The sequence below is a fragment of the Palaemon carinicauda genome, chromosome 18 (genome assembly GCF_036898095.1).
Source record: "Palaemon carinicauda isolate YSFRI2023 chromosome 18, ASM3689809v2, whole genome shotgun sequence".
Lineage (NCBI taxonomy): Eukaryota > Metazoa > Arthropoda > Malacostraca > Decapoda > Palaemonidae > Palaemon > Palaemon carinicauda.
Window position 1 is genome coordinate 74,947,361 of NC_090742.1, and position 72,089 is coordinate 75,019,449.

The window sequence follows — 72,089 nt, forward strand, 5'->3', positions numbered from 1 at the left end:
TGGCCTAAAGGATTGTGTCTTTTTTTGCCTCCTCGTTCGGTTGAAGATTATTCTTCAAGTGCGGCGATAAAAACACCGTCATGTTTTCCTTTTAATTGTTTTATGTTTTAAGCATTGTATTGTAGGCCAATATGACATTACAGCTTCTGCATCTATATGTTTTAAGCGTTGCACCGTAGGGCTATCTTGCATTACAGATTCTGCATCTATATGTTTTAAGCGTTGCACTGTAGGCCTATCTTGCATTATAGCTTCTGCATCTATATGTTTTAAGCGTTGCACCGTAGGGCTATCTTGCATTACAGATTCTGCATCTATATGTTTTAAGCATTGCACCGTAGGGCTATCTTGCATTACAGATTCTGCATCTATATGTTTTAAGCATTGCACCGTAGGCCTATCTTGCATTATAGCTTCTGCATCTATATGTTTTAAGCGTTGCACCGTAGGGCTATCTTGCATTACAGATTCTGCATCTATATGTTTTAAGCGTTGCACTGTAGGCCTATACATATGCAGATAATACTACTCTCTCTGCATCACTTCCATCTCCTGAATGTAGATCTATCATTGCTGAATCCCTTAATAGAGAGCTAGCTAAAATTATTGGATGGTGCAAATTATAGGCCATGAAGTTGAACCGAACAAAACCCATCATTGATAATGTTTCTCTTGCCCCTTATGACTGAAAATTTTAGGCGTGATTCTTGATTGCAAATATACTTTTTAGAAGCACAAACTGTCTGTTTCTTCTTCGATTGCTAAAAAATTAGGCTTATTGGGCTTTAAACCATATGCAGATGATACTCAGTTCTACCTTTCAATTTCAACAACCCAAGATACAAAGACGAAAATTGATGAGATAATGACTGAAATAAAAACATGGATGCAGAGGAAAAAGCTTAAATTAAATGATGATAAAACAGAATGTAGGTTTTTTGGCACAAAGGTGGCTTTGAAGAATTACCAGTTATTTTAAAGTATAAAAATTGGTGAAGCTGATGTTAGGATTGTGCCTGTTGTGAAAAATTTGGGTGTACTGATAGATTGTAATTTGTCAATGTGGGATCAAATAGTGAACACAGTGAAAGTGTGTAACTATCACCTGAGAAACATAGCATTTATTAGAAAATATTTAACAGAGGGCAGTACAAAAATTTTAGTGATGAGTCACGTAATATCAAGGCTTGATTATTGCAATTCTCTGTACTATAAATTGCCCAATACACTACTAAGAAAGCTTCAAAATGTGCAAAATCGGGCGGCTAGACTGATAAAAGACATTAAACTTCGGGAGAGAATAACTCCTGCATTGATCGATCTATATTGGTTACCGGTTAAGGCTAGAATTGAATTTAAGATTTGCTTGTTGACTCACATAGCACTTACAAGTAGTAAGCCTAAATATCTTCGTGATTGCTTGGTCCCCTACCCTCAAGCTACTAGCGCTGCTGTAAAAGTTAGACATGCTGATGACCCATATAGACTATTCGAAATTAGTGTGAATCATGCAATAGGAGGAAGAACGTTCAGTTATGCTGCACCAAGACTCCACAACGACCTTCCACTTGGTGTCAATAATAGCAAAAATGTGGCAGCTTGCAAGAAAAACCTGAAGACTTATCTTTTTAGAAAGTGTTATAATTGTGATCTGAAAACTACTAAGCCTGAATACAAATGCTAGTGAATAACTGAAAAGATACAGAGCAAAATATTAACTGGAAAGAAATTATTTTCACACACCAAGCCCCGCCTGAACAGACTTTTAGTGTCTGATGGAGGGCGAGAAATAAACCCCTAAAAGTAAAAGTAAGTACCAAGAGGAAAGTAACTACTGAACCATTACATTGTAGTAGTTAACCCTTGAGCAAAGAAAAAATGTTTGGTAATCTCAGTGTTTTTAGGTGTATGAGGACAGAGGGGAATGTGGGAAGCATAGGCCAGACTTTTCGGTATATGTGTAGGTAAAGGAAAAATGGGCCGTAACTAGAGAAAAGGATCCAATGTAGTACTGTCTGGCCAGTCAAAGGACCCAATAACTCTCTATCAGTAGTATCTCAACGAGTGGCTGGTGCCCAGATCAACCTACTGGCTACTACCTCCTGAAGTTTTGACAGAATCAGAATCTTCCTAAAAGTCTATAAATGTCATGCTCAGTGGTTTGTCATACTCAGTCAATTTTTTCCATTGGCTGGTTAATTACATGGGCATGGTCAGTTGTTGAATATCCGTTTCTAAAACCAGCTTGTTGTTTTAGTTGATTAAAATCTAGCTGTCTGTCTATTTGGCTTTATATGATATTTGTAAATACTTTATAAATCACTGAGATTAAGCTTATAGGACACGATTTTTCAAGTGTTTTTGGGAATTAATATAATGATAAATTCCTTACAAGCTATAGGTATACAGAATTCTTATAAACATTTTATGTAAAGTTCAGCCAGTTATTATTATAATATTTCCTCCATCTATAATTAAATAAATTGTCAGGCTATCTTCTGTTGCTTTGACTTTTCATGCCTTTTTGGAAGAGTGTGTGAGAGAAGGAAGTTGAGAGTTAATGTGGGTAAGAGTAAGGTTATGAGATGTACAAGAAGGGAAGGTGGTGCAAGGTTGAATGTCATGTTAAATGGAGTTACTTGAGGAAGTGGATCAGTTTAAGTACTTGGGGTCTGTTGTTGCAGCAAATGGTGGAGTGGAAGCAGATGTAAGTCAGAGAGTCAATGAAGGTTGCAAAGTGTTGGGGGCAGTTAAGGGAGTAGTAAAAAATAGAGGGTTGGGCATGAATGTAAAGAGAGTTCTATATGAGAAAGTGATTGTACCAACTGTGATGTATGGATCGGAGTTGTGGAGAATGAAAGTGACGGAGAGACAGAAATTGAATGTGTTTGAGATGAAGTGTCTAAGGAGTATGGCTGGTGTATCTCGAGTAGATAGGGTTAGGAACGAAGTGGTGAGAGTGAGAACGGGTGTAAGAAATGAGTTAGCAGCTAGAGTGGATATGAATGTGTTGAGGTGGTTTGGCCATGTTGAGAGAATGGAAAATGGCTGTCTTCTAAAGAAGGTGATGAATGCAAGAGTTGATTGGAGAAGTACTAGAGGAAGGCCAAGGTTTGGGTGGATGGATGGAGTGAAGGAAGCTCTGGGTGATAGGAGGATAGATGTGAGAGAGGCAAGAGAGCGTGCTAGAAATAGGAATGAATGGCGAGCGATTGTGACGCAGTTCCGGTAGGCCCTGCTGCTGCCTCCGATGCCTTAGATGACCGCGGAGGTAGCAGCAGTAGGGGATTCAGCAATATGAAGCTTCATCTGTGGTGGATAATGTGGGAGGGTGGGCTGTGGCACCCTAGCAGTACCAGCTGAACTCGGTTGAGTCCCTTGTTAGGCTGGAGGAACGTAGAGAGTAGAGGTCCCCTTTTTTTGTTTTGTTTCATTTGTTGATGTCGGCTACCCCCCAAAATTGGGGGAAGTGCCTTGGTATATGTATGTATGTATGTATATCTCCTACTGTTACTTTTGATGCCGGCTCAGGTGTTTCATTATTCATATTTTCAAAGTTATTTCAAAATCACTACTGCATAGCATTGTATAGAAATCCTCTGCAATTTTTACCACCCCATCTCTTTTGTTGATAGTGTTAATCCATTTTCATCCTTTAAAGCAAATACTTATTGGCGCCAAGCCTTCTTTTCAATTACTTGATGCTTCTTCCCTTCTTTAGTCTCTCTCTCTCTCTCTCTCTCTCTCTCTCTCTCTCTCTCTCTCTCACACACACACACACACACACATACACACACACACACACACACACACACACACACACATATATATATATATATATATATATATATATATATATATATATATATATATATATATATATATATGCACACACACACACACACACATATATATATATATATATATATATATATATATATATATATATATATATATATGCACACACACACACACACACACATATATATATATATATATATATATATATATATATATATATATATATATATATATATATATATATATATATATATATATATATATATTCAGAGAGAGAGAGAGAGAGAGAGAGAGAGAGAGAGAGAGAGAGAGAGAGAGATACTTTCATCTATACCGTTCACATTATCATATCATATAGTAAAAGATATGGCAAGGTGAATGAGGTCCTTATCGAGAAAAAAAAAAGACTGCTATTGATTATTAGTGTGAGCGTTCAATAGTATTATGTTATACTGTATTTTTTTTTATTTTTTTCGAAATTGTTTATGTGGCCTCCATCACAATTTCCATGATGGTCACAGGCCTTAGCATATGTCAACCTTAGTAAAAGCAAATAATTCCATTCCAAAGAAACTCTGACGTGAAATGGATTAAAACTTATGGACATAGCTGTTGAGTCATTTTCTTATTCACACGTGGCTCTAAATTTAGCTGAAATGTTAAAGATTTTTCACAAGTTTAATCTGTTGCAAATCTTGATAATAATCGGTATGCATTGCAGGAGATAATGTAGAAATTCATCATAAGTCAATTAGAAATTACAAATAGCTTGACCAATTCATGGGGATGTTATAGTATTTAAAATTTTTACTGATTGAGTATGTCGTGTATTACGTAATGACCAATGACCTTGCCGGCTGTGTACCGGCGTTTTTGTAATCAACCGATCAGTTTTTAGTACGATGACGTAATCATTGTCGGGTAAACTGCCCACAAGTTAGTCTACTTCAATATTTTTTAATTTATTTATTTTCACTCATTCTCGTAAAATGAATAACCATTTTTTTCTTCTAAGATCTCACGCAGAAACAAATAATTAGGCAACAGAAATAATAAACCAACTTTCAAACAATTTAGTTCTATATTGTTAAAATCGGTTTCGATTTTTTTTTTCTGCCGCATTACATTCCGATTTTGCTAAATCTATGATGCAATCCCTACGACCTATTGCTTTGGCTGCTAAATAACTACCAGTTCAACGAATTCGTCGGAATTTTTGTCCATTATGATTTTTGTTTAAATTGATTTTTTTTTGTCACACATCAATACATTTGAAACTAATATTACCATTTTTGTAGAAGAATCAGCTGATTACAAAGTATTGTTCGAATGCGCTCAGCCTTGACCTCGTCAACTCGTAGTTCGAAATGTATAGGAAAAGGAATTATTGCTGAAGGTTATCTTTTTGCATAATGAATGATTTAATTGAGATATATTAATACAAATTAAACCACCGAAATCATTAGTGTTTATTATAAGATGAAATACGCTAGAACTGTTTGTTAGTGTGTGCCGAATCCAGATGTATCACATTGAGATGAAGGCTCTGTGGTCGGCCAATATCAAGGTGGAAAGTGAAACTGAAAAGTATTACTTAATAGTTGTATTTTGTGGTCTGTACTACTTAGGTTGTAAAGTGTAATGTACTGTTTGCCAACCTTGATTACATATGATGAAGTAGGACATGTTTATGTAATGTAAATGCTTTGACATAAGGTTATGGTGCCCTTGGAATACCCCTAGAGGAATGTGAGGTTGCATTAGGCTTTTGGAGAAACGTCCAAAGGTCATACTTCCTAGGTACGGTAAGGCATCAAATAACCCTAAATGTGAGTGCGATTATCCACATATACCATAGACGTTATTACAGTAGTTTTCTAAGTGATTGATTGTGCTTATCCAGTATCTCACTGGTGGCATGTGTAGCTTTGCAGAGCCTGGCCTACTGCATTTGAGAACATGCCTGGTATGTACTGACTAGAGCAACGGAAGGCTGTCCTAGTAGATTGTAGAAAAATCCAAAAATTGCAATTTTTGCTGGATATAGGATCATTGGAGCCTTTGTATAATGGACTGAACCCCCCGCGTGCATAGAACAACACCTAAAACTTCCCCACCTAACCCAACCTACAAACTTAGTCCTTACCTACCGGCGTGGTGGCTGATGGCTAACACCCCAATTAGGACTGCCGTATTATTAGCGATAGGTTTGAAAATAAGCGGGACATGGAGCATGGTTGTGATCACACACCCCTGATACTAATTTCAGGCCTTTTCGGTTTGACGGCCACAAAAATTGTGAAACCGAAATACACTTTTCTATTGCAGTTTTTATGCTTTTAACGAAATGTAACTATTTTTTTCGAGAAATGAAAAATAACATAGTTATGGCTATTTAAAGGTGTTTATTTCCTATGTATTTGTTAAGAACACAAAATCTTTAAGAAGCACAATGTTTTTTTAAAATGTTAGCTTAGGTTAGACGTTAAGCAAGGTTAGGTTAGGTCTGGTCAAGTCTCAATGTTAACTTATCTTTCTTAGATACTGGTTGTAGTCCACAACCGCGTCATGGCTAATACCCAGTTCGTCACTGAAAATTAAGTTTCTTAACAAGTGCATGGGAAATAGCCATCTTTAACTGGTCATAACTTTTTTATTTTTCATTTCTCGAAAAAAAAGAATAGAAAAGTGTATTTTGGATTCTTAGTTTTTGCAGCAGTGAAACCGAAAAGATCCCTAATTTCTAGCCAAATCATCATCATCATCTCCTATGCCTATTTACGCGAAGGGCCTCTGTTAGATTTTGCAAGATGTTCCTATCTTGAGCTTTTAATTCAGTATTTCTCCATCCATCATCTACTTCACGCTTCATAGTCCTCAGCCATGTAAGCTTGGCTCTTCCAACTATTCTAGTGCCTTGTGGAACCCAGCTGAACTATGTGCAAGTCCTACCCCTCACCATGATCTTATCTACATAAAGAATAATCTCTCTTATAGTTTCATTTCTAGTCATGTCCATCCATTTAACTCTCGATATTCTTCTGAGGGCTTTGTTCACAAATCTACAAAATCTGTGGGAGATTGTTTCATTGTCATACCATGACTCTTGTTCATACAGTAATACAGATCTCAGTAAACTGATATACTGTATAGCCTGATTTTTATATGTAATTTCAGACGATCTGATTTCCATATTTTACTCAACCTGGCCATTGTCTGATTTGCTTTTTTTTTTTATCTTTCGTTAAAATCCAATTCTAAAGACCCTGTATTAGAGATCATAGTTCCCAATTATTTAAATGATTGTACTCATTAATCCTAGTCAAATACTCGAATCATATATTTTTGTATTCGCTGTTTTTACCAATTTATGACCATGGATAAAGGGGGGTAAACCACCCATTCATTATTTTACCCAACCCACCCTATAAAAACAATTATGGTGCATCTCTGCGGGAAAATGTGGCTTTTGGTGGGGGAACACCTAATAAAGTGATTTGCAGAAATAGTAACAATCAGAAAAGCATTATAAACTCAAGATAATAATTTGTAAGAAACATATGGTTCATGTAAGTGGCTAGAAATTGAAGTTGCATAATTACCCAGAATTCATAGCCTGTCTCTCAGGTAGTATTTGCTTTTCCTGCTTCTCTGGTCTGTCAAGAATTACATGAAAATGCTGTGCACCACATCTGCACGAGTTGCTATAAAAAGTATCGTAATTAGTGACAATTTATATCTCACATTTTCAAATTATTTTTGCTCCGCCATGGCTTGTTTCACTCGCAAATAAACATATCACTGTTTCTTTGTTATGGCAAACCGTACATAGATGTGCAGTGTATGCCATCACCGGGGTCACTATTTTAGGGATGTTTTTTTATTTTCAGATGAGCAACATCAGCCATATAATGAACAGAGAGTGTTTTCAACATAATCAATTACCTAAATATTTTAAATTAAAACATTTTGAAATAGATTGTACTTCCTTTTTGCTATTACAGTACATTATGGCAGAATCAGGCTGGCACTCATTGTAAATGGGAATTTTATTCCATTTTCTGTGGAGTCCCTCCTAGTTGTGTCTTTAAGCACATAATCATTTATTGGCGTTAATATTATTCAGTACTTTAATTTCATGTAGGTTATTATTTTGGGGATATTTCTAACTTTCACATTAGCAATAATAGCTATACAGTATACTGAATGGAGAGTATTTTTAACATAATCAATTACCAAATTTGGTGAATTTAGACTAAAATTTTGAAAGGTTGAGCTTCTCTCTGGAAAATGTCTTCTTCTGCCTATAGTCATGCTGGAACTGAAGCTGAGGTGTAAAAAAATGGCTCGCCAAACTACATTTGTGAAAGCTTGGGCTTAAATATTTGGAAGCTCTTAATTGGTTGAAAAAAAGTTCACAAAAGCGAATGCCAAAATCAAATGCTTAGTAACCCACCATCAGTCTCCAAAAAGTAATCAGTAGACCGAGACAATGAAATGCTGATCACATTTTAGTCAATCAATAGGCGAACTATTATGCTCCAACCCCTATTAATCATACAGAGAAGAATGCCAGACTTACCATCACTCGTCCATTTCTTATGGCGAATTCCAATTTTGTGATGGGTACTATTTGCATTATTATCATTAATTAGTTTAGAGAGACTTCTTCATCACAATTCTTTTTAATATACTGTACTGTAAAGCTATGCAAGATGATGTCGAAGGGAATGGGTGAAAAGCAAGTTCGAAAGATATGTAGGAGTAAAGGGATGCTGCAAAAAACCTTTCAAACCATTATAGAGTGCCGAGCATGACACATTATAATTGGTACTCTATATTTAGAGGACTAGTACTGTACAGTATATGGTTTTATTTAAATGTAGCTTGTGGTACCTATTTTTTAAATATATGTATAAATCATGTTTGAATATTTTGAAGGTACAGTGCAGAATTATACAGTATTGTTAAAACCTAGCAGTAAAGCTGCTTAATAGTATAGTATAATTTCCTGTATAAGAAATAGATTGGGAGTTTGAGGCTAATCCCAAAAAATCCTCAAATTATTTATTATTATTATTATTACTAGCCAAGGTACAACCCTAGTTGGAAAAGCAAGATGCTATAAGCCCAAGGGCTCCAATAGGGAAAAATAGCCCAGTGAGGAAAGGAAATAAGGAAATAAATAAATGATGAGAATAAAATAAACAATAAATCATTCTAAAAACAGTAACAACGTTAAAACAGATATGTCCTATATAAACTATTAACGTCAAAAACAGATATGTCATATATAAACTATAAAAAGACTCATGTCAGCCTGGTCAACATAAAAACATTTGCTCCAACTTTGAACTTTTGAAGAGTACGGGGCTGTACTGTTTTTTTGCACTTTCATTTACCCCATATGTCATTTTATCTTAGCTAGATTATCACTACAGCCTTGGTGTGTATGTATATATTTAGATAGACTGATATGTATTTACCTGGTGATGTAAATGTCTCATTCCCTGCTTTGTATCTTTTCAGAAAGGTCATTACTGTAGTTATATTGAAGATTATGATAAACTGCTACTCGGTTCTGTGTCACTTCTCTGGTGACAAAAGAAGTTCCTCCAATTGTCAGTTCTTCAGTGAAATCTATATTAAATGAAGTCCAAAATTACATTTGATATTAGATCAAGTTGTGGAAAATGGGAGAAAAAGTCCTGACTGTTATTAAATACAGCTAGTAATTGCATAATACGGCCCTCAGCATAATTCTATAGTACTACGGAAATGGAATCAATAAACATGCCAACCATGAACAATGGCAGATATGCCGGTATTCAGACAATCGAGTGGGACATGATGAACAAGTACAAGTTTTATCCACTTTCTATGTTGAGTTCTTTTAGTGTAAGATGCTTTTTATATCCTTTTACTGTGATCAAGACAAGGATTCAGATTCAGAGGCACTCAGAAGTCTATAAGGGCACATTTGATGCATTCCAAAAAATATCCAAATATGAAGGTAAGCTGTATTTGTTTTGTAATTATTTTATTTGTATAATGATCATTACTGGCTGGTTTTTAGGCCTATCCACATACATACTATATCAATAAAACTTTGTAGAACTTTAATGGCTAATAGTACAGCTTTTTATATTTTTGCCGCAAATTTAGTACACACTTTTATTTGATAGATCTTTTGTTTTGTAAATCACTGTTGGATTATTTTTATTCACACATGCTGTAAGTAGAGAATATTAACAATAATGTATAGTAACCTAAATTTTAAAATATACTATAATGTAATGTTCACATTGCAGATGTGTTTATAATTTTTGTATTAAGATTTTCATTCATGACAAATATTTCATATGCTGTACGAACCGGTAGCACACAGTACAGTACTGTATGCATTTTGGCTTTATCTTTTCATGCCAATTAGAGCTTGAGTTTTCATAACATTTCATGTAAAAGTGTGTGCGAATAATGAACCCAGTTATTGTATCTTTAAATATTTTATTGATGTGAAAATTTTTTTAATTTCTTACTGTATTTCGTCAGGCGTTGGTGGTCTGTACAAAGGCTTTTGGATTAGTGCTTTCCAAATTGTCTCGGGCATTTTCTACATTACTACCTATGAAAGTGTGCGACACATCCTGCAACAGAGAGGTGTGCAAGACAATAGGATCAAAGCCATGATTGGTGGAGGATGTGCTTCTTTAGTTGGACAGACTATCATTGTTCCCTTTGACATCATATCGCAACATATGATGGTCTTAGGACAGTTGGAACGCCGTGGAAAAACCAAGGTTGTGGTTAATCCCTTAAACATAAGTTTCCACAAGAAACCTAAGATACAGGTATGCTACCTATGATTAACAAATGTACAGTTTGAAATTAAAAGAATACTGTATTTCATTTAAAATGAGTAGAAATATAATATGCATTGTAGTTTTTAATATTCTAAATGTCATGTGTTTGTGATTTTTAAGTTTGACTGTGTCATTGTAACATTGAGAAACTTAAACAGCAGTTGACAAGAATAGAGAAAATGAAGGTCATGGTGCACCATGGTGTATAGATTTGTAAAACTAGTTCTGCTGCTTCTTAATTTTGAAAGCATATGCATCCAGTAGTAACACTTTATTTTCTGGTTTGACTATGAAACATGGTACTGTACAGTACAGTACTTTATTGTTCAGTATTTGACTATGAAACATGGTACTGTACAGTACAGTACTTTATTGTTCAGTATTTCTATTTTTGTACTGTGAATACAATCCATTGTCCTTTACCTAAAAGAATAGGAAACAGCAAAGTTGGAACATGGCTGTTGAAATTATAATGAGGTGTAACAACTGTTGTCCTTCCACTGGCTCACTGACAATTCACGTAGATTTCAGCTTTCAGTGAGTGATGTTCTCACTTGCTGGAGCTTTATGGTAGAATTTACTAATAATTTCTTTTCATTTTCTCTCGGTTTGCTTTGAGTATTTTATTTGTTGTTCGTGAGTGCGCCAGATGTGGATCCTTAACTGTTATGTCCTCAATGCCAAGGGCATGCCTGTACACAAGTGTCACTGTGTAATGAATGTCGGGAGTGGCTATCTTCCCAGTGGGAGAAGGTCGGCAGAAGGAGGAAGAAGAAGCTTTAGAGGGATTCATCGCCTTCGGGATCATCTTTGAAGTCGGTACTCTTCCTTCTCACTTTTCTTCTGTCTTTTCCCCCTGAGAGCAATTGAGCAAGAATGGTGGTCCTTTAACTTCTTTTCAGAGGTTTTATGCCCTTTGGTTGCTTTGACCCTCTGTAGGTATCCAAGGATCCCCGTCAGAGGCAAGACTGCAGAAGCCCTTGCTTCCAGACACCTTTCAAAGGCCATCGCCTCTTTGATGTCCAGTCTTTGCCCTGTCACTTGCATAGGATGATCCTCGACCTACCCCACTGGAGCGGCAGTCCTGTCCATACAAAGATTGGAAGTCTTCGTTGCGAGCGTATTACAGTTGCTCTTCCAGGAGTTCTCCTCCTGCTAAGCATCCTAGCTCTTTGAAGCATGTTCGCCGGGTTGCTGCACAACCTCTACCTAATCCTTCCTCTCCGGAGGAGGATCCTAGGCCTGCCCATCAGAAGTGGTCTCTCATCCTCGAAGGAAGACTCTCCACCCAGACGACCAACTCCAAGAATCCCAGTTTCCAGACCTTTGCCCTTGTGCTCTTCCAGATGACAGGCTTCTTCCACGAGCACCTTCCTGTCTTTCTCATTGTAGACCTTCTTTGCCTCCTTGTAGTTTCAGATGCACTTCTAGGCAAGCTTTGCCTTTGCACTCTCCTGTGGACCAGGCTTCTGCTTCTCGCATTTGGTACGCTCATTCCAGCACTTCTGATGCTGCTTTTTGTTGGTGCAGAACTTTCCCATTGTCAACAACTTCCAGGTGATCTTCTCTAGAGAGCTCTACCTCGCCTCATCACACGCATCGCGAGCACACGTGAGCTGGAGGTGCGTTGGGATACCTATCGTCTTGTTGGTGTTCTCATCATAGGTATTCTTCTTGATGAGCTTTTCCTGTTGGACATTCTCCTTTAAGCTCTTCTCCAGGATGTCTTTCTTCTTGTCACTCATCCTTGCATTTGCTTCATTGCAAGCATTCGTCTTTAAAGCAGTCATTTTAACCATTCCTCCTTAGAGGATAACTGTCGTTCTTGTGATCATCGTCAAACTTTTCGCAACGCCCATGTTCATGCCAGGCACAAGGATCGCGATCATCGAGCTTCAACACCATCCTCAAAGCACTCTCCACCTGATCATTGCAGGCGCTCATCACAGGCGATCCTCTCCTTAGGAGGTAAGTCAGAGCAAAAGGATTCCTTCTAACACAGCTTCTCCTGACAGGCCTTCAAGATCACGCTCTCGGCAAGTGAAGCCTTCTTCTGCAGGGCGTTCCAGACATCCTTTGGAGGATCAGTCAGGAGGGACAGATCTCCAACTCTCACGAGTCATATTTCTGGTAAGCCCTCATCCCATGAGCTATCTCATTTGGAGGAGGGATCACACCAGCTTCACTCCCAAGCAAGATTGGGAGCTTTTATTGATATTATTGTTATTACAAGCCAAGCTATAACCCTAGATAGAAAAGCAAGATGCTCTAAGTCCAGGGACTCCAAAAGGGAAAAATAGCCCAGTGAGGAAAGGAAACGAGGAAATAAATAAACTACAAGAGAAGTAATAAACAATCAAAATAAAAATATTTAAGAACAGTAACAACATTAAATTAGATCTTTCATATAAAAATTTAAAGATTTTAGATAAAAAACAAGAGGAAGATATAAGATAGAATAGTATGCCCGGGTGTACCCTCAAGCAAGAGAACTCCAATCCAAGACAGTGGAAGACCATGGTACAGAAGCTATGGCACTACCTAAGACTAGAGAACTATGGTTTGATTTTGGAATGTCCTTCTCCTAGAAGAGGTGCTTACCATAGCTAGAGAGTCTCTTTGCTCTTACTAAGAGGAAAGTAGCCACTGAACAATTACAGAGCAATAGTTAACCCCTTGAGCAAAGAAGAATTGTTTGGTAATCTCAGTGTTGTCAGGTGTATGAAACTAGAGGAGAATGTGGAAGGAATAGGCCAGACTATTCGGTGTATGTGTAGGCAAAGACAAAATGAGCTGTGACGAGAGAGAGAAATCCACTGTAGTACTGTCTAGCCAGTCAAAGGACCCAATAATTCTCTAGCGGTAGTATCTCAACAGGTGCCTGTTGCCCTGGCCAACCTACTACCCAGGAGGGAGAATCCCACTTCTCTCTCCTCTCCAAGCATAGTCCCCATCAGGAAGCATAGCAAGGACAGGGTTCCTGTCACACCTCCCAGAAGCAACACTTATCCAACCAAGAAACAAGGGCAGACTTTCGGCTGGATAACCTCCCTCCAAACAATGTCGTTTCAGAAGATCGGAAAATAACGTTGAGCCATGGCTCCTTTCTCAACTGTTGCTTACACTAAGGAGTAAGAGTTAGAAAATCTCTGCCAAGGTTTCTCAGCCTATGGATCCGAGGCTTTCCCGTTGGCTCCAGATCTTAAGGATCCCAGTACAGGATACAGCAGCTGACCCCTCCTCCTCCCATCAATCCAGGGAGGATGAACCAGATGAAGAGGACATCAGTTTGGAGTCAGAAGATTCTGGAGGAGAACTTCCACAACTAGTAGTGCCAAGACCTTCAGAAACAGAAGAAGGGAGACTGAAAGCATTCCTAAAGGTACAGTGGTGCATAAGGAAAGTTATCGGCCTTGGAGAAGCCCTGGCTTCCCCTCCGATGGGTAGGAGGTCAGCTATAGATCTTCTCTGTCGCACCCCTAACAGCACGCAACCCAGACATGACCTCCCCTGGTCATTCTTAGCCAATGAAGCCTTAGATGAAGTGGTAACAAAGACTTTTAAAGTGAGAAGATCCTCTCCTGCAGCCTTTAGGAGGCAAAGGTAGTAATATCGTACACATGAGGCTCTCCCTTCCCCCCTTCTGCATGATCCTGGGGTATCAACCTTGACACTGGGTTGCTCATCGGAATGACTTTCAGCTGTTCCAGTGTCCTTTTTAGCAGCAGAAGCATCTAGTATGGATGTCACAGCCATGGCTAACATGCAAGTACACTCATGCCTCTCTTCACGAAAGAATCTGTTTACGAAATTTTCCCGCTACGAAACGAGATGTAAATATTTTTATGACTCGCTTTGCAAAATATGTTTCACTTTAAGAAAATAGATTTGCCAGCCAGGCCGAAAATGAAATAGTCACCCATAAAAAAGTTCAAGAAAATGGGTTAACACAATAGAAAATGTAGCTGTAGTCTATAGTAGTTGTAACTGTAATAGTGCAGTACAGTGAACCCTCGTTTATCGCGGTAGATAGGTTCCAGACCCGACCGCGATAGGTGAAAATCCGCGTAGTGGTGACACCATATTTACCTATTTATTTAACATGTATATTCGGACTTTTAAAACCTTCCCTTGTACGTAGTACTGTTAACAAACTACCCTTTAATGTACAGAACACTTAATGCATGTACTACAGTACCCTAAACTAAAACAGGCACAAATATTAAAGGCGATTTTATATCATGAGTTTCCTAAACACGCCAAAAAGCATGATAAAAAATGGCAACCAATGTTTTGTTTACGTTTCTCTGATCATAATGAAGAAACAAACGCATTTAGTGTACACATCTGCATAGGTTAGTTTTTGCATCGATTATATTGATTATACAGTATGTTGATTTTGTTATTACCAATGTTTTACTTAATTTTTTCAATATTAATCTTACCCGATGATCATGTAGCTGTCAACTCTGTTGCCCGACAGAAATCTACGGTCGGGATACGCCAGCGATCGCTATACAGGTGGGGGTGTACACAACAGCGCCATCTATGAGTAGGTACTCAAGTACTTCTTGTCAACAAGAACTCAATTTTTCCTCTGTCGTTCCGCCGGCAAGACCTACTTGGATACGCTGTTGATTCTGGAGTTGTTGTTCACGATTTGGTGATGTATTCACTCTAGAGTTTAGCCTTCGCTATTCAGGAAGCTTTATCATTAGCTTAGCAAGCTTTTGGAATTAATTTGGATTAATTGTTAACGAACTTTGCTAGATTTTGGAATTCCCCCTTGACTACTTCTACAATTCAAGATGTCTGACCAGTCTCAAGTCCCTAAGTACAGGCAGTGTAGCGTTAGGGCTTGTTCTAGGCGTCTTCCGAAGGCCTCCATAGATCCCCACACCGTTTGTTCCAATTGTAGGGGTAAATCCTGTCAATTGGAAGATCGATGTGGGGAATGCGCTGGGCTTTCGGAATTCGATTTTAACGAATTCCTTAAAAATGCACATAGGTTAGAGAAGGAGAGAATCAGGAGGAGTTCTTCTCGCTCTGTGGATTTTTCCTCTCCCCATGCCCCTCAACCTTTTCCTTCCCCTGTAGTGGTGACTCCCGAACCTGCTACTAGTGCTCAGCCATCCATGGCGGATATGATGCGTGCCATTCAGGCTCTCGGTGACAGAGTGGAGTCATTGGCTAATGACCGTAATCAGCTTTTGGCAGATGTCAAAGAGCTGAAAGCGAAAAGTGCAGTGGGAAGTGTTATCAGTGCTAGTGATGTGATAAGTGTCAGTGTCAGTGTTGCGCATGAGGGTACATCTGTGCGTGCCAGTCGTCCTCCCAGTCCGGGACCTCTTGCAAGCTCCCAAGCCCAGGGGAGAAGCAATGTCGAAGGACCAAAGGGTTCGGCAGGCCTTGATCAGCGCACGGATGTATCCTCAGTGGTTGCGGACGTATCTGTCAGAGATCGTCCCATCCATAAACAGACGAATGAGCCCTTCCATTCCTCGTCTGTGGAAGAAGTTTCCAGGAGGAAACGATGGACCAAGGTTTCACGACCGCTCAAGCGTAAGGTCCCTTCCGAGCGAGTCCAACGGCCCAGGTGTAGCCACTGGGTCAGTTCGGACTCGCCGCAGTCTTCCGATGACTGCACACCTTCCAAGAGAGGTAGAGTGGTTCCACAACAGGCTACTGCTCCGTCTGTTGCTGCTCCAACCACGGTAGACCCTAAGTGGTCCATGCTGCAGACTATGCAGTCTCAGCTTGCTGCATTCATGCAGGAGTATCATGCTGAAAAGGTTGACACTGCTCCTGTTAACCTACAACCCGCCGAGGTTGTGCGCTCAGCAGATACTGCGGCTGCCTGCTCCCACACTCCACCTGTGAGAGCTCCACCACCGATGCGCAGTCCACCCTGCCAGACGCATGTTCTTGCCGCACCATCCGTTGACATGCGTGAGCTACCGCATCAGCAGTGGGAAGGTGCTGTAGAGCTGCCGGGTTCTGACACTATGCGGCATGCTCCGCTACCCATGCGGCATGCTCCGCATCCCATACAGCATGCTCCGCAACCCACCGCAACCCCTCCCACGCACCAGCACTCTGCTTTTGTTGTTGCCAGCTCGCAGACTGACCAGCAGCGGCATGATGTTGGATCCGCAGCAGCTACGCATGCACCCGTACTGCCGGATTCAGCCGTTCAGCTTTCTGCTCTGCCTTTGCCACTTCCTACTCAGCTTTCGGATGATGGAGTATCAGATGACGAAGCTGCACATTTGGATGAACCGCACTCCGACTTTGAAGGGCCCAAGTCTACGCCTCCCTCCTTAGACTTTCGTAAAGTCCTTGCCTTGTTCAGGGACTTGTATCCAGAACAGTTTGTGTCTGCAACCCCTCGCTCTCCTCCCTCCGAGTTTGCTCTGGGCATGCAGTCTGCTGCTCCTGCCTTCACCAAGCTTGTTCTCGCACGCTCATCCAAGAGAGCTTTGAGGGTTATGGGAGAGTGGTTGCAGTCCAAGAAGCAACTGGGAAAGACTGCTTTCATCTTTCCTCCTACCAAGCTTGCTTCCAAGTCGAGCGTCTGGTATGCCACGGGAGAGGAACCCGGCTTGGGAGTTCCTGCCTCTGCCCAGGGCGACTTCTCAAGTCTGGTTGACTCTCCCCGCAGGCTGGCTATGAGACGATCGAAGATCTGCTGGTCCTTTTCTGACATGGATCATCTGTTGAAGGGAGTCTTTCGTGCCTTCGAGATCTTCAACTTTCTCGATTGGTGTTTGGGAGCCTTAAGCAGAAAGACTTCCCCTTCGGATAAGGACTCTGCCATGCTGATCATGTCTAGCATGGACAAAGCCATTCGGGATGGGTCTGGTGAGCTTGCGGCTTCGTACGTGTCGGGAGTGCTTAAGAAGAGAGAACATCTTTGCTCCTCCTTATCGGCTGGTATCACTCCTTGCCAGAAGTCAGAGTTGTTGTTTGCTCCTCTCTCCAAGTGTCTGTTTCCGGAGGAGCTGATCAAGGGGATGGCTGCCTCCCTTATCCAGAAGGATACCCATGATCTTATGGCATCTTCCGCACGTAAGGCTAAAACCTTACCTTCCGTGCCTAGATCCTTCCGCCCTGCAGCAGTAGACACACCTGCTACTAGGTTCATCCCGCCCTTTCGTGGCAGAACCTCCAGCAGAGGAGGTACCCGTGCCGACAGTCACCGTGGCAAATCCAAGAAGGGTTCCAAGTCCGCAAAAGGCAAGTTCTGACTGCCTTCCTCTCCAGACAGCAGTGGGAGCCAGACTCTAGACCTTCTGGCAAGCTTGGGAGAGCAGAGGTGCAGACGCTCAGTCTGTGAAGTGGCTAAGAGAGGGATACAGAATTCCGTTCTGCCGCAGTCCCCCTCTAGCTACATCTCCCATCAACCTCTCTCCCAACTACAAGGAGAAGGACAAGAGGCTAGCGTTGCAACAAGAGGTGTCGCTCTTGCTACAAAAGGAAGCGGTGGTCATAGTCCGGGATCATCAATCCCCAGGCTTCTACAACCGTCTCTTCCTGGTAGCGAAGAAGACAGGAGGTTGGAGACCGGTGCTGGACGTCAGTGCTCTCAATGCTTTTGTCGCCAAGCAGACGTTCACGATGGAGACGACGAAGTCGGTCCTAGCAGCGGTCAGGAAGGAGGACTGGATGGTCTCGTTAGACCTGAAAGACGCGTACTTTCACGTCCCCATCCATCCAGACTCCCAACCTTTCCTAAGGTTCGTCTTTGGAAAGGTTGTGTACCAGTTCCAAGCCCTGTGCTTTGGCCTAAGCACGGCACCTCTTGTGTTTACCAGACTGATGAGGAATATTGCCAAATTCCTTCACTTGGCAGACATCAGAGCCTCCCTCTATTTGGACGACTGGCTTTTAAGAGCTCCTACAAGTCGTCGCTGTCTGGAGAATCTCAGATGGACTATGGATCTGACCAAGGAATTGGGCCTCCTGGTCAATATAGAGAAGTCCCAGCTCGTCCCATCCCAGACCATTGTCTATCTAGGTATGGAGATTCAGAGTCGAGCTTTTCGGGCTTTTCCGTCGGCCCCAAGGATCAATCAAGCCCTAGAATGCATCCAGAGCATGCTGAGAAGGAACCGATGTTCGGTCAGGCAGTGGATGAGTCTAACAGGGACACTATCATCGCTGGCCCAGTTCATCGAGTTAGGGAGACTCCACCTCCGCTCCCTTCAGTATCATCTAGCTGCTCACTGGAGAAAGGACATGACGCTAGAGGCGGTCTCAGTGCCTGTTTCCGAAGAGATGAGATCTATGCTAACGTGGTGGAAGAACAGCATTCTTCTCAAGGAAGGTCTGCCATTAGCTGTTCAGACCCCCGACCACCGTCTCTTCTCGGACGCATCGGACACGGGCTGGGGTGCGACACTGGACGGACAGGAATGCTCGGGCACGTGGAATCAGGAGCAAAGGACACTTCACATCAATTGCAAGGAGTTGTTGGCAGTTCATCTGGCCTTGATAAACTTCAAGTCCCTCCAGCTAAACAAGGTGGTGGAGGTGAACTCCGACAACACCACAGCCTTGGCTTACATCTCCAAGCAAGGAGGGACTCATTCGAGGAAGTTGTTCGAGATCGCAAGGGACCTCCTCATTTGGTCAAAAGATCGAAAGCTTTCGCTGGTAACGAGGTTCATTCAGGGCGATATGAATGTCATGGCAGATCGCCTCAGCCGGAAGGGTCAGGTCATCCCCACAGAGTGGACCCTTCACAAGAATGTTTGCAGCAGACTATGGGCCCTGTGGGGTCAGCCCACCATAGATCTATTCGCTACCTCGATGACCAAGAGGCTCCCGATGTATTGTTCTCCGATTCCAGACCCAGCAGCAGTTCACGTGGATGCCTTTCTGCTGGATTGGTCCCATCTCGACCTGTATGCGTTCCCGTTCAAGATTGTCAACAGGGTACTTCAGAAGTTCGCCTCGCACGAAGGGACACGGTTGACGTTGGTTGCTCCCCTCTGGCCCGCGAGAGAATGGTTCACCGAGGTACTGCAATGGCTAGTGGACGTTCCCAGGACTCTTCCTCTAAGAGTGGACCTTCTGCGTCAGCCTCACGTAAAGAAGGTACACCCAAACCTCCACGCTCTTCGTCTGACTGCCTTCAGACTATCGAAAGACTCTCAAGCGCTAGAGGCTTTTCGAAGGAGGCAGCCAGAGCGATTGCCAGAGCAAGGAGGACATCCACTCTCAGAGTCTATCAGTCTAAATGGGAAGTCTTCCGAAGCTGGTGCAAGGCGAATGCAGTTTCCTCAACCAGTACCACTGTAACCCAGATTGCTGACTTCCTGTTACATCTAAGGAACGTAAGATCCCTTTCAGCTCCTACGATCAAGGGTTACAGGAGTATGTTGGCAGCGGTCTTCCGCCACAGAGGCTTGGATCTTTCCACCAACAAAGATCTACAGGACCTCCTTAGGTCTTTTGAGACCTCAAAGGAACGTCGGTTGTCCACACCAGGCTGGAACCTAGACGTGGTTTTAAGGTTCCTAATGTCATCAAGATTTGAACCGCTCCAATCAGCCTCTTTTAAGGACCTCACATTAAAAACTCTTTTCCTCGTCTGCTTAGCAACAGCTAAAAGAGTCAGTGAGATCCACGCCTTCAGCAGGAACATAGGTTTTACATCTGAAACGGCTACATGTTCCTTGCAGCTCGGTTTTTTGGCTAAAAACGAGCTTCCTTCCCGTCCTTGGCCTAAGTCGTTCGAGATCCCAAGCCTGTCCAACTTGGTGGGGAACGAACTAGAGAGAGTACTTTGCCCAGTAAGAGCTCTTAAGTACTATTTAAGACGGTCAAAGCCATTACGAGGACAATCAGAAGCTTTATGGTGTTCTATCAAGAAGCCTTCTCTACCGATGTCTAAGAACGCAGTTTCTTACTACATCAGGCTTCTGATTAGAGAGGCACATTCTCATCTGAAGGAAGAAGACCTTGCTTTGCTGAAGGTAAGGACACATGAAGTTAGAGCTGTCGCTACTTCAGTGGCCTTCAAACAGAACCGTTCTCTGCAGAGTGTTATGGATGCAACCTATTGGAGAAGCAAGTCAGTGTTCGCATCATTCTATCTCAAAGATGTCCAGTCTCTTTACGAGAACTGCTACACCCTGGGACCATTCGTAGCAGCGAGTGCAGTAGTAGGTGAGGGCTCAGCCACTACATTCCCATAATCCCATAACCTTTTTAATCTTTCTCTTGAATACTTTTTATTGTTGTTTTTTGGGTTGTACGGAAGGCTAAGAAGCCTTCCGCATCCTGGTTGATTTGGCGGGTGGTCAAATTCTTTCTTGAGAAGCGCCTAGGTTAGAGGTTGTGATGAGGTCCTTTAGTATGGGTTGCAGCCCTTTATACTTCAGCACCTAGGAGTCGTTCAGCATCCTAAGAGGACCGCTAGGCTCAGTAAGGAAGACGTACTTAAAAAAGGCAGAGTAATAGTTCAAGTCGACTTCCTTACCAGGTACTTATTTATTTTATGTTTGTTATTTTGAATAACTGCTAAAATGAAATACGGGATACTTAGCTTCTTTGTTAACATGTATGCTGGTCTCCACCCACCACCCTGGGTGTGAATCAGCTACATGATCATCGGGTAAGATTAATATTGAAAAATGTTATTTTCATTAGTAAAATAAATTTTTGAATATACTTACCCGATGATCATGAATTTAAGGACCCGCCCTTCCTCCCCATAGAGAACCAGTGGACCGAGGAGAAAATTGAGTTCTTGTTGACAAGAAGTACTTGAGTACCTACTCACAGATGGCGCTGTTGTGTACACCCCCACCTGTATAGCGATCGCTGGCGTATCCCGACCGTAGATTTCTGTCGGGCAACGGAGTTGACAGCTACATGATCATCGGGTAAGTATATTCAAAAATTTATTTTACTAATGAAAATAACATTTTCTTAGGACTTCCAAATGAAATGTTTTTCTTTATGACGCCGCCTGAAACGACGGCGTCATAAAGTACACTCAGTAAACAACCACGCCCAGTAAACAAAGAAGGCATTTAACGCGCATGATGAAAGTGATAAATAATGATATTTACAGTAAAAGCTTTTAGAAAATATGTTATTACAAATATTATTTACCGTATCTATATAAAATCATACAGTACATACTGTACGTAGCAAAGCAGGAAAACCATTTATGAGAGAGAGAGAGAGAGAGAGAGAGAGAGAGAGAGAGAGAGAGAGAGAGAGAGAGAGAGAGAGAGAGAGAGATTGTTTTACGTACGTAAATGTAAATTTTAAACAAAAAAAAATATGATAGGTTACAACATGTATACTCTTCAGACTTTTAAAACCTTCTCTTTAACTTAATGCATACAGTACTAAACTAAAACAGGCACAAATATTAAAATGTTAGAATATTAAAGTAAAAAATAAAGATTGTTACTGTACTCACCACGAAAGAAGTTGAAGAAAAACTTGAATGATGATGGCGATGAATTTGCTGCACAGTAGAAATGATGATGATGAAGCTGATGATGTCTTCTACTGTGCAGCCAATGATAGTATTTTACGTCTTCAGACGGAGGTGTCTTTTCCTGGGACACCTCTTCAACTTCTTCCTGGGACACTTCTTCAATTTCTTCCGAGGGCATAGTAGCTGGAGGAACTGGCTCTTTTTTGCGAGGCTGGAAGAACATTGTGATCGGAAGTTGCTGCCGCTGCTTCTTTTTTCGCTCGAAGAGCATCCTGTAGGGAGTCATGATGTCATCGATCTTGTTGCAGAATTGCATAGAACGAACCATATCCTCGTCCCACTCTTGCGACATTTCTTTCACCTCCTTCGCAAGGTTGCAGAGCTTGGCAAGCCGTTCTAATGTTAAGCCCGTTTCTTCGACAATTTCTTGGATCTCTTCCTGTGTTTCACTGTCTTCTTCACTGGCCGATTTCGTCAGGTCTTCGAGGTCTGCGGCCGCGTAACTTCTACCGTCTTTTAACATATCGAGAAGCGTCACCTTCTCAGCAATCGTCATCATCCTTCGGTGGCGTTTAGGCTCACTACCAGCCTTAGTAGAAGCAGAACGCTTGGGAGGCATTGTACAGTAGAGTTTAACAGAAAGTTCAACTTAAAACAGTCACGCACAGCACAGATTAAAGTTCACAATAACTTAACGTCTACACAGCGATACGGCGGGAGAGAAAGTGACCGCGAATACGTAGATGCTGGAAGTTGGAGATGCGGGCAAAACACCAATCACAGGCTAGATAACAAAACTTGGGTTCTGATTCGTCATCTATCAGCGCTTGAACCAATCACAACCCGTCTTATATGCTACGTAGGTTACCAATTCAAAGTACAAGATACCCTACGTATACTGTACAGTAATAATAATAATAATAATAAATAATGATAATAATAATAATAATAATAATAATAATAATAATGATAATAATAATAATAATAACAATAATAATAACAATAATAATTTTAACAACAACAACAACAATAATAATAATAATAACAATAATAATAATAATAACAATAATAATAATACAGCTTTACGTACGCTATTTTATGCTTGTTTTGTTGTAGGATGTGTGTCTCTCTCTCTCTCTCTCTCTCTCTCTCTCTCTCTCTCTCTCTTTCGTACGCTTATTCGAGATGTGATTTTTGCAACAAAGAATATTATTGGATGCAGTACTACGTACGTATACATACAAAAGATTCATGGAAAAGAAGCACATCCATTACATTTGTAGTACAGTAGTAGCCATCAGCAGCCTTACACCATTCTAATATGGTATGACTGCATCTGATTTGCGTGTCATGTTCGATTTAATTTTACTACGTACTGTATACAGTACTGAATTATCGTATGATCACATTCTCTTTTCGTGTTTTATTTCTTTCTCTGCTGAATTATATGTCATATGTAATGCAATGAACAATCAGTAAGAGCAGATATTACTAATTACAGTATTAATGGAATTACAGGTAACGAAATATCGTATTTGGGGTCTTCAGATATCGCGGTATTTTCGAAATTTTCGGAAAATCCGCGATATGTATATATATATATGGGTTATGAAAAAACCCGCGAAGTGGTGAATCCGCGATGGTCGAACCGCGAAGTAGCGAGGGCTCACTGTACATATGGTCCTATATATTTTGTATATGTACGGTATTGTACTATATGTATTGTATTTTTTTCCATTTATTATTACATTATTTTCTAATAACTACTTAATTTAGTTTACTGAGGTGTTTTGTAGGGCTTGGAACAAATTAGGCGTTTTACATGTAAAATGTTACTCACAACACAAAAAAATCACTTTACGAAAGCCACTCCAGAACAAATTAATTTTGTGTTGTGAGGCATTACTGTACTGTAGCTTCCTGGATAGACCATTGGTCCTGGCTGTCACAAGAGGACCTAACCAACCCTAGCAAGAGACATGCCCTGAAGGATAACATTCTGACAGGAGCTAGGCATTAGAGTTTTTTATGCATTAGGTGGCTAACCTTTGGTCTAATTGCTGTGAGGCCGTGACTTTAAGGTTCCACAAGTGCACCTAGAGGCTACGGAGGAAAAATGGAACTTACAGAGGGCGGTGTCATTTCGTCGACTCCAGCCTTCAACGTCAGGACTAGAATGCAACCACTCAGTCATCACAGGCATTTCCCCCACCTTACCACCAGTGAGGAGGATGCCTGCAGGCCAACTGGAGGAGGTGGTGGTTCTTCGGAGCAGAGACATGGACGGTGGAGGTCCCTCTATCTGAATACCTCCTCCTGTTTATCAGATCTCCCCCTCCCCTGATTCCTCACCCGGGAACATCGTCATTTTATTGCCAGTGGTTGGCAAAAGATCTTGCTCTACAGGAGGAATTGCAAGACATGTTGCAGAAGGGTGCACTTTAGGAGGTCAATGACAGATCTCCAAGCTGCTTCAGTTGGCTTCTTATAAGGAAGGCATATGGAGGCTGGAGACCGGTCATCAACCTCTCAGCAACAAGTTCATTCGACAAACACCTTTCAGGATGGAAACGACAGCCACAGTCAGACAAGCAATCCGACCTCAGGACTGCAAAATTACCCTTGATTTGAAAGATGCTTACTTTCAAATCCTAATTCACCCCTCCAGGAAATACCTCCAAGTAGTGGTAGCAAGGAAAGTTCTTCAGTCCAAGGTCTTATGCTTTGTTCTGTCAACACTGCCCCAAGTCATCAAGAGGATCTTCGAACTGTATCTTTGTCGGCTCATGCCAGCAAGATTAGCCTTGTCTGCTATCTGTACGATTGGCTGATGCTAGCAGAACGGAGGACAAACTTCTCCTCCTAGACAGAGGTCTCTCATTTTGTCAGGACGGGAGGTTTGTGATAAATTTAGAGAAGTCTGTCCTGTCCCCTTCTCAAAGACTCGTCTGTCTGGGGATGAATATACTTGTAGGGATGGTACAAGGGAATGTTTTCCTGTCCCAGGAAAGACTCACGTTTGTGGAAGGTAGCTCTCCCTATCTTGCAACAATCCCTTCTAGTTTATCAGTCGCAGAAACATCTGGGACATTTAACGTAGCTAAAAAAGTTACAATGGGAACTCTAAACAACCTGGTCTCAAACACTTGAATGATCCACTCTTCCCAGTAAGGATAGGAGAGGAATTTAAGAAAGCTCTCCAATAGTGGCTGGAGGAAGCGAGCCTACTTCAAGGAGGTGAACTTTCGTTACCTCTGATGGAATTCCTCCTCTTTACGTATACATCCCATAAAGAGTGGGAGCACACCTAGGTTAACACATGGTGTCTGGTTCCTGGATGGAGCAAGATTGCTGGGAACGCATCAACATCTTAGAGTTGAGAGCAGCTACCTTAGCTCTCCAGGAATTTTGCCCTCTTTTGTCCTGACTCTTTGGTGTGGATGAGTGGCAACAACACCGTAATGTCCCACGTAAACAAACAAGGAGGTACTATGCCTCATCAGCTATGCCAACTGTTAAGATTGTAGGTCAGTGTGGCATGGCCAGGTAAAGTCTGTTGTCCTTTTCCAAGAGAATTTTAGTGGTAGCCGCGAGCAGCTGTTACTCCTACCGCTGCTCCTCTCCTTCTCCACCCCCAATAACTAACCCCAAAATAAATGAACTGCGAAAAGCGCAACGAGTCTTTCAAACACACATTGAAATGAGATAACACCAACTATCGGTAAGGACTCTTGATTGGGCAGAACTCAACGTAATTTCGCTGTCGGCCTGTTTCATCCTGGGCAAAAGGAATGTGGTAGCAGACAAATTGAACAGGAAGACTCAGATAGTAGGGTTGGAATGATCGTTACCTCATCGGATAGCGACGGAGATCCTGACTTAGTGAGGTTCTCCAATGGTGGAGAACACTTCATTATAATTTTAACCGCTGTGTTCCAGCTTCGTTGTTATCTATTCTCCTAGGTAAAGGACTCAGGTTTGTATAGTTAGGAGAAATACAAATTACTTAAAAAAAATTGTGATATTTTTGGCCTTATTTAATATTATAACCTATACTGTATAAAGGTACTATTAATGAATGTAGCAATGTATTTCAAGTATGCTGTATGCAGTATACTTTCTTACTACTCTCACTTTTTTATCAATGTTGAAAGAGTTAGACATACAAATGATATGTAATAGTATTTTTCACCTGTATTTTTTATTAAAGGTTGCCGCTGAAATTGTAAGAAAAATATACAAGACAGATGGCGTCCGTGGGTTTTATCGTGGGTATTTAGCATCAATCAGCGCTTATGTGCCTAATTCTGCATTATGGTGGTCATTTTATCACTTCTATCAGGGTAAGTATATGCTTGAGTGGTTTGGTTTGGGTAAGAATTACTTCATCTTAGTGAAGCTGTTGGTTAAGTCTGTGTCCTTGTAGCACTTTTGTTTTGAATGTTTCATGATCACTTTATGTACTATCCATGATACAGATATCATATTTGTACAGCACTAGTTTTTTTTTTTTGGTATTTAAGCATTTCAACCTTTTGATTTAGTGAAGTGTGTAAAAACAATTGGTGATGTTTTGGTAAATACTTTATAAGAAATTATAGTGCAGCTACTCGCCTAAACCAACTTGCATTGATTGATTGAATATGTTTATTGGTTATTTGTGTTGTCATGCTTCCATCTTTATGGATTATAAGTTTACCAAATCATCAGGCCTTTCAAAATTATAGAAATTTGGTATCACAGGAAATTTATAAGGATATTGAATTATTAAATCAATAATTCTGCTATTCAGCTTTCATTAAGATTTCATAGTAATTTTTATTAACACATTTTTTGTGTGTGTGTGTTTCATAGATGCAGAGTTATTACTGTTAACAAGTATGGTTTTCCTTCCAACCTTATTGGCTGGCCTGGTATTATTATGCTCCACATATTTTCCAATGCAGTGATAAACCACAGCAGGTGAGATTCAGGGTTTGCCACCCCCTACTTTTGGGAAGTCTTATTTATGATTAAAAAATTCTGTATTTCATCATATAATTTTTGTGTCATCTTACCCTTTATTTTATTAGACTATGATGAATTTGTTTCACTCTATTGCATTTCTGACTGAATTCTGCTCAGATTTAGGTCTTCATCTATACATTTTTTCCCTTATTTCTGGGCCTTTCCTAGAAGTCTGGATCCTTCTACCACCATACTTAATGCTGCTCTGACTTGACTATTCCTCATTCCTTTCCCATGACGTGTCAAACCATTTCAGTCTGTGAGATGTGGGTTTAAAGCTGCTGGGTACCACATCTTCCTGCCCCTTCCTTGTTCATAATACAATTTTCCCACTGCACTTTGATCGTAAATCTTAACATTCTGCAGTCCCACCTTTTCAAAATGTACCAATTTACCTTGTCAGTGCCCAAGTTTCACTGTATTAAATAGTACAAGCCTGGTATAACCATTATAGTTTTTGCTCTGTCTGCTACTATGTCATAAGTCTAGTTATCTCTTCCATTTCATGTATCTGATAGGGGATGTGCCATCATTGAACCTCTAGCAGTGCATTTTAGGCATTACTGCACTCTCGTTTCAGCTTTCTACTATACCTCTGTTCCTGTTTCCTTTCTTTCATCTTGCTTTCCAACCTCTTCAATTCTACTTGATATGTCAACTGCAGTCTTCCCCCAGTTACACATAGGTGGATTCAAAGAACCCAGTGCTGGGCTTTATATTCCAAATTCATAGACTTGATCCTATCTTCCATTCCATGTAGGTCGCAGTTACTTTTTAGTACTGCCTATTTAATCTTTGCTTACCAGAACAATAGGTCGCCATGGTAGCAAATATATTTCTGCTGGACTTAACCATCTGGCAAATTATGCACTTGTGAACCTCTTTTTAGTTATTTAGTAAGATTGAGAAGAAAACCAAGCATTGCTTTTCTATTATAAATAGGGCCGTAAAAATCTCTTGGTCCTAATATTTTTGAGACGTGCAGCAATGCGTAGAATATAGAAATTCATTTTGATGGCATTGTGAACTTTGGAAAAGCCTTTGATAGTGTGCACCGGCCAATTTTGTGGAGAGTCCTGCGTTATTATGGAATTCCTCTTAAATATTTGAATTTGATTTAGTCTGTTCATGAGCATAGCAAGTGCATGGTGAGGGAATATGTTGTTGCCTATGTTGTTTATCCTCCTCTTGGATTTTGTAATGTGTAGAACAGTTGGAGATGGTGGAGAAGGATTAGACTGGATTGGTAATAGGAAATTAGTAGACCTAGACTATGCTGATGATATTGTCCTTATTTGCAGAAAACTACAGGATTTGCAATGCTTGCTTACTAGAATGCATGAATTATCACATAAGGTTGGTCTCAAGATAAATAGAAAGACAGAATTGATGAGAATGGAATATGCACTGGAAGATGAAATATCATTGGAAGGAGAAAGGATTAATGAGGTAGAATCATTTAAGTATTTAGGAACTATGATCTCCAATACAGAGTCTTTAGAATTAGTTTAGTGAAAAATTGAAAAAAGGAGATCAGACAATGGCTAGGTTAAGTAAAATTTGGTAATAAAATTGCCTGAAATGATATATGAAAATCATACTATATATTACTTTAGTGATATTGGTGTTACTGTATGGACAGGGGTCATGATATGACAATGAAACAATCCCCAACAGATGTATTAGATTTGAGAACAAAGCCCACAGAAGGATATTGTGAGTTAAATGGCAGGACAGGATTAGAAATGAAATTACAAGAGAGATTAATCGAGTGTCGCACAGTATATGGATGAGATTATGGTGAGGGGTAGATGGAGATGGTTTGGGTATGCTCTTCACACTCCCCAAGAGAGATTAGTTCACCAAACAATTAATTGGGCTCCACAAAGCACTAGAAGAGTTGGGAGACCCAAGCCTACATGGCTGAGGACTATGAAGCATGGAGTAGATGATGATGAATGGAGAAGTGCTGAATTAAAAGGTCAAGATAGAGACGATTGGCGAAATCTAATCGAGGCCCTTTGCATCAATAGGCGTAGGAGGAATAGATGATACATTTTTTAATTCTGAAAATTTTCTGAGACAATATCTCTTACATTAGATGTACAGTACTGATATAAACCCTATAACTTTTTCATAGCAGCCAATTAGACTTTTTCTTTGACTTCTGTTTCTCTTGCTTCATTTCCAGTTGTATAAGCATTTATGTTTATTTCCAATCTCTCCATTATGATTCTTTATTTACAAGATACCTTCTTCAGATTCTGCTGTCAACCCTAAGTACATAAGCCTACTAGAGCTCCTAGAGGGGAGGGGCTCTCATCTGTATTCCTTCAATTACTTTGCAAACTTTAAAAGGCTCCAGTCTGATTATTGGTGCATACCCATATTTATCTTTGATTCTTTTGATACACATACCACTACTGTATCTTCACTTGAGATATGAAGTTATGTAAGAGTTACACAAGTTTTTGTGTACCCTTTGCTTACATGATGCCCATGTAAATTGTTATCTTGGTGCAATCTCCAATGCCTTCTCTAGATCCTCAAATATTTGTCATAAGCTCCTACTCTTTTTATGGTAAATTTCTTGTAATTGCTTCAGTTGGTATCTTGATCATAAAGCAAACCGAATATGATTAATTTTAAACAATTTTATCAACTTCTTGACTGTCTGCAATATTTTCACAAGATGCGCAAGCAATTTCATTCCTGTATTATTTCTACTTTTATATATATATATCTTTATGATGTTGACTACCCCCCAGAATTTGGGGAAAAGCCTTGGTAAATAGATAGAGATATCTTTATTTCACTCAGGTTTTGTTGTTCCTTTCTATTCATCAGCTTTTCATATATTCTGATAAGTTCGGGGATAAACTGTTCTTGTATTTATTAAGTTGCTTGTAATTCTGAGTGAACCTTAGGTTTTTCCGTTTTACAGATTTCCTAGGATCAATATTCTTTATGGGTCCCTCTTGTCAAGCTAGCATCCTCAAACTTGTATCTGTTTTCTTAGCTGAGAATTCAGTACGGCTTTAGTCATTCCAGTATCTTTCTTTTTAACCTTAATTTATACATTTTTGTACCATGCATACGTTTTTCTTTTCATGTTTCCCGTCATTCTTCAGTCACTTTAATAACCTGAATATTTTCTCGCTTCCTTTGGCATTTGTAGATTCTTATTCAGTTGACAACATACAAGCATGAGGAACGTGAGAATAAAAACATGTAGCACCAAAAGTAAAGACTGCTAAACGAGAGGAGAAATGATGTGACAGTCGATAAGACAATGGAAATAGACGGCCAATAGAGGGAAAAGATAGTAATCATTGCTTTCATTATTATTAATAGCTAAGCTACAACCCTAGTTGGAAAAACAAAATACTAAAAGCCCAAAAGCTCCAACTGAAAAGTTAGATAAAATAGCACTGTTAAAAAGGTTTCAGCTGAAGAGAATAGTTGGAAATCACTATAAGAGGGCAAACAAAAGAGATTGGAATACTGGACAGTAAAGCAATGAGACATTGTATATGAAAGACATCAATTTGTACAAAGGGCAATTGAGAATAAGTTTCCAAGCTTTAGCAGAAGTAGACAGGGAAGAAAATAATAATGTATATTGGTAGAAGAGGTAGGTTATTGGAAAAGAATTGAAAAGAACTGAATACATACATACATATACCAAAGGCACTTCCCCCACTTTTGGGGGGTAGCCGACATCAACAAAGAAACAAAACAAAAAGGGGACCTCTACTCTCTACGTTCCTTCAGCCTAACCAGGGACTCAACCGAGTTCAGCTGGTACTGCTAGGGTGTCAAAGCCCAACCTCCCACATTATCCACCACAGATGAAGCTTCATAATGCTGAATCCCCTACTGCTGCTACCTCCGCGGTCATCTAAGGCACCGGAGGAAGCAGCAGGGCCTACCGGAACTGCGTCACAATCGCTCGCCATTCATTCCTGTTTCTAGCACGCTCTCTTGCCTCTCTCACATCTATCCTCCTATCACCCAGAGCTTTCTTCACACCATCCATCCACCCAAACCTTGGCCTTCCTCTTGTACTTCTGCCATCAACTCTTGCATTCATCACCTTCTTTAGCAGACAACCATTTTCCATTCTCTCAACATGGCCAAACCACCTCAACACATTCATATCCACTCTAGCCGCTAACTCATTTCTTACACCCGTTCTCTCCCTCACCACTTCGTTCCTAACCCTATCTACTCGAGATACACCAGCCATACTCCTTAGACACTTCATCTCAAACACATTCAATTTCTGTTTCTCCATCACTTTCATTCCCCACAACTCCGATCCATATATCACAGTTGGTACAATCACTTTCTCATACAGAACTCTCTTTACCCTCTATTTTTTTTTTACTGCTCCCTTAACTGCCCCCAACACTTTGCATCCTTCACTCACTCTCTGACGTACATCTGTTTCCGCTCAACCATTTGCTGCAACAACAGACCCCAAGTACTTAAACTGATCCACCTCCTCAAGTAATTCTCCATTCAATATAACATATGTGTGTATATATGTATATATATATATATATATATATATATATATATATATATATATATACACACAGTATATATATATATATATATATACAGTGAGCCCTCGTTTATCGCGGTAGATAGGTTCCAGACCCGACCGCGATAGGTGAAAATCCGCGAAGTAGTGACACCATATTTACGTATTTATTTAACATGTATATTCAGACTTTTAAAACCTTCCCTTGTACGTAGTACTGTTAACAAACTACCCTTTAATGTACAGAACACTTAATGCATGTACTACAGTACCCTAAACTAAAACAGGCACAAATATTAAAGGCGATTTTATATCATGCGTTTCCTAAACACGCCAAAAAGCACGATAAAAAATGGCAGCCAATGTTTTGTTTACGTTTATCTCTGATCATAATGAAGAAACAAACGCATTTACACATCTGTGTATAGGTTAGTTTTTGCATCAATTATATTGATTATTCAGTATGTTGATTTTGTTATTACCAATGTTTTACTTAATTTTTCTTAGGACTTCCAAATGAAATGTTTTTCAGGCGGCGTCATAAAGTACGCTCCATCTTCGATCGTAATAAACAAACGAAGGCATTTAACGCGCATGATGAAAGTGATAAATAATGATATTACAGTAAAAGCTTTTAGAAAATATGTTATTACAAATATTATTTACCGTATCTATATAAAATCATACAGTACATACGTAGCAAAGCAGGAAAACAATTTACGAGAGAGAGAGAGAGAGAGAGAGAGAGAGAGAGAGAGAGAGAGAGAGAGAGAGAGAGAGAGAGAGAGAGAGAGAGAGAGAGAGAGTTGTTTTACGTACATAAATGTAAATTTTAAACAAAAAAATATGATAGGTTATAACATGTATACAGTATTCAGACTTTTAAAACCTTCCCTTTAACTTAATGCTTACTAAACTAAAACAGGCACAAATATTAAAATGTTAGAATATTAAAGTAAAACATGTATAAAAAAAATAAAGATTGTTACTGTACTCACCACGAAAGAAGTTGAAGAAAAACTTGAATAATGATGGCGATGAATTTTCTGCACAGTAGAAATGATGATGATGAAGCTGATGATGTCTTCTACTGTGCAGCCAATGATAGTATTTTACGTCTCTTCAGACGGAGGTGTCTTTTCCTGGGACACCTCTTCAACTTCTTCCTGGGACACTTCTTCAATTTCTTCCGAAGGCGTAGTAGCAGGAGGAACTGGCTCTTTTTTGCGAGGCTGGAAGAACATTGTGATCGGAAGTTGCTGCCGCTGCTTCTTTTTTCGCTCGAAGAGCATCCTGTAGGGAGTCATGATGTCATCGATCTTGTTGCAGAATTGCATAGACCGAACCATATCCTCGTCCCACTCTTGCGACATTTCTTTCACCTCCTTCACATGGTTGCAGAACTTGGCAAGCCGTTCTAATGTTAAGCCCGTTTCTTCGACATTTTCTTGGGTCTCTTCCTGCGTTTCACTGTCTTCTTCACTGGCCGATTTCGTCAGGTCTTCTAGGTCTGCGTCAGTTAGCGGCTGGGAATGGCAGTCCAACAACTCGTCGACGTCTTCAGTCGTCATGTCGCCAAACCCGTCACCTCCAATTATCGCAGCCAACTGCACAGATTTGCGTATTGCAGAGTGTTGAATCTCAGACGGTGTAAATCCCTCGTCATCGTAAACAATCTGGGGCCACACCTTCTTCCAGCTCGCATTGACAGTAGCAGGTTTCATTTCTTGCAGTGCCTTCTGGATGTTCTGCAGGCACATGGCTATTGTGTACTTCCGCCAGTACGCCTTCAAATTGAAATTTTCATCTTCATCTTCTTGGGCAGCATTCACACACGCAACGAGGTCCGCCAAGGTATTCTTCGTGTAGAGGGCCTTGAACGCCCTGATAACACCCTGGTCCATCGGTTGAATTAATGACGTGGTGCTGGGTGGCAGGAACTCAACCTGAATGCCCTCATGCGACCAGTGCGTGTCCACCAGCGTTATCCATAAGAAGAAGGATCTTAAATGGCAAGCCCTTCTCTACGAGATATTTGCTGACTTGCGGGATAAAACACTGGTGGAACCAGTTGGAGGTCAGCATCTTCGTAATCCATGCTTTTTGATTATGCATCCAGTACACGGGAAGGAGATTCTTATTTTTATTTTTCAAAGCGCGAGGATTTTTCAACTTGTAAATAAGCCCCGGCTTTAGCAAAAATCCAGCAGCATTGCCACACATCACGAGGGTAACACGATCTTTGAATGCTTTAAAGCCAGAGGCTTTGGCTTCTTCTTTGAACAGGAAAGTTCGCGACGGCATTCTCTTCCAAAACAAGCCGGTCTCATCCATATTAAACACTTATTCCGGCTTGTATCCACCTTCAGCGATAATGTTCTTGAACGTCTCGTTCGCGTAAGTTTCAGCAGCGGCAGTGTCAGCGGAAGCAGCCTCGCCATGCAGGGAAACGCTTTTCAGGCCAAAGCGTTTCTGAAACTTCGCAAACCATCCTTTGCTGGCGGAAAAACGTTGTTTCTGACGCTGGGAATCAGTGGATGTCCCTGGTTGAGGTTCATCTACATCATCATCTTCTTCAGCATGGTCGCCATCGTCGTCTTGAGGTTCCTTTGCCGCAAAATTCTCATACAAGCTCAAAGCCTTGGTTCGGATGGTATTCGTATCCAAGGCTATATTCTTCTTCCGGCAGTCGGCAATCCAGACTGCTAAAGCACCTTCCATGCGTACGATCGTTTTATTACGCGTGGTAACTACTCGCTTCGCTGATCTGCTAAAGGTGATGGTAGCCGTCTTTCTAATGTTCGCCTCGTCCTTCTTGATGTAGCGAACGGTGGATTCGTTCACTCCAAAATGGCGGGCTGCGGCCGCGTATCTTCTGCCTTCTTTTAACATATCGAGAAGCGTCACCTTCTCAGCAATCGTCATCATCTTTCGGTGGCGTTTAGACTCACTACCAGCCTTAGCAGAAGCAGAATGCTTGGGAGCCATTGTACAGTAGGGGTTAAACAGAAAGTTCAACAAAAAGTTCAACTTTAAACAGTCACGCACAGCACAGATTAAAGTTCACAATAACGTAGCAGCATCTACCCGGCGAGAGAGCGGCGAACAAAGTGGCCGCGAAAAGATGCTGGAGTTTGGAGAAGCGGTCAAAACACCAATCACTGGCTAGATTTCAAAACTTGGGTTCTGATTCGTCATCTATCAGCACTTGAACCAATCACAATCCGTCTTACATGCTACGTAGTAGTTACCAATTCAAATACAAGGTACTACGTATACAGCTTTACGTACGCTCTTTTACGCTTTTTTTGTTGTAGGATATGTACGCTTATTCGAGATGTGATATTTGCAACAAAGAATATTATTGGATGCAGTACTACGTACGTATACATACAAAAGATTCATGGAAAAAATGCACATCCATTACATTTGTAGTAGTAGCCATCAGCAGCCTTACACCATTCAAATACGGTATGACTGCATCTGATTTGCGTTTCATGTTCGATTTAATTTTACTACGTACTGTATACTGAATTATCGTATGATCACATTCTCTTTTCATGTTTTATTTCTTTCTGTACTGAATTATATGTCATATGTAATGCAATGAACCATCAGTAAGAGCAGATATTACTAATTACATTATTAATGGAATTAACGAAATACGTATTTGGGGTCTTCATATATCGCGGTATTTTCGAAATTTCCGGAAAATCCGCGATATGTGTATATACATGCGTTATGAAAAAATCCGCGAATTGGTGAATCCTCGATGGTCGAACCGCGAAGTAGCGAGGGCTCACTGTATATATATATATATATATATATATATATATATATATATATATATATATATATATATATGTATATATATATATATATATATATATATATATATATGTATGTATGTATGTATATATGTATTTATATGTATGTATATATATATATATATATATATATATATATATATATATATATATATATATAGTATATGTATGTATTATTTAATATATTATATACACATATAAGTATTAAAAACAATATTTTCCAATGAAGAATGACTTTTACATCCAAGTAAAAAGGTACAGTTGTTCAAATACTGAAAGGAAGCACTTTACCTTTTTTATCTGGTCAATATAGATTGTGTTATTTCTAGTTTTATCTTCAAAGTTTATAAAGAAAAATATTTAGTAATATCCCTTTTTCACAATTTATGAGAACTGTGATGTAACGGGTTTGTAAGATTCTGGCTTCAATATTCTTTAATTATTTTTTTCTCCCTTTTTTTTGATAGATCATCTGGTACGTATTGCTCCTGTGGGAACGTCAGCATTACTTCTTCAGTGCATAGCAGCGCCATTGGGTGGTTGTACTACTGTTTTGATAACTAACCCCCTAGATATTGTCAGAGCAAGGTTGCAGGTTAGTATACCTTTACTTGTGTAACGTCAGAATTATATAGCACAGTATAAGAAAAATTTGAATTAGATATGTATCACAGAATTAACCCTTTTACCCCCGGGGTATTTGGAAATTTTCAACCCTTAACCCCCAGGGGGTTATATTTTTCCCAGCACATTTTGCAGTATATTTTTTTAAAATTGCTCTAACAGCCTTAATTTTTGTCATAGAGAGGTCAGGTTGATCTCATTCTCTTGGAAAATGCCTGAATTTTCTCAAAAAATTATCAAAAATATGAAAAAAAAAAAAAAAAATTATAGCATTTTTTTGCAAGGACGTACCGGTACGTCCATGGGGGTAAAGGGATGGCTTTTGTGAAACATACCAGTACGTCCTTTGGGGGTAAAAGGGTCAATAAGTGAATGGTATAATATAGTAGAGCAAAATAGATTACATAGCCGAATTATCTGGACATAGGTTAGCAAACCTTGGAAAGAACAGCAGTATACTGTATACAATTTACGCTATAGTTAACAAACATCAAGAATATAGATACGAAAGAAGGGGCAAAGTACTAGACACCAATATGCCATAAAAAAATGAGGATTAGGACTTGATGCAGATTTGTTGATGAGTGAAAGCTATTTCCAAATGTCACAATATTAATATTTTAGTGAATCTTTCCCCTAAATTGATTTGCTCAATTTCTTTAAGATAACATCATGAAAGAAGTGATAAAATTAATATTTTAGCATGAAAGAATGATAGTCCCAAAGTCTCTTGAGATGTCACCAGATGGTGATACCAGCTTGGTTTATTCTGCTCAGCCAGGTAGTAACAAGAGCTGCTTCCAAACTACTGGTAGTCAATTCTTGTATGTTAGTGTCTTTTAATCCATTAAGCAACATTTACACTAATTAAGCTAGTGCTGGTCTAATACACCTTTTGAAAATACAGAAAATAGTAAAAGTAAAAGAAATTTGTCTGAAATACAGTATACTCCAAAGCAAATAAAAGGACATGGCAATGTGGATATACAGTATTACAGTACAGCCTAAGCTTAAGGAATGTAGGTAATATATGATCACTACCCAATGTTTGAAAATCATCTATTGTCTCAATGACAATTGCCCCTCTAATAGAGGCACCAATACCCCTCTTCAGCTATGCATAACATAACAACATCTTTTTCACTGGATCGTCCATTTCAGGAAAGGGTGTTCTAGTAGAAATAGATCTAGCTAAAATTAGTGGGCTTGCCTGGCCCATGGCTCAAATTCCTAACAAAACTCAAAGTATGATTGTAAGCAGGTTTAGGAGTGGCTCCTCAACCTCGAGATCTCTGCAAAGCAGGTTTAGGAGTGGCTTCTCAACCTCTAGATATCTGCATTGATAAAGTTTCTTTATCTTTATATGACCTAAAACTTTAGGTTTGTTTCTTGATTGCAAATTTACTTTACAGAAACACATTCAGCCTGTTTCTTCTTTTGGACAAAAAAAATTAGCTTATTGAGAAAGTCGTTTAAGATTTTCGGTGATCAATCTATTCTGAAGATATATTTTAATTCTTTTATTCTGTCTAGTTTTAGTAATGTTCTCCTGTGTGGTCTTCAGCTGCTGAATCTCGTCTTAATTTGTTAAACAAAAACTTGCTGTCTATTAAATTTTAAATATTAAACTTAGCCGGTGAATATATAATAGCTGACGTCTCGGACGGCTCGACAGAAAAACACAAAAACTCGCGAGCGATCGCCATGAAGGTTGCGGGTGTGCCCACCAGCGCCAACTATCGGCCAGATACCGCATATACATGTAAACAGCTCCAGTTCTTCTCTGTCGGTCTTGTCAACAAGTTGATTCCATTACTCGCTGTTGACCTGGAGTTTTTCGTCATTCTTGGTGAAGTACTTCTTTTTGGTTTTGAGCTTTCGCAGTGCAGGTGTTTTTATCTTCAATTAAAACTCTTGAACTCTTTTTTGGATAGATTTTATTGTTGATGACTTTGGATTGTTTTTGGATTTTCTTTGACTTTTCAAAATGGCTGACCCTTCTCCAATTCCTAAATTTCGTAAATGTAATGCTAGGGATTGTAACAAACGTCTTCCAAAGGCCTCTCTCGACCCACATACCGTGTGTTCTAATTGCCGTTGTAAAACCTGTCAATTAGGAGATCGGTGTGATGAGTGCGTGGTACTTTCGGAATTCGACTGGCTAGAGTTTGATAAGTATTCTCGTAAGCTAGAGAGAGATAGGGTGAGGAGAAGTTCCTCTAGATCGTTAGAATTTTCCTCCTCCCATGCCCCTGAACCTAATCCTTCCCCAGTAGTAGTTGTGCCTGAACCTTCTACTAGCACTCATGAACCATCAACGCTTGAATGGCACATTCAAGCGTTGGGCGAGAGAGTTGAATCTTTGGCTACGGACCGTAATCAACTCATGGCGGATGTAAAAGTGTTAAAGTGTCAGAGTGCCACATTAGAAAATCGTGGGGATAAAGTGATTAGTGCGCAAAGTGTTATCAGTGTTGCGACCGAGGGTTCGTCTGTTCGTGCTTGTCGTTCGCCTAGTCCGAGACCTCTTGCAAGCTCCCATGCACCAGGGAGAAGTAATGTCGTAGGACTTATGGGGACGAGAGGCTTTAACCAACGAACAGACGTTCCCTCTATGGTTTCGGGCGTGTCTCGTCAAGACCGCCCCTACCATAAGACGAGCGAGGCGGTTTTCTCCTCGTCATCCGAAGGCTTCTCGCGTAAGAAACCGTGGAGCAAGGTTTCGAGACCCTTAAAGCGGAAGTCAGTCCCTTCAGGACAGGTCCAGCGTCCTGGTTGTAGCCATTGGGACAGCTCTGACCCTGTGCAGTCATCGGAAGACTGCTCGCCGCCTAAACAGAAGCGTAACACGGGCTCCGAGAGAGTTAGTTTAGGCAATGTTTTGCAGTCACAGACGGTACCATCGTCTCGACCCGTACCCACTCCCGTTGATCCTAAATGGGTTGTCCTGCAGGATATGCAGAATACTGTAAGCTTGCCTCCCTTATGGAGGAGTATACTGCTGAGCAGGTTCACGATGATCCTCGCCGTTACGCTGATCGAGATCCTGGCCGTCAGCCGCCCAAACGAGCCTTTGCTCGTCCTGTTGACGTTGACGTTACAAAGTCACGTCAGTCACGTGACTTAGAGCCTCACTCGATGCAGTCCCGTGTTGACTTTCAGCCGCTTGTGGACGTTCAGCCGCTGCCGCATGCTCGTGTTGACGTTCAGGACGTTCACCAACCAGCTAAGTTGACTTGTTTTGACGTTGAGCGTCAAGCACCGCAGTCAAGAGTTGTTTTAACTGCTCAATCTAGGCAGTCAAGGCAGTCTCGACTTGACGTCGAGCGTCCTCCCGCTCCTGTTGTTGTTGCTAGTCAGTCCGTTAAGCAGTTACATGACGTAGCGTCCTGGACTGCTACTGATGCTCCTTTGCGTGTGGACTCTGCTTGTCAAGCATTGCCACCAAGGCAGGTCTCTCCCTTGCTTGAGACTCATCAGTTGTCGGACGAGGTTCCTTCAGATGAGGACGTTGCTGATCCTCCTCCTAATGATAATCCTTTGGACGTTTTATCTGATGTAGAAGAACCTAAGGCTGTACAACCTTCGATGGATTTTAAGAAAATCATGATGATTTTCAAGGATCTTTTCCCAGATCATTTTGTTACTGTTGCTCCTCGTTCGCCTCCGTCTGAGTTTGCGCTAGGCTTAGCTGCTACCAAGCCTGCCTTTACTAAGCTAGTGCTTTCTCGCTCTTCTAAGAGGGCTTTACGTCTTCTAGGCGACTGGTTGGTTACCAGGAGGAGTTTGGGGAAGACGGCCTTTGCCTTCCCACCTTTTAAGCTAGCTTCTAGATCGAGCGTCTGGTATGACACGGGAGAAGTTCTCGGCTTGGGAGTCCCTGCCTCTGCCCAGGGTGACTTCTCAAGCCTCGTAGACTCTCCCCGTCGCCTGGCCATGAGACGCTCGAAAATTTGTTGGTCCTCCTCGGACCTTGACCATCTCCTTAAAGGCGTATACAGGGCCTTTGAAGTTTTTAACTTTCTAGATTGGTCTCTAGGAGCATTAAGTAGGAAGATCTCGTCTGCTGACCAAGATGTATCCTTACTTATTATGTCTTGTATGGACAAAGCCATCCGCGATGGCTCCAATGAGCTCGCCTCCACCTTTACGTCGGGAGTCTTGAAGAAGAGAGAAACCCTTTGCTCTTTCCTTTCAGCAGGAGTTACTCCCTGTCAAAGATCGGAACTGCTCTTTGCTCCCTTATCGGCTGCCTTGTTTCCACAACAGCTGATTAAGGACATTGCTGCTTCGCTTGTGCAGAAGGACACACATGACCTGATGGCTTCTTCTGCTCGCAAGGGAGCTCCTTCTTCATCCTTTGTTGTGAGACCCAGAATCGAGACTCCTGCGTCTAGGTTTATCCCGCCCTTTCGTGGCAGAGCTCCCAGCAGGGGAGGCTCTCGTGCCGAGGGAAAGAGAGGTAAGAGGAGAAGAGCCAAGTCCTCCCGTGGCAGAGTCTGACTGCCCACGTCCTCAGACAGCGGTAGGGGCCAGACTGAACAACTTCTGGCAGGCCTGGGAGAAGAGGGGTGCAGACCAAGAGTCTGTTCTGTTGCTCAAGGAGGGGTACAAAATACCTTTTGTACGCAGACCTCCTCTAGTAACAGTTCCCATAGACCTCTCTCCCAGGTATCGAGAGGAGTCAAAGAGACAAGCTCTACATCACGAAGTGTCTCTGTTGCTAGAGAAGGGAGCGGTGGTGAAAGTCTCGGACCTTCAATCACCGGGGTTTTACAACCGTCTCTTCCTAGTCCCAAAGCATACAGGAGGTTGGAGGCCAGTGCTAGACGTCAGTGCGCTCAACGTTTTTGTTACGAAAACAAAATTTACGATGGAGACCACGAAGTCCGTCTTAGCAGCGGTCAGAGAGGGAGACTGGATGGTCTCTCTCGACCTGCGAGATGCGTACTTCCACATTCCTATACACCCGGATTCCCAACCGTTTCTGAGGTTTGTTTACAGGAATGTGGTGTACCAGTTTCGAGCACTGTGCTTCGGCCTCAGTCCTGCTCCTCTCGTGTTTACGAGGCTCATGAGGAATGTGGCAAAATTCCTTCATTTATCGGGAATTCGAGCCTCCCTGTACTTGGACGACTGGCTTCTCAGAGCATCGTCCAGTCATCGCTGTCTGCAGGATCTACACTGGACGTTGGGTCTGGCAAAGGAGTTGGGACTTTTGGTCAACTTAGAAAAGTCCCAACTGATTCCATCCCAGACGATTCTATATTTGGGGATGGAGATTCGCAGTCTAGTTTTTCGGGCTTTTCCGTCTGTCACCCGAATAGAACAAGCCCTGCTCAAAGTCCGACTCATGCTGAAAAGAGAACGTTGTTCAGTAAGAAGTTGGATGAGTCTCGTAGGAACTCTGTCATCCCTGGAGCAGTTTGTCTCGCTAGGGAGACTTCACCTTCGCCCTCTCCAGTTCCATCTAGACTCTCACTGGAACAAGAGCAAGACTTTAGAGGCTGTATCAATCCCGGTCTCCGAACCAGTAAAAGCATGCCTGAACTGGTGGGACAGCAACATCAGTCTGAGAGAGGGTCTGTCCCTAGCAGTCAAGAACCCAAACCACGTGTTGTTCTCAGACGCGTCGGATTTGGGTTGGGGTGCGACTCTGGATGGTCGGGAATGCTCGGGTCTTTGGACCTCAGTTCAGAAGAGCATGCACTTCAACGGCAAGGAGCTATTAGCAGTCCACTTAGCCTTGATGAATTTCGAGAGCATTCTTCGAAACAAAGTGGTAGAGGTCAATTCAGACAACAACACAGCTTTGGCGTACATCTCCAAGCAAGGAGGCACTCACTCCCACACGCTGTACGTGATCGCAAGGGACCTCCTCATATGGTAAAAAAATCGAGGCATCTCCCTGTTGACAAGATTCATCCAGGGGGACTTGAACGTCTTGGCAGACTGTCTCAGTCGGAGAGGTCAGGTGATCCCCACGGAAAGGACCCTCCACAAGGACGTGTGCAAGAGTCTTTGGGCGACTTGGGTCAACCCACCATAGACCTCTTTGCCACCTCGTTGACCAAAAGGCTCCCAATCTATTGCTCGCCAGTCCCAGATCCAGAGGCGATCCACATAGACGCGTTTCTACTGGACTGGTCTCACCTGGACTTGTATGCATTCCCACCATTCAAGATAGTCAACAAGGTACTGCAGAAGTTCGCCTCTCACGAAGGGACAAGGTTGACGTTGGTTGCTCCCCTCTGGCCCGCGAGAGAGTGGTTCACAGAGGTACTTCAATGGCTGGTAGACATTCCCAGGAGTCTTCCTCTAAGGGTAGATCTCTTACGACAGCCCCACGTAAAGGATCTTCATCAAAGCCTCCCCGCGCTTCGTCTGACTGCCTTCAGACTATCGAAAGACACTCAAGAGCTCGAGGCTTTTCGAAGGAGGCAGCCAGAGCGATTGCGAGAGCTAGGAGAGCTTCTACCATCAAAGTATACCAGTCGAAGTGGGAAGTCTTCCGAGACTGGTGCAAGTCAGCATCTGTGTCCTCTTCCAGTACCTCTGTAGCCCAAATCGCAGATTTTCTCTTACATCTGAGAAAGGTTCGCTCCCTCTCAGCACCCACTATTAAGGGCTACAGGAGCATGTTGGCTTCGGTCTTTTGACATAGAGGCTTAGATCTTTCCAATAATAAAGATCTCCAAGATCTCCTTAAGTCTTTCGAGACCTCTAAGGAACGTCGTATGGCAACTCCTGGATGGAACTTAGACGTGGTCCTAAGGTTCCTGATGTCAGACAGGTTTGAGCCATTACATTCAGCCTCCCTGAAGGATCTCACCCTCAAGACACTTTTCTTAGTGTGCTTGGCTTCGGCTAAAAGGGTCAGTGAGATTCATGCCTTCAGTAAGAACATCGGCTTTTCCACAGATAAAGCCACATGTTCACTTCAGCTTGGTTTCCTGCCCAAAAATGAACTGCTTTCTCGTCCTTGGCCCAAGTCATTTGATATACCTTGCCTGTCAGAGATCGTAGGCAACGAATTTGAAAGAGTACTGTGTCCAGTTAGAGCTCTTAAGTTCTACTTAGCTCGTACTAAGTCCTTACGAGGTGGATCTGAGGCCTTATGGTGCTCAGTTAAGAAGCCATCATTACCTATGTCAAAGAATGCTTTGTCATATTTTATCAGATTTTTAATCCGAGAGGCTCATTCTCACTTGAGTGAAAAAGACCGTTGCTTGCTTAAGGTTAAGACACACGAAGTAAGAGCTATAGCAACTTCCGTGGCCTTTAAGCAAAATAGATCTCTGCGAAGTATTATGGACGCGACCTTTTGGAGAAGCAAGTCGGTATTCGCGTCATTTTACTTAAAAAGATGTCCAGACTCTTTATGAGGACTGCTACACACTGGGTCCATTCGTTGCAGCGAGTGCAGTAGTGGGTGAGGGTTCTACCACTACATTCCCTTAATTCCAATATCCTTTTAATCTGTCTCTTGAAATGTTTTTAATCTTGTTTTTGGGTTGTACGGAAGGCTAAGAAGCCTTTCGAATCCTGGTTGATTTGGCGGGTGGTCAAATGTCATTTCTTGAGAGCGCCCAGATTAGGGGTTTGATGAGGTCCTGTTGTATGGGTTGCCGCCCTTGATACTTCAGCTCCTGGGAGTCTTTCAGCATCCTAAGAGGATGGTTGGGCTTCGTGAGGAAAGCAGACTAACAAGGCAGAGTAATCGTCAAAGTCAGCTTCCTTACCAGGTACCTATATTTATTTGGGTTATGTTATGATATAACTGTCAAAAACTCTAAGCATATACGCCGTAAACTGTATTAATACTGGTCTCTACCCACCACCATGGGTGTGAATCAGCTATTATATATTCACCGGCTAAGTTTAATATTTAAAAATGATATTTTGATTATAAAATAAATTTTTGAATATACTTACCCGGTGAATATATAAATTAAAGGCCCCCCCTTCCTCCCCGATAGAGACCCAGCGGGATGAGAAGAACTGGAGCTGTTTACATGTATATGCGGTATCTGGCCGATAGTTGGCGCTGGTGGGCACACCCGCAACCTTCATGGCGATCGCTCGCGAGTTTTTGTGTTTTTCTGTCGAGCCGTCCGAGACGTCAGCTATTATATATTCACCGGGTAAGTATATTCAAAAATTTATTTTATAATCAAAATATCATTTTCCTATTCCTGATATAGATAATTTCTGGCACTCGTTCATTTAATTCTTTATGCATATTGCATAAGATTTTTCTTGATTCTGACCATCCTTTGTATTCATATCTTCCCAGACTATACCATCTTGTATGTATTACTAGATATGCAGTTAATTCTAACAGTCTGCCCTTTGCCATTATAAGGCTCAATACTACACAGTATTCTAGAAGCTTTATTCGAGCTTTGACCAGATTGTGGAGTGATCTTCCTAATCAGGCAGTTGAATCGTGGAACTCCAGAAGTTCAAACTTACAGCGAATGGTTTTATGTTGAACAGGCAGACATATGTCTCTCTTCATAGGTTATATAAGAAAGATCTATTTTAACGTTGTTATTGATCTTAAGATATTTTGTTCGTTATTTGTTAATTCTCATATACAGTACAAGTATGTACTCTAGTTTATTTATTTCCTTGTTTTCTTTCCTCACTGGGCAATTTTTCCCTGTTCTAGTGTACCTCTGGCTTATAGTATCCTGCTTTTCCAAATAGGGTTGCAGCTAGCTTGTAATGATAATCATAGTATATTTCTATAGTCTCAGTAATGTATGTTAGATGTTATAAACCATATTTCTTTACCAAATATATTTTTACAGGTGCACCGAACGGGAGGATTTGGTCACACTTTTCGTCTTTTGTGGCAAGAGGAACAAATTAGAATTTTTACCAAAGGTTTATCCCCTAGAATGTTTCAATCCTGTATATTTTCATTTATGATCATTCTTGGTTATGAATCTGTTAAGAGACTATCAATCAGTGATGAATATAAGGCAAATGTTAGATGGTAATTATTTTGTGCATTCAGAGTATAATTTAATTTACTTTGTATTTATAGACCTTATAACTACCTTCCAAAACTCTATATCTGAACATAACACATCAAGGCACAAAAATTTGTGGATACATTATTTGGAATACAGTATAATTTATTGTAAACTAGTGCTTTCATTGAGCCACGAATTAACCTATTGGACTCCTATATATATGACAGCCAGTAACTTAATTTTTTATTTGCTATTGGGAATATTCTTTAATGTATGGATGTCTTCCTTATTTATGCGCAAATTCAGTTACCCTTGCAATATTGAAAAATAATCGTAAATTTAAAAAGTAATTTGTATTTTTCCTAACTATAAACTAAAATTATACATCATGGTGATTGTCTTTTACCTATTGTTTTTTGTTCAAAGATATGTATTTTTGTTATATATAAATTAAAACTGATGATTGAAGAGCAGTCAAATGAATAAGTGTGTAGAGAATGAAAGTGATGGTATACTTCCTTTGTTCTCTTGTTTATTTTCAAGGACATTACACATTTTGTTTAATGTTGATTTTCTGATATGAGTAAAGAATGTTGATATCAAGAATACATTTTTTGTGTATGCATTGATGTACAATATGATTAATAAATATTAGCCTTTTGATGAATAGCCTTCCAAAATCAAGTATATTTATAATGTCACTTTCCTTGAATAATTTATGATGTCAAACTTACCATGTCTCGTCCAGACCTTAAAGAATATTGAAAGAGTGAGAAAAGTAGGGTCTAATCCCAGAATAGAATTAACTAGCATAAATTTACATTTTTTTAAGAAAGCAAGAACCACGTGAACTTCATGACAGAGACTGTGGTATAGCCTATGACCATTATTGGTCAGAATAGAAGGATAGAAATAGAATTTTGTTTGTTGTTACCGTAGCAAGCACAGAGCACTGCTTTGTAACAAATTGAGATTTGGTACCAGATAGAAATTTGATTATGAGAGCCAGTGTTTTAACACAGAAAAGATTGTCATTAAGGCTAGTTTTTTCATAAAGGACTTTTTTTTTTTTTTAAGGGAATTCCTCTATTAGTTGTGTTTGTCTTTCTTTATTCTAACTTAATTAGCACACTGAACGCCTAGGCATTACTGAAGGATCATTGCAGCCTCTCTTCAGACCCTAACTGCACCCACCTTTTAGTCTTTTAGTTTATTTGTTACTACTCCATTTCTTGTACCATGCTTTCCAACCTCTTTCAATTTTCACTACATTATGCAACTACTAGGTTTTCCTCTGTTTGGATCTCTGCTAAATGGCCTACCCAGCCCCCTTACCTGCTCTATGCCCCAAATCACTTACTACAGTACTATTATTGAACACAGTACAGTATGCTATTAGTAGCATACTATCAGCCCCAACTGCATTGATTAATACCTTTTACTTCATCCCATTCTGCCATCCCATTCCAATTTTTTTAAGCTACGTATTCTCTTTTACAGTAATTGTATCATATTTGATAACATTTCTGGATAGCCTAATTAACATAGAAATAGCACCTAGTGGTTTGATATACCAGTTTATAATAAATACATAGGGAGGGTGCCTTCACCAAGAGTAAAGTTAGGAGACTTATACTATTTCAAACAGAAATGGGGTTAGAAACAGGTCAGTAATGGGATATGGGTACTCTTTTTAAACTAAACACTGTATTGGCATTCCCTAGTTAAAACTGCTATCTCACTTTTGGTGATATGAAAGTACTTGGGTCCTGCCTACCTACTTACTGATCCCTCTTTCACAATTAGAAACTATGTTGTCAGCGCAGAGTCATGATTTAAAAAAAAAAACGTATGCATCACGATTTTTGTTTTTGCAGCTATTTAGTTCTCAGGGATATGCAAGCTAGGGAAGTAGCTTAATCAGAACTTGGTTTTGTGAGGCTGTAAATTACAGTTTAGATTGATACATGAGCCAGTATTATTCAAGGTTATATCTTCTATTATTGTGTTTTCAATTAGCATATTGTACCTATATGTCAGATTTTTTTTTCAAGGTAAGTGCTTGAGGTTGAAATTTTTGTGTATGACTATATACTGTACTTTACTTCTTGTTAGCTTTCAGTAATATTAAGCAGTTAATGTATTTGTTTTGTCTTTATTTTGAATTTAGAGATGAAGAAGTGACAATTCATGCAAGCAGATCCCATCTTGAATTTCTTATCTGCATTTCATTTGCTTTAATGAATCGAGGTTGTTTCCATAATGGTAATGGATGTTGATAAAACTCCATGATTATCTCATGAGAAACTTGTAGTGTATATGGTTAATGCTTTAGAAGTCTCCCATGAATATATTTTTGTCATTAATGTATATTACTGTATATTGCATTTTTAATAGTGTAGTATGAAAAGCTATTAGTTGTAGTATATTTAAAATATTTTTAATATATTTAAACATCATAGATACAAAGTGAACTGTTATAATTGTTTTGACAATAAATAAGGGTATTTATTATAAGTTTTTATAAAATGTAGGAAAACTGTAAATAAGATGTTGTAAGTGCATCAGAGTTTCATTTTTCCAGTGGAAATTCTTGAGCAGCTTTTTTTATTTTTTAGAAATACCTTATTTGTGAGTTACCAATTGCAACATAGCCACTTTAGAGACTGAGTCACATCTGAAAGAAGATGAGCCCATTTTTTTTTTCTCTCTGGGAAGAGCATTTCTGTAGATGAAAAGTTATAAACCATGATTCATTGCTTGGACAAGCTTGTGACTGGTAGCGTTTGATTAGTGGTGTTATTGCTTACCTTTGTATCACCTTTTTCACTTCATTAGCTATTTTTGGATAAAATTATATGCCTTATACTGGATTTTTTATTAGCATCAAGATGTACAATTTGGAACTTTTTAAGATATCATCGAGTAAAAGGAATTGTGTGGCAATGAATATATTTATTCGAACATAAGCCGTTTCTTGTTGGATTGAAAGTGTTAAATTTTCAAAAACTGTATTGCACATATCAACAGAAAATTTATTTTGGTTGTCAGAAAATTTAACCTTTTATAGAGATATGTTAAGGTTAATAATCCTTCAAAGATCTAAGCTAATCAGGAAATTGCTTGGATCTGTAAAAACATCCAGAGCTTTGCAATGTTTAATCATAAGCCTGGGGTTTACCAGCTTATAACATTATCGCAAGACAAGATTTCCTTTTTTTATCTATTGAAATGATTAAAAATAGAAAATTTATTCAGCAAGTTTTGTTAAAAATTAATAAAAAATGTTTCCTAGAAAAATTGAAAGGATCTGTCTCCTTTGGCTGGAGTGGCATAAGTGTCATCATTCTCTCTATAGGCAAGTAGCCTAGCCTTCTCTGGATTACCCCTGAACCAGGAATAAACATGAAGAAATTATGCTTTCAAAGATCACTTCTGGCATGACCAAAGAAAGACAGATAAGTATGTGTTCTTACTGTGGCAAAATGGGACATGGACATCACTCGCCCCCGAAAATGAGGGAAAGGGATTGTGCAGCCCATGGCCCCACATGTAAACACTTTGACAAAATGCATCACTGGAAAAGTGTGCTGAGCCAAAAACAGCAAAATTGGACTCAGGTATAACCATCTGATGAGTATGAGGGTTCTTTGTTTCCCTCTGCACAATAACAGCCTACAGTCATCAATGTAGTAGTAGAGCCTTAACCATTGAAAGTCATGTCTACAATCAGCTCTCGAATACTGTGCATTGGTGAAACGTGCCTCCAAGCTTCAGCCATTTGTTCACTTTACTGTGAGGGCTCTCTGCAAAGATTGGAAAAGCTAGGCTTCACTGTCACCTTAGAACCAAGCAATGTCTTCATATCCTGTATTGCTGACCGGCTACCAAAGTTGCCTAGCAAGCATCAAAGTCGTCCGTCAACTGGCCTTGAGGAAGAATGATATCATCTCAGTCACATTGAAGATGCATGCAGTGAACAACACGGGCAATCCCATCAATGGTTTGGTCGTCATCCAGTTCTCTGGCAGAAGTCGTAAAGGTACCATAATTGAGACCTGTCAAACAAATTAAGTTACTGACAACTCTGATAAGCTATTCCTCAGCAGGGAGGCCTATATAGCCTCAGAATTATAAATGACACCTTTCCAACAATTGGTGAAGTGTAAAGCCACCAAACTGCTGATACCACAAGTTACGCTCCACACATAAGGGACAACAATGACTGGTCTCGCCACAAAATGCCTCTTCCTCTTCCGAGTACTGTAGTCTTCCATTCCCAGCAACGAAGGGGAACTGAGAGAAACTGTCAGGTCCTACTTGACCACTATAAGTCAAGCACTTTTAATACAAGTGAACACCAGCCATTACCCATGATGGAGGGGGCACCGCTTCAACATAGTGGACCCAGATGCCACCCCTGTAGCGGTCCACTGTCCACATTCCAGTCCCAGTACCTATTCAATAGTGAGACAATGTAAAGGTGGGGCTGGATCAAGATGTTCGATTAGGTGTAATTGAACCAGTGAAATGGTGCCACAGCAACAGTTGTCTGCTCCAAGAAAAATGGCAAACTAAAGCGCACTGTGAATTTGCAACCCCTGAACATGCACGGCACCTGGGAAACCCTCCATACTGTCCCCTTTTCACCAAGCAAGATCGGTACTACATGGAACAGTGAAGTCAGCATTTGATGCTTGGAATGGGTATCATAGCATCGCTCTCAGAAAAGACAGACACTTTATCACCTTCATCGCCTAATGGGGCAGATACCATAATTGCACTGCTCCTCAGAGATACATTACATCTGGTGATGAATACTCCATGCCCTTGTTGGAAAAGCAGGATGCCATAAGCCCAAGGGCCTCAACAGGGAAAATGGCTCAGTGAGGAAAGGAAACGAGGAAAAATAAAATATTTTAAGAACAGTAACAACATTAATATAGATATTTTCTATATAAACTATAAAAACTTAACAAAACAAGAGGAAAAGAAATAAGATACAATAGTGTGCCCGAATGTACCCTCAAGCAAGGGAACTCTACCCCAAGACGGTGGAAGACCATGGTACAGAAGCTATGGCACTACCCAAGACTAGAGAACAGTGGTTTGATTTTGGAGTGTCCTAGAAGAGTTGCTTACCATAGCTAAAGAGTCTTCTACCTTTACCAAACGGAAAGTAGCCACTGAACAATTACAGTGCAGTAGTTAACCCCGTGGGTGAAGAAGAATTGTTTTGTAATCTCAGTGTTGTCAGGTGTATGAGGACAGAGCAGAATCTGTAAAGAATAGGCCAGACTATTCGGTGTATGTGTAGGCAAAGAGAAAGTGAACCGTAGCCAGAGAGAAGGATCTAATATAGTACTGTCTAGCTCGTCAAAGGACCCCATAACTCTTTAGTGGTAGTATCTCAATGGGTGGCTGGTGGCCTGGCCAACTTACTACCTATAAGACCAAGTGCATGTGACACTCCTCTGGGCTAACAATCTGGAGGAAAGCTTCTTCCAGGCATGCAACTGGCTGGACATTTGTGGTAGGAATGAAAAAACATTGAATCTGGACAAGTTCATATTTGGCGAGGAGAAGGTAGAGTTTGCAGTGTTTTAGATCACAACTAACAAGTGTTAGAGAGGTCCTACAGGCAATCCTAGACTTTCCAACATGGAGAAATATCACTGACATCCGATCCTGCTGTGGACTTATTAATCAATTGTCCTACGCCTTAAAAATGACTGAATGACTGCTACCCTTCCATGACTTTCTAATGTCAGGGACACCCTTTCAATGGAAAGATGACTTGGACAAGCTACTCCAAGAATCTAAATCAGTAATCATGAGCAAGATTGAAGAGGGCGTATGTCACTTTGATGAAACCAAACCAACATGCCTTGCCACTAACTGGTCCAAAGCTGGGATAGGATTCTGGCTCTTCCAAAAACACTGTGCCTGCCCAAAGACAGATCTATCTGCTGCCTGTCATGTTGGAAAATTACAATTGCTGGCAGTTGCTTCACACACACACTGCTTAATCATGCTATGCCCCAGTGGAGGGAGAAGCACTAGCTGTGGTTGATGCGTTGGAAAAGGCTGGATACTTTGTCCTGGGATGTAAAGATCTTATTGCTGTAGACCATAAACCACTTCTCAATTTATTTAGGGATTGGTCTCTTGATGATATATCCAACACTCGACTCAAAATCTTGGAGATACCACATGACCCCTGTGTCTGGTGTGAAATATCATGCTGCTGACACCATCTTCCGTTGCCCATCTGGCAAGGGTCATCCTCCCAAGATGCACCTATTAGATGATATACATTGTCATCACACAGACTGATACAGGGTACATCGGAAACCACCCTTCCCTCACACTGATGTATAGCATGCCTTTCTTTCAGACATTAACTGGATTGTGGCCCAACAGGATGATGTCAAGGACACTGTTCACCTGGTTGTACCCTCTACTCTGAACTCATCACAGTCTGTAACCTGGAACAGGGTTCACATTACAACAAGTACTGATGAGCACTCCAAGAATACAGTACTATAAATTTCGTGACCACCCACACACACATTGGACAGAGTAGTAATCTTCAAAGACAGTTTTGTGATACCTCCTTCACTCAGACAAGACTGTTCGACTCCCTTACACACTGCCCACCAAGGCTTAATCTTTAATGATCACAAGAGCTGAGATGTCTTTCCTGGCCTGGATTGGCCCTTGCAGTCACTGTTCTCAGGAGCAGCTATAATCATTGCAATTTTATGGCACCATCTCACCCCAGTTCTCCACCTACCCCCACAAGTCTGTATGTTCAGACTTTTTCCATTACAAAGGAGTGAACTACCTCGTCATTGTTGACAGATACTCCAATATACCCATTCTTGAAAGCACATCTTAGAGTTCCACTGGGCTCAATGATAGCCTTTGCAGATCATTTGTTACGTAAGGCATACCTGATGAACTTTCATCTGATGGTGGTCATGAGTTCACTGCTGCTGGACCTGTAACTTCTTGAAAACTTAGGTTGTACATCATTGCCTGTCACCTGGTGTCTTCCATTGCTGTGGTGAGGTCAGAGTAAAGACAATGAAAAGGCTCATTACAGACAATGCAGAACCATATGGCGACCTTGACACTGACTCCTTCCAGCAAGCAATCTTCCAGTACAGAAACTGTCCAGACAAAGACACCAAATTCTCTCCAGCCCAATGAGTCTTTGAGAAGTCTGATAAGGATTTCCTTCCCATGTCAGTACAGACCACGTGAAACCTGGCGAGAGACCTTAGCTGCCAGTGAAGAAGCACTTATGAACCGACGTATGAAGGCAGCTGAGCGCAGGTCGGAACATACAAGACAACTGCTACCACTTATAATTGGCGACCATGGAGAATCCAAAACCAGATTGGCCTGAATCCCCTAAAATGGGACAAAACTGGACAAGTAACAGGAGTCCATCATCATGGCCTGTTTTTGTTGTTAAATGATGGGTCAAGCAGAGTGACACTTACACTTCCATCTCAAAGTACACCAACAATACTGTACCTATGATTCCTCGGTCGCCAAGTACAGTATCAACACTTTACGACTTAATGCAGTCTAGACCACAACCATCCTCCTGCTGTAATCACCAGCACCTGACGAGTCTGCCAATTTGCCAGTTCATCCTGCTCGGGCCACAAGTGAACTGCATGAGCCTTGGTGTCCTCTCAGACTCCTCTTCCACCAGATGAGAGATTTGAACAGGCTTCTCAGATGCTACAAGACTTTAGGCCTTCGGACAGCACCACTAGATATGGCATAAAACAACGACCTGTTTGGCAAAAATCTGCCAATCTGGCGACTTTGACATGTTGGGCAGAATAATCCCCTTCTGTTTGCTGCTGATGCTTGATTGGATAGTTCACATGATAGCATATACTATATACTGTAGTGTTAGTTTTAGAAACATTTTTTGTTATGCTGTGCTCAGTGATTATATTCCTAAAGACTGCAACTCATATGTGAACACGTTATCCATATATAAGTTAGTCATTGTTATTCTATGTGCATTGCTACATAGATATCTACCAAAGATTTGGGTAAGGTAGAGGATAATGTTTATGCAGCATTTTATGTTTATATGTTTTTTTAGACATGTTTATATGGCTGGCTTTCTATTGTGTTTCGGGTAGCCTCTTCCTTTGTGACCTATAAGTAAAAGTGATCAAAATAGACTGAGTTCTAGTCTTATTCATATGTTGCTGAAAAAAAAAATTATAGCAATTGCTTTTCTTGCAAAACTTTGTAGAAGGAAACTTAAAGATGAGGCTGTCACTTGTTTCATAGTGAATAAAGTTGATCCTTTCATGACAGGAAGTACATGAATTATGAATCTAATAAGCATTACTAGGTGGTCATAATGCTGGATAATATAGTAAGTCAAAACCTAGTTTTGTCAACACTTTGGTCTAATTACAGTTAATTTTTTAATTTTATTAATGTAGTTTTAACTTGAGTAAAGCTTTGCCTATATCATGGGCAGGCATCAGAACACTATTCAATTTTACTATAAATGGCAATTTAAGTACAAGACCATTTTGATTTTTTTTTTCAACTAGCATGGCATAAGGAAAATTACTATTTTAGGCTAGCGAAATGAAAACATAATAAAACCTATCCTATAGTTATCTGTGACTATTTTGGCATGTCTTCCATACTTAACGTGAAGGGCTTGTATTAGGCTATTGTACACATATAACAGATAGATGTATTATCCTTAACAATAAGTAGCCAGTCTCCTTTACTTATTTCTAGTGAATTAAAAATTTAGATTCTTTAATCCAAGGTAGCATGAAATATCCAAATCTTAGATGATAAAATTCGTCTTGTACAATTCTTTTGAATTCAATGAATTACATATCAAATTAGAGCTTAAAACTTAAAAACAAAATACAATTGAGTGTGGCACATGAATAAATACAAGCTAGGCGTTGTTGTATTTTATGCATTAACTGCAATGATCTGTGAAAATGTGTATATATAATTTTAACAAATGAGTGAATGATTAGCCTACATGTAAAATGTAAAATTCACTATGCGGTGTTATCTAGGTGTCTATTCTGGTTTATTTGGTAGCATTTGAGTATTTTATACTACTATAATTTAAAGTTCAAGACCCTATAAAACTATATAAGTGCAGTTGGAAGTTCAAATAAAAAAGTAAAGTTTCTGTTACCTGTGCCTTGAACATTTTGAGCTATACATATGTTGCTTTAAAAAAAAAAATATCAAGAAAACTCAGAATCAAAGTTTGCATCTTGATGTTGCAGTTAAATTTTCTGGAATAGAAGAATAATTTTTATTTCTTGCTTTAATATTTCTATATACATATATCCCAAATAATGCTAGATTGGTCTGAACTCTGTAACTAGAAGGCGAATTGAACGCGTTTCCCTGTGAGCTGATACAAGGTATAAATTTGTTAACTACTACTACTACTAAGCTACGATAGTACGAACACCTAGATTTGATTTACTTATGTGAGTTTAGTCGTAAATAATTTATTTGAACGTGATAACCGTGTTTAATGACCTGGCATCTGAAAGGTAACTCATACAATATATCATATATTACCATGAACTGATTTTATGTCTACTATAGTCAATTCTTTATAGTAAGGCAGATTTGCACGGTCTCTCAGGGGTACCCCTTTAGGGTTTTATTGTAGTGTATTACAGGGCAATGTAACCTAGGTAAACAACTACTTTTTCTTATAGAAAAAAATAGGCTATAACCTAAGCATGCTATAGATATAGACTTTTGCAAAGCCTACTGGTAGGCTAAGCTGTTTTCATGTGACAATCACAAATTTATGTGTTACCCATTAGCGGCAGATAGGGGTGTATGTATGATGACGGCTGACTAATAATATGGCAGAGTATAGAGGGTTGCAATCGGTCATTAGCCCCCCTGTTAGGTAAGTAGGTAAGGACACGGCTTGTAGGTTAGGTTACGGGGGGACGATTACATTAGTTGATGTCTACTTTCAATGCATGTGGGAGGAACTGGCCGCTAATATACAAAGGGTCCTGTGGATGCATTAGGGCAAATCTCTCTAATTATTTATTAGCCCCAAAAATAAATGTAATTTTCTAAGAAACCATGATTTTTCTTATAGGAAAAACATTATTTTTATTAAACAAAGGTTTCCCTGGCTGGAACTATAATAAAACCCATAATTGTATTTGAGGTGTATGTATGATGATGGCCATGCATCGTATCTCACTTAGGTATTATGGGACAACCCTTCCTTATTCTCAACCCTATTGCTAAGAATATGACAGTGTAAAGGGGTCTCGGGGTCATTAGCCCCCGTTAGCTAAGTAAGTAAGGACATGGCTTGTAGATTAGGTTAGGTGTTAAAGTTTACTGTAGGTGTTCTATGCGGGTGGGACGTCCTGTCTGTCGTTATATTTTATTTTCATTGCTTTATATGGTTAGTTGTGTTTGTAAAGTAAAGGGTATTACTATGTAGATTTACAGACAGATCACCCATTTCATGCCATTTCCACCCTATCATGAAATTTTATAGGATAAAATTGTGTGTAATTTATTTCAAAATCCCAGGAAAAGATCTTGCCTGACCAATTACTGTATTCAGAAACTTAATTTTACCCAAAATCTCTGTACAGTAGAGCTCTTGTTACTGGAACACACCACTCCGTGGTGCCATTTTGTAGGTAATAGGTTGGCCAGGGCACCAGCCACCCATTGAGATACTATCTCTAGAGAGTTATGGTGTCCTTTGACTGGCCAGACAGTGCTGCATTGGATCCTTCTCTCTGGTTACGGTTCCTTTTCCCTTTGCCTACACATATACCGAATAGTCTGGCCTATTCTTTACATATTCTCCACAGATTACCAAACAATTCTTCCTCTCTCAAGGGGTTAACCACTGCACTGTAATTGTTCAGTGGCCACTTTCCTCTTGATAAGGGTAGAAGAGACTTTAGCTATGGTAAGCAGCTCTTCTACTCGCCAAAATTAAACCATAGTTCTCTAGTCTTGCGTTGTGACATAGCCTCTGTACCATGGTCTTCCGCTATCTTGGATTAGAGTTCTCTTACTTGAGGGTACACTCAGGCACACTATTCTATCTTATTTCTCTTCCTCTTATTTTGTTAAATAGGTAATATAGGAAATATTTGTTTTATTGTTACTGTTCCCAGGATATTTTATTTTTGCTTTTTTTCCTTTCCTCACTGGACTATTTTCTCTGTTGGAGCCCCTGGACTTATAGCATCCTGCTTTTCTAACTAGGGTTTTAGCTTAGCAAGTGATAATAATAATAATATTAATGCGAGCGGGAATTGCAGGGAGAGCAAAGCTGCTCTCTACTCGCATGGTAAATAAGGATATGCTATTCTAATTCATGTTATGTGAGCTTACCGTAGACTAGGGACTATTTGAATGATTTCAGTAACTAATGCACAGTGGTACCTGTATGAAAAACTACATCAGTTCCAAAATAAATGCAAGGTTAGAATAGACTCTTTTCCTAATCAAGTGCTTGCTTTGGCTTGTTGGGATGATAAGTACCTTTGACTTTGTCCTTCTCTCTTGTTGGGAGAGATGTTCTTTCTTTTGTATTCCAAGTACTGGTTTTATCTTCAACTATTATTGGCCAAGGCCCTAAAATCTTGAACACCTTCATTTGTTGCTGATTAGGAGTTTTATGGAGTAAGCTTTTCTCACTCCTCTCCTAGACGATGAAAATAAAGTTTCCATAGTTCATGAACCATAGTCAGTCAACTTAGAAGATGTACTGTACTTCCCACCACCGAGGAAATCTCCTACATAAAGGATGAAGTAATGTATTTATGTGGGCACAAATGGAAAAATTTGAATATATAGTCAGCCCTACTTATGCAGGAGGTGGTTAGGTAACAGAGCAGGCACGAAAATCAAGAATCCGCGAATACTTCCTGCCGTAGGGTGGGTCGACTTATACCAACTCGCTATTCATTACCTACCTGTGGTTGACTAACACACCAGGTAACCCACTGTACTGCTTTACATTATTTTCATGTGCTTTCTATCATGGCATTTTAGTAATTATTATTTTTCAATATTTAACTTAGCCGGTGATTATATAGCTGCAACTCTGTTGCTCGACAGACAACTCTACGGAAAAACTCGCCAGCGATCGCTACACAGGTTGCGGGTGTGCCCAACAGCGCCATCTGTCGACCAGATACCCAGTTCTCAATGTAAACAAAGACTCAATTTTCTCTCTGTCGCCGTGTCGGCAAGACGTACTTTACTCGCTGTTGCTAAACTGGAGTTTTTCACATCTAATTGGTGAAGTACTATATTCTAGTTTTGAGCTTTCGCTGTGCAGGGTTTTTCTTCACACAAATCCTTGAACTCTTTTTGATAACGGATTCTTTGTTGATGACTTTTTGATCGTTTTTTGGAATTTCCCTTGACCAATTCAAAATGGCTGACCCTTCACAAGTCCCCAAATTTAGGAAATGCAATGCTAGGGACTGTTCTAGGCGTCTTCCGAAGGCTTCTATCGACCCTCACACTGTTTGTTCCAATTGTCGGGATAAAACCTGTCAATTGGAAGATCGGTGTGAGGAGTGCGTTGGCCTTTCGGAATTCGATTTTATCGAATTTCAAAAGTACACACGTAGGCTAGAGAGAGATAGAGTTAGGAGAAGTTCTTCTCGTTCTATTGATATATCCTCTCCTCATGCCCCACAACCTATTCCTTCCCCTGTAGTGGTTGCTCCTAACCCCCCCTCCTGGCACTCAGGAACCATCGATGGCTGATATGATGCGTGCCATCCAGGCTCTGGGTGAGAGAGTTGAGTCCCTTGCTAGTGACCGTAATCAGCTCATGGCGGATGTGAAGGAGTTTAAGTGCCAAAGTGCAGTGGGAAGTGCTAAAAAGCCAAGTGATAGTGTTGTGGACAGTGTTGCGCTTGAGGGTTCGTCTGTTCGTGCCTGTCGTCCTCCTAGTCCGGGACCTCTTGCAAGCTCCCAAGTCCAGGGGAGAAGCAATGTCGTACGACGCATGGGTTCGAGAGGCTTCAATCAGCGAACAGACGTTCCCTCCGTGGTATCGGGCGTATCTACCCAAGATCGCTCCTACCTAACTAAGACGAGAGAGCCCATTTATACCTCTTCTTCTGAAGGTGTTTCTCGCAAGAAACTTTGGACCAAGGTCTCGCGACCGTTAAAACGTAAATCGGTCCCTTCAGCACAAGTCCAACGGCCCGGTTGTAGCCACTGGGTCAGTTCGGACTCGTTGCCGTCATCCGATGACTGCTCACCGCCTAAGAGAGGCAAAGCGGTACCGCTTCAAACAGTAACACCGTCTGTCGCCGCACCTGCTCCCGTAGACCCTAAGTGGTCTCTACTGCAAGACATGCAGTCTAAACTTACGTCTCTGATGCAGGACTTTCGTGCGGAGAAGGTTGCTGCCGTACCAGCTAGTGCAGTACCTAGCCTACAACCCTCCACGCGATCGGTTGTGCGTCCTGTGGACGCTGAGGTAACCTTCTCACGCACACCAGTTGAGAGAGTTCCTCCACCCATGCGTTCCAGTTTGATCTGCCAGCCGCATGTTGACGTTAAGCGACGCACGGAGGTTGCCGTTGACGTTCTGGAGGTTCAACAACCGTCAGAGTTGCTTTGTTTTGACGCGGTGCGTCAACCTCCGCAACCCAGTGTGGTTTCCACTGCGCACCCACATCAGTCTAGACAGTCTGGAGTAGACGCTGTGCGTCCCCGCGCTACCATGGTTGTTGCCAGCTCACAGACTGGGCAGCAGTTCCATGACGTTGCGTCCGGCTCAGTCACGCATGCACCAGTGCGACCGGACTCAGCGAACCAGCCGTTACCCACTCCGTTGCCGTTTCCTCATCAGTTGTCGGATGAGGAACTTTCTGATGATGATGTTGCTGCACATATAGATGAACCACAATCAGAATTGGACGAGCCTAAGTCTACTCAACCCTCTTTGGACTTTAGAAAAGTTTTGGCCATTTTCAAAGAGCTGTTTCCTGACCAGTTTGTTTCTGTGGCTCCTCGTTCTCCGCCTTCAGAGTTTGTTTAAGGCATGCCGTCTACCACTCCTGCCTTTACTAGACTCGTCCTCGCACGCTCGTCCAAGAGAGCTTTGCGGGTGATAGGAGAATGGTTGCAGTCCAAGAAGAGTTTAGGGAAGACAGCCTTTGCTTTTCCCCCTGCTAGACTCTCTTCTAGATCGAGCGTCTGGTATGCCACGGGAGAAGTTCTCGGCTTGGGAGTTCCTGCCTCTGCCCAGGGCGACTTCTCAAGTCTTGTAGACTCTCCCCGCCGCCTTGCCATGAGACGCTCAAAGATATGTTGGTCATCTTCGGACCTGGACCACCTTTTGAAAGGAATCTTTAGGGCCTTCGAAGTTTTTAACTTTTTAGACTGGTGTCTAGGAGCCCTAAGCAGGAAGATCTCTTCGACAGGTAAAGAGACTTCCTTGCTCATTATGTCCTGCATGGACAAGGCCGTACGTGATGGGTCTAATGAGCTTGCTGCATCATTTGTGTCCGGAGTCCTAAAAAAGCGAGAAAATCTCTGCTCATTCCTTTCTGCTGGAGTTACACCGTGCCAGAGATCTGAGCTTCTCTTTGCTCCTCTTTCCAAGTGCCTTTTTCCAGAAGTCCTGATTAAGGAAATAGCCGCTTCGTTAGTGCAGAAGGACACTCACGATCTTGTTGCGTCCTCAGCTCGCAAAGCTCTCCCTTTGCCTACCTTGTCAGCTAGACCAAGGATGGACACTCCAGCGTCTCGTTTTATTCCGCCCTTTCGTGGCAGAGCCTCCAGCAGAGGAGGTGCTCGTGCCGAAGGGAAACGAGGGAAGAAGAAAGGATCCAAGTCCTATAAGGGCAGAGTCTGACTGCCCGCATCTTCAGACAGCAGTGGGAGCCAGACTCAAGAACTTCTGGCAGACCTGGGAGAAGAGAGGCGCAGATGCACAATCTGTGAAGTTGCTCAGAGAGGGGTACAAGATCCCTTTTGTACGGAAACCCCCACTAGCAACGTCTCCCATCGATCTCTCTCCCAGGTACAGAGAGGAAGACAAGAGACGAGCCTTGAAACGGGAAGTGTCTCTTTTACTAGAGAAGGGAGGCGGTGGTCAAAGTCTCGGACCTTCAATCTCCGGGATTCTACAACCGCCTCTTCTTGGTTTCAAAGAAGACAGGAGGGTGGAGGCCGGTGCAAGACGTCAGTGCTCTGAATGTCTTTGTCACAAAGCAGACGTTCTCCATGGAGACCACAAAGTCAGTCTTAGCAGCGGTCAGAAGGGAAGACTGGATGGTCTCTTTAGATCTAAGGGACGCCTACTTCCACGTCCCCATCCACCCGGACTCCCAACCTTTTCTGAGATTCGTTTTCGAAAAGGTGGTCTACCAGTTTCAGGCCCTGTGCTTTGGCCTAAGCACAGCTCCTCTTGTGTTTACGAGGCTGATGAGGAATGTAGCCAAATTCCTCCATTTATCGGACATCCGAGCCTCCCTTTATTTGGACGACTGGCTTCTCAGAGCCTCTTCCAGTCGTCGCTGTCTGAAGGATCTAAAGTGGACTCTAGATCTGACCAAGGAATTGGGTCTCCTTGTCAATATGGAAAAGTCGCAACTGGTCCCATCCCAAACTATTGTGTATTTAGGGATGGAGATTCACAGTCTAGCTTTTCGGGCTTTTCCGTCGGCCCCCAGAATAAGCCAAGCCCAGTTATGCATCCAGAACATGCTGAAGAAGGAACACTGCTCAGTCAGGCAGTGGATGAGTCTGGTAGGGACGCTATCATCCCTGGAACTTTTTGTGTCATTAGGAAGACTACACCTCCGTCCTCTTCAATACCATCTAGCTTTTCACTGGAAAAAGGACAAGACGCTAGAAGCGGTCTCGATCCCCATTTCCGAAAAGATGAAGTCTTGTCTGACTTGGTGGAAGGACAGTATCAACCTCAGAGAGGGTCTTCCCCTGGCTGTTCAGACTCCCAACCACGTTCTCTTCTCGGACGCATCGGACGCAGGCTGGGGCGCGACATTAGACGGTCGGGAATGTTCAGGACTGTGGAACTCGAGTCAAAGGATCATGCATATCAACTGCAAGGAGCTGCTGGCAGTACATCTGGCCTTGAAAAGCTTCAGGTCTCTCCTTCGAGGCAAAGTGGTGGAAGTGAACTCGGACAACACCACTGCCTTGGCGTACATCTCCAAGCAAGGAGGGACCCATTCACTGACGTTGTACGAGATCGCAAGGGACCTGCTCATCTGGTCAAAAGGTCAAGACATAACACTAGTAACGAGGTTCATCCAAGGCAACTTGAATGTCATGGCAGATTGTCTCAGTCGGAAAGGGCAAGTAATTCCAACAGAATGGACCCTCCACAAGGATGTATGCAAGAGACTTTGGGCCACTTGGGGCCAACCAACCATAGATCTCTTTGCAACCTCGATGACCAAGAGGCTCCCAATATATTGCTCACCAGTCCCAGACCCAGCAGCAATTCATATAGATGCCTTTCTCCTAGATTGGTCACATCTAGATCTATACGCATTCCCACCGTTCAAGATTGTCAACAAGGTACTGCAGAAGTTCGCCTCTCACGAAGGGACAAGGTTGACGCTAGTTGCTCCCCTCTGGCCCGCGAGAGAATGGTTCACCGAGGTACTTCGATGGCTAGTAGACGTTCCCAGAAGTCTTCCTCTAAGGGTGGACCTTCTACGTCAGCCACACGTAAAGAAGGTACACCAAAGCCTCCACGCTCTTCGTCTGACTGCCTTCAGACTATCGAAAGACTCTCGAGAGCTAGAGGCTTTTCGAAGGAGGCAGCCAGTGCGATTGCTAGAGCAAGGAGAGCATCCACCCTTAGAGTCTACCAATCGAAGTGGGAAGTCTTCCGAAACTGGTGCAAGTCAGTCTCTGTATCCTCGACCAGTACCTCTGTAGCTCAAATAGCTGACTTTCTCTTATACCTGAGAAAAGGACGATCCCTTTCAGCTCCCACTATCAAGGGCTACAGAAGCATGCTGGCATCGGTCTTCCGGCATAGAGGCTTAGATCTTTCCAACAATAAAGATCTTCAGGACCTCCTTAAGTTTTTTGAGACCACGAAGGAGCGTCGTTTGGTTACACCTGGTTGGAATTTAGACGTGGTACTAAGATTCCTCATGTCAGACAGGTTTGAGCCGCTACAATCAGCCTCCCTGAAAGATCTCACTTTAAAGACACTTTTCCTGGTATGCTTACCCACAGCTAAAAGAGTCAGTGAGATTCATGCCTTCAGCAAGAACATCGGATTTTCGTCAGAAAAAGCTACATGTTCGCTACAACTTGGTTTTCTAGCCAAAAATGAGCTGCCTTCTCGACCTTGGCCGAAATCGTTCGATATTCCCAGCTTATCGAATATGGTAGGCAATGAACTAGAAAGAGTCTTATGCCCTGTGAGAGCTCTTAAGTTCTATTTAAAGCGAACTAAACCTTTACGAGGCCAATCTGAAGCTTTATGGTGTTCAGTTAAGAAACCATCTTTGCCTATGTCAAAGAATGCTTTATCCTACTTTATCAGACTGTTAATACGAGAAGCTCATTCACATCTGAGTGAGGAAGACCAAGCATTGCTTAAGGTGAGGACACACGAAGTTAGAGCTGTCGCAACTTCCGTGGCCTTTAAGCAAAATAGATCTCTGCGAAGTATAATGGACGCAACCTATTGGAGAAGCAAGTCAGTGTTTGCGTCTTTTTATCTAAAGGATGTCCAGTCTCTTTACGAGGACTGCTACACACTGGGACCATTCGTAGCAGCGAGTGCAGTAGTGGGTGAGGGCTCAACCACTACAATTCCCTAATTCCATACCCTTTTAATCTTTCTCTTGAAATGTTTTTATTGTTGTTTTTTTGGGTTGTCCGGAAGGCTAAGAAGCCTTTCGCATCCTGGTTGATTTGGCGGGTGGTCAAAGTCATTTCTTGAGAGCGCCTAGATTAGGGGTTTGATGAGGTCCTGTTGTATGGGTTGCAACCCTTGATACTTCAGATCCTAGGGGTCGATCAGCATCCTAAGAGGATCGCGAGGCTCCAGGAAGACGTACTTAAAAGGCAGAGTAATTGTTCAAGTCGACTTCCTTACCAGGTACCTATTTATTTTGTTTTTGTTATTTTGATAACTTCTAAAATGAAATAAAAAACTCTTAGCTCATAAAAGTGTAAACATATATTACTGGTCTCTACCCACCATCCTGGGTGTGAATCAGCTATATAATCACCGGCTAAGTTAAATATTGAAAAATGTTATTTTGATAATAAAATAAATTTTTGAATATACTTACCCGGTGATTATAAATTAAATGACCCTCCCTTCCTCCCCAATAGAGACGCAGTGGGACGAGGAGAAAATTGAGTCTTTGTTTACATTGAGAACTGGGTATCTGGTCGACAGAAGGGCACACCCGCAACCTGTGTAGCGATCGCTGGCGAGTTTTTCCGTAGAGTTGTCTGTCGAGCAACAGAGTTGCAGCTATATAATCACCGGGTAAGTATATTCAAAAATTTATTTTATAATCAAAATAACATTTTTCAGATGTATTTGTACATTATTGACACAACTTCAGGACAAGGTAAGATGACTCGTAAACCAAATATCATCACCTCAACTCATGAAGCTAGACACCGCCACATCATGCTTTGTACAAATTTCAACAAAACATTTGTTTGTAACTAACAACACAAAATGATACTGTAGAGTAAAAGAAAGTCCCTAATACTGAAATTGAAAATAAGCGTAAAAATTGCTTTAATGAAGCATAATTGTCTTTATAAAAGTCAGGATTTTTTTTAGAATGGATAATATCTGCTTAAACTTGTCAGTCTGAGCTAACGAAATCTAATGCCGTGTTTTAAGGAATCATTTACAGTAAAATACTGTAAATATATACAATATTATTATTTTTTAATGAATGTATGGATATTTATCGTACCACAAATGAAAAAAATAAGATGGAAAATTACTAAAACATTACCAAATGTTTGCAAACTTTTATTGTAATTATTAACTCTCTCTCTCTCTCTCTCTCTCTCTCTCTCTCTCTCTCTCTCTCTCTCTCTCTCTCTCTCTCTCTCTCTCTCACAGTAAGAATCCCTATGTTACATATATGTGAATTAACATCTCTTTGTTCCGTAACAGGAATACAGACCAATGCTATTTATAGGTGTATTACTTTCGGCGGAGCTGGAACATAAGTCATTAGAATTAAGAGAGGGTTAACCACCTACCCACTAGTTAGCGGGGATGATGGGTGAGTTAGTAGCTACCGCTCTCATTCACACACCTGTGACAGTAACCTACTTTGCTTTTGGCTCGCATGGAGAACGGTTGTTACCGCTCTTCCTCCTCACCAAATTTTTGGACAGCCACTATTGATGAAGTTTTTGCTTTTTCTTTTACAGTTTGTGTGTTTACCTTATTAGCGATGCATACCTGCCCGGGTCCTGAGGGCCACTCCTGTGGGACATTCATGTCCTCCATCGAAATGGATCCTCACCGGTTCTGTCCCGCATGTAGAGGTCAATGCTGCGATGCTGGTAACACTTGTACTGAATGTCGGGAGTGGTCTGCTTCCCAGTGGGAAAGGTTTGGGCGACAATGGAAGTAGAAGGCTAAAAGGGATTCTTCTCCTTCGGGGTTTTCCTCGAAGCAGAAGAAACCAAAAGCTTCTTCTTCCGCCCCCCGAAGCTCTTGATCGACCGGCTTCCTCCGGGGAACCATCAAGTAGTAGCGCAGGACACAACTCCTGGCCAACTCTGGTCCTCGAGAGACAGTGTTGCTTCCCTTAGCAAAGTGGCCCTGCCTCTCCCCCCGGGTGAGTCCTTGTTTCTTTCTTCTGTTTTGCAGGTATGGCCATCCCTGGGATTGCCTGGCCTGCCTTCGAAGGGAGTATTGGTGCAGCTCATCCAACGGGGTGCAGAGTTGGAGCGTTCTTCCGCTTCCGTGGTCGACCCGATGACCCTGCTGAGTGTTGATCTTCAGGTCTCTGAGGAGTCTTCTGCGTCCTGCCTCATCTTCTGTTCCTGCCACTGCCGAGGACTGCGCTCCCCCTTCTCCAACCATCCTTCGGGGATGGAGTAAAATCCAAGGCATGTTTTTCCTGCGGGTGATCACTTCTCTCGTTCGCGAGAGTTATCACCCATAGAGACTCCTCTTCGGAGGCCTTCTAGTGACCAGCCTGCTGTTCTGCCCTCCCCTGTGGAGGCTCGCCCTCGCGGCCGTCGTCTTCTCCGTGCTCATGCGCCTCTTCGCTTCAGACATGCCCCTTCGCCTTTGGTAAAGAGACGTCTGTTTAGCCCGTCATCTTGCTCAGCAAAACGATTCGCTTTGGATGATCCTTCATCACCCAGAGCTCGTCAATCACGCTATGCTCCTCCTGGTTCCCGACCTTTACCTATGTCATCGGACTCTGCTCAGTCTCATCGTTCGCCAGCCTTGCGGCGTTCGTCAGATGATCTATCCTCTCCATCTACTCGTCAGCGAACTCTGGTATGTACTTCTCCAGATGGTTCCAGCCACCCGGTCACTCGTCCCGCGCTGACTCGTCAGAAGGCAGTTGTTCGCCGTTCGCCAACGGTTAGCCATTTGCGGGCTTCTACAGCGGTTTGCTGTTCTCCTAGGACTTGTCATTCATCCCCAGGTTGCCACTGATCTCCGACTCACTGATCACCGATAGCTTGGCTCTCGCCGACAACCCGCTGCTCGCAAGCCCACTGGCAACTGTTGACTGTTTGTCAGTCACCCTCCATTTGTCGTTCGCCGACGTCTCGCTGAACTCTTAAGAGACCAGGTGGTAGACATCATCAAACTCTGGCTGCTTGCCGATCTTCGACAACTTGTAGGCAGGCGACCACACATGATCACTCTCCAACTGCACAGCAAAACTGGGAATCAGTTCGAGAATGCCGACAATGCTGATCGCCAGAACATCACCATTTTAGGGATCAGCTTCGTTCCTGTGAGGAGAGGCTTAGCTAGCCTTCTTCACAATCTTCCAGGTGCTCTCCAGAGCTTCGACAGTCTCTTACTCGTCGTTCGCCTTCGCCTCATTCTACTCACCGCAAACGTAGGATATGGCGTTCTTTGGTAAGAGCACAGAAAGGGAAGGTGTCTTCCATTCAGCAGGCATTTTCTGGCAGGTTTGGCTTGTATGAGGTCCCTTAATGGGTTGGCAGACCTGGTGATGGCTCCTCAGGAGGTCAAAGACACGGTCTTGGACCGTGTCTTCGGCACTCAAGAGCATCCCTGCCCTGGTCTCAAGGGCTGAAGAGTACCCGACGGAAGGTCATGTCTCAGCTCACCGGCTCCTCTGGCTCCCTTCGTACAGGCTCATCCTCTAGACTTCTCCTACCTCCTGGTGTCCAGCAGAGGAAGTATTACGAGATCCTTGATGAGCCTCTCCCGGTCCTTCCTCTATATCATTCCTTAGAGGAATTGACGAAGGGGACCTCTCTGGGGAGACTTTCCAGACTGCAAGTGTCATTCTCTGCTTCTGAGATCTTCAATCAGGAGAATGTGGCGAGGTACGCCATGCAGGTTACTTCGTGGCTAGATCTATGGTTGGATTATGTGGGAAAGCTGGTGCGGAACGAGAATTTATTCAAGGAAAGCTCCAGGAAGGCGTTCAAGACATTTCGTCTGTCAGGCACTCGTACCATCGAGTTCCTTGCCCATCAAGTAGTTAACTTGTGGGCATATACCATCCTAAGAAGGAGTGACTCGATAGTTGACAGGTTCCATCGCTAAGTCCCACATTTTTAGATTGTGAAACTCCGGAACTGCTCTCTGGAGGGCTTTTCTCTGTTTGAGGCAGGAGACGTCGAGCGAGCTGTGGAGAGATGGAGGAAGTCCCACCAGGACTCCCTTCTCCATAGGGCCCTAACATCCCGGCCCTATAGACCAAGCTCCTAGCTGGAAAACAAACATCAGAAATCGATGACTAGCTGGATGGCAGCAATAGGTACGAAGGTGTCCAAAAAGCCCTTTCCTGCCAAGGACAGGAAAGGCACCAAATCCTCCTGTGGAAGGAAAAATCCTAAAGTGGGTTGCCACAGGTGTGTGAGTGAGAGGGGTAGCTACTACCCCGCACCTCCCACTAACTAGTGGGTAGGTTGTTAATCCTTGCTAAATTCTAATAGCTCGTCTTTCAGCTCCACCGAAAGTAATATCCCTATAAATAGTTACAGGTTTGTAATGCTAGGAAAAATACAAATTACTTCCAATTTTGTCATTTTATTAGATTTTATCTACATTATTTTCAGCATATTTCCATTTAATAAGATTCCTGCTTGAAAAATAAATTAATACAAGCATTTTAGTCTGAATAGTAAATACAATGAAAAGGACACCACATCTAAATCTGTTCATATTATATTCTATGTAGAAATAAAATTCTCCATGTGATATCACTGAGTTCGCCTGGTGCGCTGGGTTTGCTCAGCCCGAGGTTTCTCGCTAACATCACCCTTACGTTCCTGAAAACCCTTCGGGGTTCTTCAGCGTACGTTCTTGCCAGCTATGGTATTTTTAGATTTATTTTGAAGCAGGTCTTCTGAAATCTATTTAAATTTAAAAGGACATCTTTGCTTTTATGGTTTTAAATTGAATATTCTTTTATTCTTGATTTATAACAAATAATACTGCCATCCCTGCATCCCTCTCAAAGACTGGTTTACCTTGGTATGATAATCGACACCAATCTTCAGAAAGTCTTTCCATCAGACGACAGAGTAAACAGGCTCAGTGAGGATGCAAGTCCCTTCCTCAAACGAAAAATACTTTTTTCCTGACAGTGGTTATGTCTTCTAGGTCTTCTAGCCTCCCTGTTCCATTTAGTTCCCAACAGTCGCCTTCAGGTTTGTTCCCTTTAGTGGCAACTGCAATCCAGGTGGAAACAACACACCGGCTCCCCAGATACTCTAGTTCCCATAGGACTGGGCCAGATGACGGATCTTCTGTGGTGGGTGACAGAGGAGAACCTCTGCAGAGGGATAGACTCTCATCCCTCCCCCAGAATTGATGCTCTTCACAGATGTATCAAAAGAAGGGTAGGGGCACCACATGCTGCACCACACAATCTCCAGGCCATGGTCCACGTCCAAAAGGTATCCACTTAAATCTCCTAGAGATGAGAGCAGCCTTCCTGGCTCTCCAACAGTTCCAATTCGATCCTGGCTGGTCACTCTGTGGTGTTGATAAGCGACAACACAACAGTAGTGGCATATATCAACAAGCAAGGTGGTACCTTTTTGCAGCACCTATGCCATCTAGCAACAGAGACACTACAATTGGCAGAAGAACGTTTGGTGTCCCTGTTCCGTGCTTCATTCCAAGCAAGAAGAATGTGCTCGCAGACAGTCTGGGCAGAGCAACTCAGATAGTGGTGTCTGAATGGTCTTTGAATTATCTGATACCCAACAGAGTCCAGACTTTGTGGGATTCCCAACTGTGTACCTGTTCGTGATGTCCTTGAACTTCAGGCTCCCCCTGTATTGCTCCCCAGTCCTTGATCCTCAGGCTCTGTAGCAAGATGCGTTGCAACAACGGTGGGACAACATCGATGTATACTCCTTTCCCCTGTTTTGTCTGATGAAAAGGTTGCTCAACAAGACCCCTGCTATGGCATCACGTGGAATGGTTTCCAGACCTTCTGCAGCTCCTGATAGAGCTCCCAAGGGAACTCCCTCCACGTCCTAATCCACTCAGACAACAAGACATGAACATCTTCCACAAAGCCGTACATTCCTTATGTTTTCATGCAATGAGACTATCCAGCATCTCCTCTCTCAGAAAGGCTTGTTGCAAAAAGGATGTCTGAATACCTTAGAAGATCTGCATCTGTCTACCAGGCAAAGTGGACACTTCCGTGGTTGGTGTCGTGGAAAGGGTATCTCTACCCCTCGATGCCACTTTTCCTCTAATAGAGGAGTTCGTTGTTTACCTTCGGGAGGAAAAGCTCCTCTCGGTCTCGGTGGTGAAAGGCTATTGCTCAGCCTTCAGCATGGCCTTTAGACTGAAAAGAGTCAATCTTTCCTCTTCGTTGGAGTTATCCCTCCTCGTACGTAGCTATGAGATCTCTTGCCCCCAGTCGGAAGTTAGCTTCTCCTTGGAACGTGGTTCAAGTCCTTTGGTCACTGAAGGGCCCTCCTTATGAACTATTACGCGAGACAACTGATTGCCATCTCACTTTGAAGATAGCGTTCCTACTTGCCTTAGCTTCAGCAAATGAAAGTTAGTGAACTTCATCTTCTATCTTACAATGTCGCTCTTTCTAGGGGATGGGGGAAAGTGACACTTGGCTTTGTTCCTGAGTTTACAGTATTGCAAAGACTCAAAATCCAGCTGTCACAAATGCTAGGTTCGGTGCTTTTCAGATTACGAGTATTCGTTCTGTAACTGATGATCCAGATGAACTGCTACTTTGCCCAGTGAGGAGTGTGAGATATTATTTTAAAAGCACTGCAGCAGCTCATTCCCATGTCCCAGCACTTTTTGTTACCACAGGGAGGGTCACAAAGAATACCATTTCAGCCTGGATTCTTAGGGTCATAGACTATGTACTGAATCCTGACCTTCCTCCCACTTGATGACCTAGAGCTCATGATCCTGACCTTCCTCCCATTTGATGACCTAGAGCTCATGACACCAGGGGCATAAGCACGTCCCTTGCGTTTAAACGCAAATACTCTATGGTGCAGGTGTTACAGGCAGGTGTGTGGAAGCGTCAAACGACCTTCTCCCCCCACTACCTGCAAGACAGGACCCACAGGAACAGGAATACTTTTTCCATTGGTTCTGTGGTGGCTGCACAACAAGTAGTTTGAAAATACCTCAGGCTCCTTTTTGGCCAAGTAGCAGATGGTTGAGGGCAGTTGTAACCTGGGATTAGTCTATATGAATGTAAAGAATGACTGGCTCTTTTCTGTTCCTTCATCTTCCCCTCTCTTGGGGAACAACACCATGGGTCCTCTGCACGCTGACCTAACCTATCTGCAGGTAAGAACTATTTCCCTTGTGTAACCTAGTATAGTCTTCATATTTGTAAACATCCGCAATACTCCCCATAAGGTGGGTATTGGGAACGTCTATGTTTGTATTCGTATTTTTAAACTCGGAATAATCTTACCTAGACGTCCACATTGCTAGATCCTCACAACTGCACTGGTTGCTCAGTCCGTTACGGGCACATTTCTTAATGTCTCCTTTTAGTGAAGTGTCAAGGTTTTTCCCAGGTACAGCATGCACCTGTTCAAATAAAACATAGGTCAATGACCAAGCCAGAGATCGGACTACCCCCCCCTCGAACGGTGAGTCATCCCTAATAAATAGCATTATGTTTATTATTGTTGGAGCAAATGATAAATTTGGAAGTAATTTGTATTTTACCATTAACAAAGCTTTAGCTTTTTCAATATTAATCTTACCCGATGATCATGTAGCTGTCAACTCTGTTGCCCGACAGAAATCTACGGTCGGGATACGCCAGCGATCGCTATACAGGTGGGGGTGTACACAACAGCGCCATCTGTGAGTAGGTACTCAAGTACTTCTTGTCAACAAGAACTCAATTTTTCCTGTCGTGCCACCGGCAAGACCTACTAATACGCCGTCCCTAACTGGATTTGTTTTCACAACTTTTTGGTGAAGTACACTATTCCAGTTTTGAGCTTTCGCTATGCAGGGGTTTTATCTTCATTTCAAAACTTGAACTCGTTTTGGATAGATTTTATTATGGTGACGAAGAGAGTATGGACTCTCTTTCACTTTTAAATGGCCGACCCTTCCCTTAGACGGAAGTGTTGGTGTCGAAGAGAGTATAGACTCTCTTTCACTTTTAATGACCCACCCTTTCCTTAGACGGAAGTGTGTTTAGGTTTTTGGTAACTTTGCTTAACAAAGTTATAGATTTATTTTATATCTCTCCGCCATTTATAGGCCTCTTCGATTAACTTTCCATTTATTATAAACTTATAAAAATTAATTTTTATGTTTGTTTATATGCGACCTTTCCTAATAGTAGGCGGTCCTTGCTTGGAACCGAAGTTAATTAACATTGAGCCCGTCATATCGTTTTTCCTGTTAAGAATTTATGCTATTTTAATTTTAATATTTTTGAAAGAATTTCTTTGATAGTCTCGTACTGTTTTCAAAGTTGAACTAACGTTTAGTTTAGTCTCCGCAGTTGTTGACGTTCAGAACGTTCAACTTGCGCTCTATCGTTACGATAGAGAGAGAGTATTTCACGGTTTCACGTTGCAGTAAGAGTAAACCGATTCTAGCGTTTCGTTCATTCTTTCTTAGCTTAAATGGTTTTAATTCTATAAAGGAACTTTTTATTTGGGAAACCTTTCAGTTTTTTTCCTTTAACAAATAATATGTTTTAACGATATATAATTGGGCTCATCTCTCAGGTTCTAAGTCAAGAGAGAGAGAGAGAGAGATAGAGACGGAGGGAGAGAGAGGAGGATAAACGTTTCGTTCAAGCGGGTAACGTTGTTCTCGTTTTTTACTCTTCTCCCTAGTCGCTATAGGGGAAGAAGGTAAAACGTTTCTAGAGTTTTATTCTTGTTCCCAGGCTTTATGCGGTGAGAGATTTTAAACGTAGTTTATTTGATCTAGTGTTTAGTCTCTTTTCCAGCCACTGAATTCTTTATCTTTCATTATGTTTTTCTGTTACATTGTAAAACTGTTTTCGCAATTACTACCTTTTAATGAAGGATAGGATTGCGTGTTTCAGGTACAAACCACTTAAAGTTTCGAGTTCAGTGAAATAAGTGCAAACAGAAAATCAAAAGTGATAAAGTGATATGCGCAAAGTGTTACAGTGTTGCGTTCGAGGGTTCGTTTGTTCGTGCCAGTTGTTCACCTTGTCCGATACCTCTTACAAGCTCCCAAGC

General features: G+C 41.6%; 1 protein-coding gene across 7 annotated transcripts; it reads left to right on the plus strand.

The window, feature by feature from the left end:
- Window positions 1–5,283: 5,283 nt before the first annotated feature.
- Window positions 5,284–48,369, plus strand: LOC137657900 (solute carrier family 25 member 44). 7 transcript variants are annotated; one of them, XM_068392539.1, is made up of 6 exons: window positions 5,284–5,368; window positions 9,331–9,814; window positions 10,354–10,652; window positions 26,336–26,468; window positions 35,976–36,103; window positions 44,949–48,369. In XM_068392539.1, the coding sequence occupies exons 2-6, from the start codon at window positions 9,580–9,582 to the stop codon at window positions 45,138–45,140; spliced, it is 987 nt and encodes a 328-aa protein (XP_068248640.1). In that variant the 5' UTR covers window positions 5,284–5,368; window positions 9,331–9,579; the 3' UTR covers window positions 45,141–48,369. The 7 variants fall into 7 exon arrangements, with proteins under 7 accessions (XP_068248640.1, XP_068248638.1, XP_068248637.1 ...); XM_068392537.1 differs by having other exon boundaries at window positions 5,294–5,414; XM_068392536.1 differs by having other exon boundaries at window positions 5,298–5,388.
- Window positions 48,370–72,089: the final 23,720 nt, after the last annotated feature.

Bases quoted from the DNA above. Each gene is read 5' to 3' on its own strand.
- LOC137657900 (XM_068392539.1), top strand. From the start codon at position 9,580: ATGGAATCAATAAACATGCCAACCATGAACAATGGCAGATATGCCGGT. The intron at 9,815-10,353 runs GTAAGCTGTATT...GTATTTCGTCAG, and splicing joins AAAAATATCCAAATATGAAG to GCGTTGGTGGTCTGTACAAA. The intron at 26,469-35,975 runs GTAAGTATATGC...TTTTTTTGATAG, and splicing joins ATTTTATCACTTCTATCAGG to ATCATCTGGTACGTATTGCT.